Here is a 72,089-nt window from a genome sequence, read left to right on the forward strand (position 1 = left end):
CGGTGCTTTGTGACCACCTAGAGGGGTGGGATAGGGATGGTGGGACGGAGGGAGACACAAGAGGGAAGAGATATGGGAACGTATGTATATGTATAACTGATTCACTTTGTTATAAAGCAGAAACTAACACACCATTGTAAAGCAATTATACTCCAATAAAGATGTAAAAAAAAAAATGAAAAGAAATTGAGTTATTTGTAGTGACGTGGATGGACCTAGCATTTGTCATACCGAGTGAAGTAAGTCAGAAAGAGAAAAACAAATACCATATGCTAACTCATATAAATGGAATCTAAATAAAAAGGTTCATGAAGAACCTAGGGGCAGGATGGGAATAAAGACTCAGACCTACTAAAGAATGGACTTGAGGACGTGGGGAAGGGGAAGGGTAAGCTGGGACAAAGTGAGAGAGTGGCATGGACTTTTATATACTACCAAATGTAAAATAGATAGCTAGTGAGAAGCAGCCACATAGCACACGGAGATCAGCTCGGTGCTTTGTGACCACCTAGAAGGGTGGGATAGGGATAGTGGGATGGAGGGAGACACAAGAGGGAAGACATGAGGGTATATGCATATGTATAGCTGATTCACTTTGTTATAAAGCAGAAAAGAACACACCATTGTAAAGCAATTATATTCCAATAAAGATGTTAATAATAAATAAATAAAAATAAAAATAGGCATAAGAATTACATAGACATTTTTCCAAAAAGGATATGAAAATGGCCAAGATGCACATGAAAAAATGCTCAACATCACTAATCATCAGGGAGATGCAATTCAAAACCACAATGAGCTATCACCTCACACCTGTCAGAATGTTTGTCATCAGAAAGACAAGAGACAACAGGTGCTGGTGAGGGTGTGGTGAAAAGGGAGCCCTTACACATTGTTGGGGGGAATAAAAATTAGTCCAACCACTATGGAAAACAACATGGAGTGCTCTCAGAAAATTAAAGATAGATCTACCACACGATCCAGCAATTCTACTTCTGGGTATATACCCAAAGGAAACGAAAACAGGATTTTGATGAGATATGTACACACCCATGTTTATTGCAGCATTATTCACAATAGCCAAGCTATGGAGACAACCCAAATCCCCATCAATGGATGAATGGATTTAAAAATGTGATATATATACACAATGGAATATTATTCAGCCATGAGAAAGGAGGATATCCTGTCATTTGTAACAACATGAATAGGCCATGAGCACGTTACACTAAGCAAGATATAAGTCAGACAGAGGAAGACAAATACTTATGATATCACTTATATGTGGAACTTTAAAAAGTTAAACCTAAAAAAAAAAAAAAGAGTAAAATGGTGGTTACCAGGGAATGTGGGGTGGGGGAATAAGAAGGACAATGGTGTTTCATGGTACAAACTTGTAACAACATGCAAATAAGCCATAGAGATCTAATGCACAGCCTAATGAATATAGACAATTATTTTGTACTATAAAGATGTAATGTGACAACTATTGCTTCAATGGCAATCATATGACTATATAAATGTATCCAAGTAACATGCTGGACAACTTAAATTTACAAAACGTAATATGTCCAAGTTATCAAAATTTTAAAAAATTAAGTGACTTTAAAACAGTAACGATTTATTATTGCTCATGATTCTACAGGTTGACCAGAGAGTTCGTTGGTCTGGCCCAGGTGTGGCTGATCTTAGCCAGACTTGTTCATTGGCTGCAGTTGGTTTGGTAGGTTAGCCAGGGGCTGGCTGGGCTAGGATGTCCTCAGCTGGGATGACTCAGCTCTGCTGCAAATGATCTGTCACTTTCCAGCAGGCTCTCCCAGGCTTGTTCATGTGGAAGGAAAAGGGATACCAGCATGAGCAGAAATATACAAGTAGCCTGGAGGTCTAAGGTGAGACTGACATACTGTCATTTTAGCTACTTTCTGCTGATAAGATGAGCCCAGATTCAAAGAGAGGGAAATAGACTCCACCTCCTGATGGTAGTTGTTGCAAAGCTCCATTGCAAAGGATGCGTGCTCAGGGATGCCTGGAGAATTAAGACCATTTTTGTAATCAATCTACCACAGATACCTTGGAACATAGTACTGTATATACTTAGAAATAAAAGTGACACCAACAGCTAAAGTCACGACACCCATCAACATCACAAGTATGTCACCGTCACAGGTCACCCAGAGACAGTATACATCTTATCAACATAATCCTGTGTATCACAACATTACAGATTAAGACACCTGAGTGAAAGACCCCTCTCTCCTTGCAAACAAGTCATGCAGGCTTGGGTATCTGTGCTCCCTATTAAGTGGTGACCTGTGAGAAGGAATCACGACTCTATTTCAATTGCAGTTATTTTTCCCAACTCTCTAAGACATTACAAGAGCATTTTTAATGCCATATCCTAACAAAGTGACCCCAGAGAGTAATAAACAAAATATATGCCAGCATTGACATCTTTTGCTATTCTGCAAATTTTAAAATATGTAAGATGGTTTTTGGAATGGTCATTCTAACAGATAATGTGTCAACTTTCTTCCTGTGAAAGGATCAAATATATTTCTTTGGGGAATCTTCCCTGAGTACATTTCCAGAAAGGAAGTGTTTCTTTTCTTGGTAAATAAATGTACTACCTAGAAAAAGTTTCTTGGGAAGATGGAGAAAACGAGCAAGGTTGAGTAATGACTGGTCATTACTAGAAGAATCACAAGCTATTTTTAAAACCCAAGTATAAGGTGAAATATATTATACGTAGTGAAATAATACACTTGGCAGAAACTCAAGCTTAGTGAGTTTTAGGTTACAGTTTTAGCAGAGCCAGGAATTTTCTGGGAGCATTCACAAGAACGCGAGATCTGTCTTAAAGGAGCCTGCTTGCCCCGACTCTAAGGCGGGCTCCTTGAGGAGGGAAGGCACCAGGGCCTTCTCGAAGGAAGGACAAAACCTCCGAACAGGCCAAATAGCCTCCTGCATTTGACAGATGTGGTCAGTGAAAGCCATTTCTATCACTACCTCTGAACCGTGATGCTGGTGACACCACCAGAGGGAAGTACCATGAATGGGGCCGAAGATGCTGTTGCTCAGAAACAAGCTTGTGTCATCACGGTTCAAATAATACTGATGGCAGTGGAAGATGTCTGTATGTTTTGTTTAATTTTAATTTTGTTTGTCCAGCAATGCTGCTAGTGATTTATTCTGGGGGCGGGGGGCTTTAGATTTCACTGTGTGGCATTTGCTACCCCTTCTTGGGGGTCAGTAGGAACAGCATGTGTACAGTTGGGGAACAAATGAGTGGGCTTTGAAACCATGAATAAACGTCATTGAGATAAAAGACTAATTTTTTAAAACTGTTTCCACAGCTGTTATTTTAAGGACACACTGGCCCAGTCACGTTCTGTAAGTTCCAATTATAAAACCTCATTCATTGAAACAATATTTATTGCACACTTACAGTGTGCCAAGAATTGTTCTAGGCACTGTGGATACTGCAGTGTTAAAATAGACAACATTCCTGCCCTAATATATATTCGAAAACAGAAGCCAGGTGATAAATGGGGAACGCATCAGTGACCAGGAGAATTACCTTGTGATAAATGCTAAGAAGGAATGAAGAGACACCGAATGGGAGGAGGGTGGGCAGGCCAACTTACTCTCTGCGTCAGGAAACAAGGCTCTAGGTGACCCTGAAGCCCAGTTCCAACGATGAGAAGGAGGTATGCATGCCAAGATGGGGAATAACAGAGGAAACCGGAATTCCCTAAGGCGGAAAAAGAGCCATTCTAGGACCTGTCGGCCAGCGAATGTGGGGAGCATCAGGCCTCTGGGGAGAGAGGTGTGAGATGGATCCAGAAAAGGACATGGGAACCGGACAAAGCAGGGCCTTGAGGCCGAGGAAAAGACCACGTAGTTAATTCCCAAAGTGAAGAGCAGCCGTTGGAAGGCTTTAAGCCAGCGGGTGACATGATCTCCTTTGCAATTTTTAAAGATCCCCCTGCTTCCTGGGTGAAGAATAGATGATGCCTATGTTATCATAGGTATTGAAATATTCGGATACGTACCAGCAAATCAATATAAACACCCCCGAGTGATATTAATTTGCGCAAAAGGCCCACACATCACCTCACCTCCATTTAAGAATCAACATTGTCTTAATAGGTTGGCAAAAGCAGCAGGAGCCACCCTTAATAGCGTGTGTTAATTTTCAGTTTGATGCTTGGGCTCCTCCTTGTGGCTGTCTGACTGTGACGCCCTTGGCAACGTCACTTGCACACAGGGACTAGGGACCGGCAATCTTCCTTTTTTTCAAACCTACCTCTGTTAATAAAAAAGTACAAAGTCTAAAATGTAGGTTTGAAATGTCATTAGTGCCTAAGTTTATAATCAGCTATTACCCATTCGTGCTTGTCTACGTGCTGCGTGGTACAGGTTATCACATGGTTACGTTCTCACCGAACCCTGTTGTTTGCGAAAACGTTCTTGCCAACAGCTGGTACAAATAACACCAAATCTGGTAAGAAATAAGGTATTTGCCTCCCCTCAGAAATAACTTCATCAAATAACAGAATGCCTTTAACAATAAATCATAATGTTTCATCCCCAGAGTAAAAAATAAAGTGGGACCTACTTAACTACTATGGAAGATGTGGATAAACGTAATCGTTTTCTCCATTCATCACCACATACAGCTGATGACTGACAACTTGAATCGGAGCGAATCCCAACCAGTTGGGCACTAGGGACTTTCTAACGATTGTATCCCTTACTTACTAAGAATTACAGCTTGGGAAAATTGCTCTCAGAAGGCACATCCCTTCCAAAAAAATCTCATTTTCCACCCATTTTGATGTGAGAACATGTTCGTGCCATGAGCTACCCCATGCAGATGTGAACCAGAGCAAGCAGGGGAACCAGCTCAGCCCTGGAGAGCTGGGATGCCTTACCTGAGGCTGGAGTTAACACCTTACCGCTTTAATTTTACGCATCTCTTTTCTTAGCTCTATTTATTATTCCTAATGTATTTCCAGTGTGTTTAGAATTTCCAAGTAGAGGCACTTGGGCTGGCGTGTACTGAAAAATGCCATGAGCTCTATGGGGCCAATCAGCCAGCAGGTGATCATGGCCGTGGCACCAGCCCAGGTAGGAATATTCTGATGGATCTTGTTTTGAAGCCTAAAAACATCCTCAGAGCATGAATGACAGCCAGTGACTATTTAAGGCAGAAAACCACGTTAAACTTCCACTAATGTCACACTCCTTACACGTAGCTGTAAGCCCATTGGACCAGCCCATTGGACCACGCTGGGTGTGATTCTTGTAGAAAATTGTACTTAACCACAAAGACCTGCTTTGAAATAGCAATAAGGCAAAAAACCGCTCCAGAATTCTGTTCCTGGTCAGAACCCAGGAGGGTGGGAATAACGGAAAGAAATTTACAAGTGCCTGCAATTTCTTACAGATGAGTATCTATAATATTGGGAATGCCGATTACTAATTCATGATACAATATTGCTTTATGATGTATGAAATGGGGAACATTTCAGTCATTTTGTTGTTTCTATCAAAAGAGTAATAGCTCACTAAAAACTGGGAATCAATTTTGTGTAGTGTTGGTTTACATAGCACATTCCTAAAATGTGAAAACATTTGCAACAAAAATAACACCAGAGAACACAGAGATTCTTGAGTTAACATGAAGGTGTTGACACTGAAATGCATGGTAATTTAAATGTACTGAAAATATGAAATTAAGACACAAATCACTGCAGATGACTTGACTAGACATTTTGAATCCTCTGAATAACGGTGTACAAAAGGATATAAAAGTTCAAAAGGGAGGTGAAACTATAGTATCATGAATGGACTGTTGTAAATGTGATCCCAATGTAGTTTAGGAGATCAATCAGGACCCTTTGGGTATGAATGATAGGAACTCAACTCAAACTGTTACTGAACTAAACCTGGGTCCACTTGCCTGAGGGCAGTAAAGCCAACCTGCTGACACCGGGTTGTGGTTAAGAAAAGTGCAGCATTTATTTCAGGGCACCAAGCAAGGAGTCCAGGCACCTAGTGCTTAAAAGACCCAGACTCCTTGTTTGGAGTTTGGTCCGGTAACATCTGGGCTGACCAAGGCTCTACCATATTGTGATTTCCTTTTTGATTTTCTCAGAAATTTAGTAGATGTCTTTCTATCTGATTTCCCAACAGTTTATGGACCAACATCTTCATCCATAGTTCTTCATGAAGCATGTTTTCAGAAAATATTTTCCAGCCTTTTCCTGTAGAACTAAAAGTTCATTAGACTATGCTCTGCTTCTCCAGTTATAGTAGGTGAAAATATTGCCAAGTGATAGCCTCCGACTTGGACTCCCAGTTTATGATCTATTCTCCACAAGGCAGCCAGGATGAATCTTCTATGTTGGTGAGCCAGAGCCTGTCCTTCTTCAGCTGAATCCCTCCAAATAAAATCTCCTCCCACTGCCAATAAAATCTCAGTCCAACCAGGTCCCCCCATGGTCTGGCCCCTGCTCTCCTCTCTGACCTCATCACTGCTCTCCTCCCTGATCTCATCACTGCTCTCCTCTCCGACCCCATCACTCACACGCCCCAGCTGCTGCTGCCTCAGGGCTGCTGTCACTGCTTTTCCTCTGCCTGGAAGTCGTCCCTTGGAAATCCACAGGGCTTCTTTCTTTCTTTTTTTTTTTTTTTAAATTTTATTTATTTATTTATTTATTTTTGGCTGTGTTGGGTCTTCGTTTCTGTGCGTGGGCTTTCTCTAGTTGCGGCGAGCGGGGGCCACTCTTCATCGCGGTGCGCCGGCCTCTCACTGTCGCGGCCTCTCTTGTTGCGGAGCACAGGCTCCAGACACGCAGGCTCAGTAGTTGTGGCTCACGGGCCTAGTTGCTCCGCAGTATGTGGGATCTTCCCAGACCAGGGCTCGAACCCGTGTCCCCTGCATTGGCAGGCGGACTCTCAACCACTGCGCCACCAGGGAAGCCCAAGGGCTTCTTTCTTAAGGTCTCTGCTCACTGACTGTGTCAGTAACATCTCAGACACTCAAATATTTTAAAGCATCCTGTTTCATTCTCTGTCCGTGTACCTCCACATGTCACTCCAACTCATAAACATCAGCCACTTAAAATTTTTTTTTAACTTTTTATTTTACATTGGAGTACAGTTGATTAACAATGTTGTGTCAGTTTCGGGTGTACGCCAAAGGGATTCAGTTATACATATACGTGTATCTATTCTTTTTCAAATTCTAGTCCCAATAGGTTGTTGCAGAATATTGAGCAGAGTTCCCTGTGCTATACAGTAAGTCCTTGTTGGTTATCCATTTTAAATATAGGCGTGGGTACATGTCAATCCCAAACTCCCTAACTATCCCTCCCCACTACCCTTCCCCCCTGGTAACCATAAGTTCATTTTCTAAGTCTGTGAGTCTGTTTCGGTTTTGAAAATAAGTTCATTTGTACCATTTTTTTATGGATTCCACATATAAGCGGTATCATATGATATCTGTCTTTCTCTGTCTGACTCACTTTACTCAGTATGACAATCTCTAGGTCCATCCATGGTGCTGCACATGGCATCATGGTTATCAACAGATTGAAGATAATGAGGATTAACTTTTGTCTGGGCTCATTTGGAAAACTGATGGACTGTGCCCACTGGAGGCCTGTTGACACAGAGGTGCTGCAGAACGTTAGGAGAAAGACATCTGAGGAAGATGTGGGACAGGCCCAAGGGGTCTCTGTACGTAGAGAGGCTTTCCGCCTTCATATAAATGAGCTCTAAGATGTAAGGGGTGATTCTGAGCCTGAGCGAGCTCAGAGGACAAATAGCCCTCCTCAGGACCACTCTGACACAGCAGGGCACAAACTCCAAAAGGAAAGGAAAGCATTCTACTCCAGTTATCTGCTGCTGGGGAACCAACACAAACTGATATAAAAACCACCATTGTATCATATCCCACAATTTGGAAGGTCTGGAGATTGGACAGGTTGGCAGGGGGAAAGGTTTGTCTGTGGTCCATAATGTCTGGGGCCTCAGCTGGGAAGAGGGGGAGGGATGGGGGGCATCCAAACTGTTGGGCATTGGGATTATCTGGAGGCTTTTCACTCACATGTTGGGCTGGGATGACTCCAAGTCTGTGCACTTAGCCAGGACTACTGAGCAAGCACCTACATGTGGCTTCTCCATGAGGCTTGGTCTTCTCACAGCTGGGTTCTGAGAGACAGTGTCCCAAGAGAGACCACCTGGAGAGGACATGTTCCAGGAGAGCCAGGTGGCAGTGGTATGGCTTTTAAGACCTGACCTCGGAAGCCACATAGTATCGCGTCTGCCATACTCTACTGGTCAAAGGACGGCTGGCCCACCCAGATTCTAAGGGAAGGGACACAGACATGACCTTGACTGAAGGAACATCACAGGATTTGCAGCCATGTTTTATTTTATTTTACTTTTTTAATTGGAGTAGAGCTGCTTTACAATGTTGTGTTAGTTTCTACTGTACAGCAAAGTGAATCAGCTATGTGTATGCATATATCCCTCTCTTTTGGATTTCCTTCCCATTTAGGTCACCACAGAGCATTGAGAAGAGTTCCTTGTGCTATACAGTAGGTTCTCATTTGTTATCTATTTTATACATAGTATCAATAGCGTATATATGTCAATCCCAATCTCCCAATTCATCCCACCCTCCCCTTTCCCCCTTGGTATCCATACGTTTGTTCTCTATGTCTGTGTCTCTATTTCTGCTTTGTAAATAAGATCGTCTATACCAATTTTTCAGATTCCACATATATGCGTTAATATGCAATATTTGTCTTTCTCTTTCTGACTTATTTCACTCCTTATGACAGTCTCTAGGTCCATCCATGTCTCTACAAATGACCCAATTTCATTCCTTTTTCTGACTGAGTAATATTCCATTGTATATATGTACCACATCTTCTTTATTAGAGCCATATTTTAAAACCATCACTCATTCTTCACCACGTTGGCCATGCTATCTCAAGGGCTTCTGGGTCTCATGGTGGCAGACACATAATTGTCTGTTGATGCAGTGCTGCCCAGCTGAGCCTGGCTGGTTTATAAGCACATATGAGATACCTGTTGGGAACACCTAATACTTGAGGGATACCTCACCTGAGGAACCTAAGATCCTATGTGAACAGGAAGAGCAAAAGCCAGAGGAACCAGCTGATTCTTAATAATATAGCTTCACTTGTAAGCACAGGCTGGAGAAACCCAGACAAAGGGTAGTAGGCACGTGGCTTATACTTAAGAAAGGTCTGATAAAACAGGGCTACCAAAGAGGAAACCTACAGGGGCTCTAAAGCTAGGAGCTAAAGTACCACTTACCACAATGCTACCCAGTTCTGGATGGCGGTAGACTGCAAACTAGATGAGCTATTCTGTTCTGCTGAAACAAGGAAACAAGCTGTGCTTTTCGAGCCCTCTTTAAGCCAACCTCGGGTCTTCTGTAAAGAATCGTAAGCATGATGCTCTTCGAAACGCCAGCCATGAAAACGCATGGAAGTGCGAGCTTCATGTACAGATGTTAGGAAAGAACTTCACGTTGGCTTTTCAGCCACACATACACCGCCCCCCCATCTTTAAAAATAAAACAAACCACACGAAATGTATTTCCAAGCACTTGATCATTCTGAAAAATCAGAGGGAATTTGAGCCAAAAGGGAGAAAAGGAACCGCTCTCTGCAAAGAATAAATATCTGCCCCATAATTTATGGAGAATGCAAATCACCCAAGCAGTGGTCTGTGGCGTTGACTGTCATTTCATCTAATTAAACGGCTCTAAAAGCCTCAGAATGTCACGTCTCCTGCCAGCTGACCCACTACATTTCCTTCTATTCTATAGACTTCAGAGGAGCAGAATACTTGAGAAAGACACTGCGTTTTAACCTAGAGGAAAATATGGATTTGTACATGAAGGAGGTGAGGTGGTGTGGGCTTTTGCCTGGATTAGTCTGTACCATCAAAGCTTCTGTGACTCCTGTGCTTGAGAAATTTACTCTGTCTTGTTTTAAAAAAACAGAAAAAAAAATCAGAGGGTCGTCAGCCTCATCAATTTTTTGTTGTCATGTAGGTAAATTTTGCATGCGATGTGTGTCACTGTTCATGCTGTTGTTGTTTTCTTTTTAATTCCAGAACTCAGCATTTGCTATGCTTGATTTTGCTACTAAAATCTTGACTTTGGAACAATGTTGAATATCTTGAGTTCTCTGGGCACTAGAGTTGTGACCTCACAATTAGGCTGATTAGGTGTTAGAGGATATGTAAGTGAAGTCTTTTTTTTTCCTTTTCCATTTTTTAAAATTTAAAAAAATTTTTAAATATCTTCCCTTTAAAATTTTTTTAAATTATTTTTTATTGGAGTATAGTTGATTTACAGTGTTGTGTTAGTTTCAGGTGTACAGCAAAGTGATTCATATATACATATGATATATATATACATATATATACATACATATATATCTATTTTTTCAGATTCTTTCCCCTTATAGGTTTTTACAAAATATTGAGTAGAGTGCCTTGTGCTATACAGTAGGTCCTTGTTGGTTATCTATTTTATATATAGCAGTGTGTATATGTTCATCCAAACAGTGGGAAACGTCATGCTGGCTTCTATCACCCACCCACAGAGTCCACGGATGGTGGGTCCATGCTGGGTCTACCTTAAATGTATCTGCACCATCTCTGACCTCCCTCTCTGTTATTTCCCCCACAACTCCCTCCTCAGGATTTTTTAATGGCTACGTCCATGGATTTTAAAAATATTTTTATTGAGTTGTATCAATATTAAATATAAAAGGGGATTCATCTTTACATATATAACGTAGAGTATGTTCATGCGTCCTCCTAGTCAATACCTTCCCCTCAAAGGTAACCACTGTCCTGACTTGAATCACCATACATTAGTTTTGCCTGTTCAAGGACTTCAAATAAGTGGAATCATATAGCATATAGTTTGTACTCTGTTATTTCCTTCATTCACCATTATGACTGCAAGATGCCTCATGAAGGAGTATTGCTCTGTTCCTTACATTCCATTGTATGAATATACAACAGTTTATTTGGAGACATTCTACTGCTACAAATCTATTCTACTGCTGTTGGTGCCCTCGGGCTTTTTTTTCTTTTCTCTCTACTTGTTATCCTCCCCAGATGTCAGCGCTAGCCCCAAAGCAAAGAACCAGATCCTTCTAGAAGCTAGGAGCCATTCCAGGCTCCAAGAGGTGAGTACCTGAAGGAGATAAATTCAAGCATTTGAAGTCCTATCCTGGAGGAGACTTGAGGTCCTATAGAGTCTTCTAAGTGAAACAAACAAAAACTGAATAACAATAAGCAAGTCCTTGCTAATACTGACCCCTTTTAAAGTTTAATTTATACATTTAGCTAATGGATTTTTGGGGCACCTATTGTATGCCAAGCATTTTTTAGGTCCTAGGAATGAAGTATCAAATAAGACAGATAAGGTTGTCATTCTTCTGAAGCTAAACTTCAAAGACAATAAGCTATGGAGAAAATTAAAATAGGACAGTGCAGTAAAATGGCCAGAAAAATCCTCTCCAGGGAGACCACAGAATGACGAGAAATAGTCAGCTGCAACAGGACTGGGGGAAGCCATCAGGAGGAAGCATATTTTAGGCTGGCAGGGCAACTAGATCCATGCTCTTAGGAATGAACTTGACCTTCTTAAAGAATAGAAGGAAGGCTCATGAGGCTGGCGTGTAGTTGGCGACATAGAGGAGCAGAAGATAAAATCAGAGAGGTGAGCAGGGATTGGATTGTACATGACTTCATGGTAAAGAGCACAGATTTTATTCTAAGTGTGATGGGAAGCCATTATGGGGCTTTAAGAAGAAGAGTAACATTGCCCTGGAAACTGAGTGGAAAATGGCTTAAAGGGGGTCAGGAGTAGAAGCAGAATACCAGGCTTCCCTCGATGACAGATGATGGTATCTTGAACTAAGATGGCAGCAAAGGAAGCAAAGAAATGGACAGAATTCAATATGATTTGGAGACAGTCCATAGAATGTGCTGTGGAAAAGATGCTGAACAAGTTTCTGTCTTTCTACCATGTCTTACTTAAGACTCCCTCTGTATGCTAGGATGGTGGATGGGAAGACGATCCTGCCTCACAGGAATTGCTTCCACTGGCCCATGGCGTGCAGGGAGTACTCTCACATACACATTCTCCTTTGGTTCTTACAGCAATCCTAGAAGGGAAGGAGGCAGACTTAGTAAGATCAATCTTACAAATAAAAAACTCAGGATTTAAAGATCACCATGGACTCATCTGAGGATACACAATGAGTAGGCCAAAACCTGGACCCATCCTTTTGGCATCTGGCCCCTACCGTCTTCCTGAGATATTTGCTCTAGTGATCATAATAAACCTTTACTTTTATTGAGTGCTTTCTCTTTTCCAGACAATGGGGTACTTCGTGACATATATCACCTCTTTAATCCTACAGTGTAAGTAACTGTTATCACCAGCCTTATTTTGCAGACCTGGGAACCTAAGGCTCAGAGAGTTGTAGTAAACTTTCCAAATCCCAGTTCCCCAGTCATCATACTAAGCTGCTATAGACAGAATAAGTAGACTCCGCTGAAAAGTCCATATGCCACCTCGAATGCTAAACATCTTAAAATAATTGCAGATACCAATATCCTCAGAGACCTTTAACAACATCATACTGACAAATAAATATACACACATTCCGACATTTTCTCCTCACCTATGATATTCATTAAGGAATCTATTTCTCAGCTTCTCTTCTAAGCCTCTGTAAAGTGTTCACGAAGTGAGATCTGGTGATGTGTCCTTCTACCATTTGGTCCCTAGCAACATCTATCTAGAGCCACCAGTGTAATTAAAGTTGTGTCAAAACGTCAGGGCTGTCTGCAGGGTTGACTTTAGCATTTGTTCAGAAAATATAAAGGATCCATTACAGAGGCAGCCCTTCCCGATTGGAAGCATTCTGGAAGACAAATAAGTGACCAATAAACACAGTAACTCCTCCAGATTAAAGCATCTATTTCTGAGATCTCCTCCAAGACGTCTCCTATTAGTTAACCAAACAGTACCTTACTTAAAAAAAAAAAATTAGTTTTTTAAATTTTAGAATCACTTTGTTGCTGTTGTTGTTTGTTGTTGTTGTTGTTTTTGCAGTACGCGGGCCTCTCACTGTTTTGGCCTCTCCCGTTGCGGAGCACAGGCTCCGGACGCGCAGGCTCAGTGCCCATGGCTCACGGGCCCAGCCGCTCCGCGGCATGTGGGATCTTCCCGGACCAGGGCACGAACCCGTGTCCCCTGCATCGGCAGGCGGACTCTCAACCACTGCGCCACCAGGGAAGCCCTAGAATTACTCTGAATATCTATTTATATCCAATGTGCATTTCTTATATTTTTCCTTTTTAAACTAAATTGTTTTATTTTGAAAAGGTTAATATGGAAAGGATAGAAAATAACAACCACTCTTGTAACTATAACCTAGAATTAACAAAGGTAAGTGTTTTGCCATGGTATTTTAAAAAAAAATTTTGTTTAAGTAAAATTAAATGTTACAGACAATTTAGAATGCTTTCTGATTAAAATTTTCTATTAGTTTCATACAACCTGCATGTGCTATTTAAATGCATTCTATTAAAATATATAGCATTGAGAGTTAGAAGAGACAGATGGGACTATGTGATCTGATGGCCTCAGGTTATAGACAGAGAAGTTTAGTTCCACAGAATTACTATGTTCAAGGGTCCTCCAGTGAGTTAATGACAAAGCCAGGCCTATGTCTGGCCCTGGCCTCTGACCCCAGCACAGCAACGATACTTTACCATCCCTCTTTACCTTTACTAGCACCCCGATAAAAAAGTCTAGAAACTTAGTCTAGCAATCCCACTCCTGGGCATATATCTGGAGAAAACCATAATTCAAAAAGATACATGCACCCCTATGTTCATAGCAGCACTATTCACAACAGCCAAGACCTGGAAGCAACCTAAATGTCCATCAGCAGAGGAACGGATAAAGAAGATGTGGTACATATGTACAATGGAATACTACTCAGCCAGAAAAAAGAATGAAATGATGCCATTTTGCACAGCAACATGGATGCAACTAGAGATTATCATGCTAAGTGAAGTAAGTCAAACAGAGAAAGACAAATATCATATAATATCACTTATACGTGGAATCTAAAGAGAATGATACAAATGAATTTATTTACAAAACAGAAACAGACTCATAGACTTCGAAAACAAACTTACAGTTACCAAAGGGGAAAGGTGGGGGGGGAGGGATAAATTCGGAGTTTGGGATTAACATATACTATATATAAAACAGATAATCAACAAAGACCTACTTTATATCACAGGGAACTCTACTCAATATTCTGTAATAACCTAAGTGGGAAAAGAAACTGAAAAAGAATGGATATATGTATATGCATAATTGAATCACATTGCTGTACACCTGAAACTAACACAACATTGTAAATCAACTCTACTCCAATATAAAATAAAAATTAAATTTAAAAAAAGGAAAAAAATCGGTCTATAGTTATCTACATAGCCCTGTATATAACCAAATAGTGATCTATGTCAACAGATTTTCACGTACTTTAGAGTTAGGTAAACTCTTCCAGATCCAGTTGTGATGGGGCTGTGTCAGCTCCCTCAGACAGAATGAGTCATTCTGTCATTGTGCTCCCAGAAAGCTGTGCTCATTTCTCAACTATAGTAGTTCTCACATTGTATTCTAATTTATCTGTTTAACCTCGTGCCTCCCCTACAGGACTGTGAGCTCGTCTAAGCAAAGATGGTGCCTTGATCCGCCTTGTGAAGCCCAGCACCTTGTATCAAACATGCATTCAGCAAAAGTTTTTATGACTGAATGTGTTGTGGAATCAATCAGTTATTGGATATCCCCTTGGCCACTCCCTGAGCTCAGAGAGAGAAAACAATTGAATTATTGCTGTCATAAAAAAATACCTTTGTATGGGGTGGGGGGATGGATTGGGAGTTTGGTATTAGCAGACGCAAACTATTATACATACAATAGATAAACAACAAGGTCCTACTGTATAGCACAGGGGACTATATTCAGTATCCTGTGATAAACCATAATGGAAAAGAATATAAAAAAGAATATATATATATATATATATAACTGAATCACTTTGCCATACACAAGAAATTGATGCAACATTGTAAATCAACTATACTTCAATAAAGTAAATTTTTAAAAATACCTTCATATAAATGAGTCAGAAATAAAGCAAAGCAGACAGTTGAAGAGATTATTCTGGGTGGAAAAGAGGAGGAGATTGTGTCAGTCTGGATCAGGTTAGGAAGTCAAAAGACACTAAACATAAACTTAATATAAAGAGTTATTAGCCCCTGATAGGAGAATAACTACAAAGATGCAAAGACAACTCTAAAGGAGACCTTGGACAAAGGGAGACTATCCAAGGAAGGACAAACTGAGAGGGAAAGTCCCCTCCCCAAGGCTGACATTCAGCCTCATGGAAGACGGCCTACTCGCAGCCCTCGGGTGGTGAAGTTCACTGTTTGCCTGGACTGGGGCTGGACCAGGGTTGCTGGGTAAGCAGTATCGACCCTTCAGGCACAGGCGAGCTCTGGCTGGTGAGAGGGCGTGCAGAGGGAGTCTGGCGCCACAGCAGGTGAAAGGCCTGGAGTGTGTGGTGTCCACACACGTCAAGGGCACAAGCCAGGTTGGTGAGAGGGCACAGGGTCCGGGGTATGCCAGGTCCGTGTCAGGAGACCAGAGCAAGGTGGTTCCTGGGCCCGGGCTGGGGCTGCAGGTTGCTAAGGGGCTGCCCCCTCCGGGCACAGCTGCGCAGAGCGCCACCAGATGTCCCTCCCCGCTCAGCCCCCCACGACTGATGGCTGCGGGAGAAGCGAACGCAGCCGCGGACGGACGAAGAGCATCTTCCCCTGGCAATGTCCCTCCAGCGCCCTCTACTGACACAGCGTGACATCACCCCCTGAAAAGAATAGAGAAAAAGTCCAACCCATCACCACCTAGCAAATACTGAAGGACCCATCTGAGCCAAGGGAAGGAAACTGGTAACTGCGCAGGGACCCAACACGCCATAAACAAACGATGTTTGGACCTAAGTTAGAGTGCGCTCCCTCATCTGCAGAAGGAGGGGAGTAATAGCACCTACCTCATGTGTGGTGTAAACTGAAAGAAAGATACACGACTATGTATAAAATAGAGACCTCATGAGAACCTACCGTACAGCACAGGAAACTCTATCAATACTCTGTGGTGACCTAAATGGGAAGGAAATCCAAAAAAGAGGGGGTTCACTTTGCTGTACAGTAGAAACTAACACAACATTGTAAAGCAACTATACTCCAATAAAAACTTTTTAAAAATAACTGCATGGACCCAGAATCCTGTAGATAGAACAGTTTGACTTGAATAAGTACATGAGCTTAGCGGCACTTATGCTCTTAAGGAAATAACGATATATAGTAAAATATCACTAAAAATGTCTTTGATTTAGAATCAAAAAGTACAAACCTCCAGTTATAAAATAAGTAAGTCATGGGGATGTAATGTATAGCATGGTGACCATAGTTAATAATATTGTATTGCACACTTGAAAGTTGCCAAAAGAATACAGTTGGCCCTTGAAGAACATGGGTTTGAACTGCGTGGGTCCACTTACACACAGATTTTTTTTCAGTAGTAAATACTACAGTACTACACGATCCTTGGTTGGGAGAAACCGTGGATGCAGAGGGCCGACTATAAGTTACATGCAGATTTTCAGCTGCACAGGGTTGGTGCCCCTAATGCCCACATTGTTCAAGGGTCAACTGTGTATCTTAAAAGTCCTCATGACAAGAAAAAAAAATATTTTGTAACTATGTATGGTGATGGATGTTAACTAGACTTATTACAGTGATCATTCTGCAATGTATACAAATATTGAATCATTTTATACACCTGAAATATAATGCTATCTCTCAATTATACCACAGTTTAAAAAAAAAATCTCTATATAGAAGGAAGGTGTCTAGAATGCAGCCTTACTTGGTAGATGTAAAAGGAATGAAGTAAACTCAGTGCTGTATCTTTAAAAAAGAAAGAAAGAAAGAAAGATACCATGTGTACTTTGAATAATGACAACGTGTGTGCTGATCACAGAACAGCGTCTGGCACGTAATAATTCGATAAGTGTTTGCTATGATCACCTTCGTTTACTTGGAGAGGCAGAACTGCAATCAGAGGACCCAAGTTCCATTCCCAGCCCTACTATCCACTGACCATGGACCACAGAGCCTTCCCTCCCCCCGGGGCTTTGGTTGCTGATGCTGTGAAGTGGCCCTTTCTCACTTTTTTTAAAAAAGAAAGGTTTATTTTCCGTCAACCTTATTTCTGCTTTCTGTTTAAGAGTCTGTGCAACAACAGCTGAAATTCACTCAGTGGTTCTTCTTACCCACTCAGTGGCCTGAGCAATGGGGCCTGGGGACCAGTCTTCAGGGGGGACCCCTGGGCAGGCACGGAGGTCACCCCAACCTTCAGACCCCAGGCTGAGTAGTGGTAAATTCGGGAGCTGAGCTGCCCCTTCACCCTGCAATTCCTCTTCAGTCACAGCCTTTCAGCAGCAGCCTGCCCTTCAGTCCCCATCCCTTTAGCATCTCTGTACAAGCAGAGATCACGTGCAGAACCTCCCCGGCCAGCACCCACCTGCTCAGACCTGCTGAGTGGGCTCCCTTGTCACGGCCTGGACGGCAGTGGCCCCTTGGCACGGAGGAGAGGCTGTGTGACGCAGAACCATGGAGCGGGTGACAGGCTGACGTCACTGGGATCAGGAAGCCCTGGGAGTCAGGGCTCCTGCACGGCTGCCTGGATGGTCCCAGGAGTGAAGCTGCCAGTGACAGGAGCAGCCCCAGTGGCAGCAGGACCTGTGAGCACAGCTGGCTGGCCAGTCTTCCTGGAGGAGAGAACCCTGACATCAGCCCAGTTTTCACTGACAAGCACGGCACGAGCTGCCAGCAAGAGATTCTCCCAGGTAGTCTTCAGATTTATGATGTGGAGGCCATCGCTTTTCCTTTTGTCGCTGTTCTGTCCCTTTTGGAAGTCCAGGTGGGGACCCCTAAGTGGGTCCCTGCTGCAAGGAATTTGAGGACATCCTCCTCCTTCATTTGCTCCGGACGTTGTTAAGTTTTCCCTTTAAATGACGGCAGGAACCCAGAACACCTTGTGGACTCCTCTCTGGCAGCACAGAAAGGCGCTTTCCCACTTTTCACGTCCCACTTTTCCATCTCACATGCCTAACATCCATGCCTTCTGCTCCACTGCAGGGTATACAGTGAGCCGACCCCTCAAAATACAGCCAGAACGGGAGAGAGTGCAGTGAGCTGGCTGCACGGAGAAACGTCAGACACTTACAAGACAAAAAATAACATCCCGTTGTGACAGTTTTTCAAACTTTATGCATTCAGAAAATCTTAGACACTTGTGCTCTGATTTTTTTCAGAGCCAAGCTTGGTTTGAAGCAATGGCAAAACCTAGAAAACAACTTACTTGTGCTCAGATTAGATGACTTTTTATGAAAGATGATGGGGGGGAGGAATGAAGACGCTTCTCTTGCCTTAAAATTCCCATGCCCATCACTGCCCCCCACACCTGCACCCACACTTCCCTGCATTTATTCAAGGGCAGGGAATTGCCCACACTGAATTGCAAGCCCACATGGGAAGAACGCTGCATCAAGTTACAACTTGTCATATATAACTTAATTGAATTCTCTTTCAAAATGCCTTCCAAGTGGTCCAGAATCCAAAGGCATACGTGGATGCAGAAGGCTGAGAATACCCTGGTCACCTGGAAGAAAGGCAGGAACACGCAAGGAAGCTGGAAGTGCCTGAAGAGTAACATTGCCAACTTCAGTTTTTTCTGGGGACACGTCAGTAGGAGGATCACTGAATGGAGAAGCCCACTAATATATTCCTTCCTGTCCACAGCAAGTGCCCAGAACTCCATCACTTTTAATCCTTGGGTTAAAAGATTTTCCCAAATTACCTAATTATCAAAATCATCCAGTACACTCGTTAAAAACACCTATTTTATAGGTTCTTATCTGAGAGCTTACAAGTTCTCAGGTGATTCTTACAGTCAAGTAAATCTGGGAAGTAGTGGGTTTATGAAGTATCTGATCCTAATAGTCGCTGTGTAGACTATATATAAACAAATTTCTGGACCCCAGAACTACTGAATTAGGACATGCAGGGCTTCCCAACTGTACCAGGTGCTGATTATGGTCCGTGTCTCAGCTCAGACTCCATAACAAAATGCCATAGACTGAGTGGCTTGAACAACAGATTTCATTTCTCACAGTTTTGGAGGCTGGGAAGTCCGAGACCAAGGTGCCAGCAAGGTAGGTTTCATTCTGAGGCTCCTTCTCTTAGATTAAAGGCAGCTGCCATCTTGCTGTGTGCTCACATAACCTCTTCTTTGTCCTCATGGCAGGAGAGAGAGCAAGCTCTCTGTTGTCTCTTTTTACAAGTGCACTAATCACATCACTAGGGCCCCACCCTCCTGACCTCCAAAGGCCCCAAGTCCAAATACCATTACATTTCGTGGTTGGGGCTTCAACTAATGAATTTGGGTGGGGGAACACAGCATTCAGTCCAAAACATATTTTGAAAATGCTGGGTTAGATAAATGTTTATATGAAGCTTCTCCCCAAATTCCTAAGTTATCTGGGAAATGATAGCACATTTCAACTATCCTCAGACATTAATTCATTAGGAAGTTTTGATTTAAGTAGTGGATAGTAAGGCCCAAATCAGATAGGGAACCAAAAACTAGATTTTAAAGATGCACTCAAAGGGAATGGGGGATTTCATCTAGGGCGGCTGAGGTGGGATGTGACAGGAGTGGTTCTCACTTTTAATGTGCATGTGAGTCACCTGGAGGCCTTGTGATAACGCAGGCTCTGATTCAGCAGTTCCGGGTGGGACCTGAGAGTCTGCATTTCTGATGAGCTGCTCCACAGACCACATGCTGAATGGAGTGGTGGGGAGCAAGCATTCCAGGTATCCAGGGGTGTCTGTGCCCATGGAGTATGATGCCAAAGACAAGCTTTTCAACTTAAAAGTTTTGCTTGGAGTCAACGACGTCATTGCAGAAGACCTGCGTTCCAAAATATCATCTAGAAGAAATGAGCTTCAGAAATGCCAAGCGGGCTTCCCTGGTGGCGCAGTGGTAGAGAGTCTGCCTGCTGATGCAGTGGGGTGCGGGTTCGTGCCCCGGTCTGGGAGGATCCCACGTGCTGCAGAGCGGCTGGGTCCATGAGCCATGGCCACTGAGCCTGCGCATCCGGAGCCTGTGCTCCGCAATGGGAGAGGCCACAATGGTGAGAGGCCTGCGTACGGCAAAAAAAAAAAAAAGAAAAAAAGAAATGCCAAGCTATGAATAGACTGGTGGTTGCCAAGGGGCAGGGGGGAGGGATGGATTGGGAGTTTGGGATTAGCAGAAGAAAACTATTATATATGGGATGGATAAACAACAAGGTCCTACTGTATAGCACAGGGAACTATACTCAATATCCTTTGATAAACCATAATGGAAACACAACTTTGTAAATCAACTATACTTCATTTTAAAGAAAAGAAAGAAATGCCAATCTCTGAACTCTGTTGCTCCCAACATTTTAAAATAACTTTCAAAACACAGTAATTGAATTAACATAACAGGTCAGAAATGATCTTATATGATCATCAGATTATACCAGGAGTTCCCCAAATTTCTCCCCTTCAAGGGATCCTTAAGTGACTTTGTAATTTTTTCACAACATCCCTAACCCAAAAGAAATGACCAACTGCTTTATTTGCTAATTTGTTAGGTCCATACAACTTGGTAATTTTGTGTGTGTGTGTCCTAACAACTTAATAGCCATTTGAAAAAATAATACACATAAACTGAAGGAAAATCTGCTTTCTTTTCTTTCATCCTTAAATAACCACAAGCACTTATTAATCAGGATGTGTGCATCCTGGGCACCACACAACTTCTTAAACCTTGGGATCAGATTGGACACTGCCATCCTCAGCCCTCATTCCACTTTGCATTTCACGTGGTGATTGCTATTTACCACAGCAACTGTGAAAACCCAGTTTCGCAAATACTTGACATCCTGGAGGGGAATGTAGTACAATTACATTGAAGAAACTGTGAAGTATCTTGGGCTAGTAGTTTATGTGGTTTCCAACACAAATTCAATATCACTGTACTTCTGCTTCAAAAACTGAAAATTTTCTGAGCCGCGCTAACGTAACTTGGTTCAGTTTGGAAACTGCAGGTTCATACCCTTTACAAAGGACTAATTGTGACCGAAGGCAAAGTAAGAATTCTAAAAGAAGAGAGAAATTTTTGCAAGGAAGACCTACAAACAATACAATTTCCTTAGGTATTAAAGAGAAATCAGTTCTTCTCTGGCTTGTTAGAATGAAAGTGTATCCTTCTTAAACTAATGTTAAGATTCTTAAAATGTTACAGTCTTTTGAAGGAAAATGATTTTCCTAATATTTCCCCAGTAACAACACATCAGTTTCCCCACAGAAAAAGAGACTTAGCATGTAATTATTATCGTTCTTTTATTTTCCTTTGTTCACCTATTTCCTTGACATTTGGTTTTAAATTAAACGTAAGGAACAATTTTGATCATTCAACCTTCACCAAAAAAAAGGAACATTGATTGATTCAAAGTTTTACTTCATGTACCTACAATTTCCCTGTAGTCCTATTTCTCAATCAGAATTTGAATAATCTTTACAACTTGTAGTCCCCCAAACTCAGATTTAATGATTCAGTAAGTTCTGAAAGAGAAATAACAGCTGCAGCTCATCCCACTGTGCTATTCGGTAATGACAACGTTATACCACATTAGCGATTGTGACATTAATAAAAAGAAGCCCATAGGATTAACCAAAGACAGCTGACTTTAGTCAAATGTAGGTCAGGCTTTGTTTGCTCAGAAGCTGGTAATAAATTCCCAGGTAAGTGCTCTCCTGTGTCACACATATATGCCACGAGCAAAATTTCAGTCCTGCTAAATGATTCACATTTTTAAGTTTCTCTAAGCCATTTTTGAAATATCGTTAAGCATTTAATTCCACTGCCAAGCCTACAGGCTCCTTAAAATTATTAACTTATGTGACATGATAGCATGTTTTTCCTTGAGGCACTTCACCTTGGAGGGTTTTGTGTTCACCTTCCGGTTACTGAGGTTCTTACTAGAAGAGGCTCAGGGGTCACCCCTAATTTATAGCATAATTATGGAGAAAATAGTGTTGACGGCTAAGCCAGCCATCTGTAATCTCTAAGTCCTCCTTGCCACAGGAAATATCGTTGTAAGTCTAACGCGAATATTACATTCTTAATCAAGTCTGGTGGTAGGCTTTATAAGAATAAGATGTCCAGAACCACACAAGCCTAAAATATATTCTTAAAATCCACACACTTTGGAAAACAGTGTAGCCATTTCTTAAAAGGTTAGACATACGCCTACCATACGACCCAGCCATGGCTCCCAAGCCATTTGTCTAAGAAAGGGAACCATATGGCCACAAAAAGACCCGCACAGAAATGTTCATTGAACCTCTATTCATAACAGCCCCAAACTGGAAACAATCCAAACCAACAGGAGGATGGACAAACAAACAATGACGTATTCATATACCAGAATCCTCCTCAGCAATAAAAACGAAAACATGGGGCTTCCCGGAAGATGGCGGAAGAGTAAGACGCGGAGATCACCTTCCTCCCCACAGATACACCAGAAATACATCTACACGTGGAACAACTCCTACAGAACACCTACTGAACGCTGGCAGAAGACCTCAGACCTCCCAAAAGGCAAGAAACCCCCCACGTACCTGGTTAGGGCAAAAGAAAAAAATAAACAGAGACAAAAGGATAGGGACGGGACCTGCACCTCTGGGAGGGAGCTATGAAGGAGGAAAAGTTTCCACACACTAGGAAGCCCCTTCGTGGGCGGAGACTGCGGGTGGCGGAGGGGGAAAGCTTCGGAGCCGCGGAGGAGAGCACAGCCACAGGGGTGCGGAAGGCAAAGCGGAGAGATTCCCGCACAGAGGATCGGGGCCGAACAGCACTTCCGAGCCCGAGAGGCTTGTCTGCTCCCCCGCCGGGGCGGGCGGGGCTGGGAGCTGAGGCTCGGGCTTCGGTCGGAGCGCAGGGAGAGGACTGGCGTGAACACAGCCTGCAGGGGGTTAGTGCGCTACGGCTGGCCGGGAGGGAGTCCAGGTAAAAGTCTGGACCTGCCGAAGAGGCAAGAGACTTTTTCTTACCTCTTTGTGTCCTGGTGCGTGAGGAGAGGGAATTAAGAGCGCTGCTTAAAGGAGCTCCAGAGACGGGCGCGAGCCGCGGCTATAAGCGCGGACCCCAGAGACGGGCAGGAGACGCTAAGGCCGCTGTTGCGGCCACCAAAAAGCCTGTGTGCGAGCACAGGTCACTGTCCACACCCCGTTCCGGGGAGCCTGTGCAGCCCGCCACTGCCAGCGTCCCGGAATCCAGGGACAACTTCCCCGGGAGAACGCACGGCGCGCCTCAGGCTGGTGCAACATCCCAGTGGCCTCTGCCGCCGCAGGCTTGCCCCGCATCCGTGCCCCTCCCTCCCCCCCGGCCTGAGTGAGCCAGAGTCACCTAATCAGCGGCTCCTTTAACCCCGTCCTGCCTCAGCAGAGAACAGATGCCCTCCGCGACCTACACTCAGAGGCAGGGCCAAATCCAAAGCTGAGCCTCTGGGAGCTGTGAGAACAAAGAAGAGAAAGGGAAATCCCTCCCAGCAGCCTCAGGAGCAGCGGATTAAATCTCCACAATCAACTTGATGTACCTTCATCTGTGGAATACCTGATAGACAATGAATCATCCCAAATTGAGGAGGTGGACTTGAGAGCAAGATTTATGATTTGTTCCCCTTTTCCTCTTTCTGTGAGTGTGTATGTGTATGCTTCTGTGTGAGATTTTGTCTGTATAGCTTTGCTTCCACCATTTGTCCTAGGGTTCTATCCATCCGTTTTTGTTGTTGTTGTTTTTCTTAATTTTTTTTCTTAATAATTATAATAACTTTATTATATTTTATCTTATTTTATTTTACTTTATCTTCTTTCTTTCTTTTTTCTTTCCTTCCCTCCTTTTTTCCTCCCTGCCTCCCTCCCTCCCTCCTTTCTTTCTTTCATTCTTTCTTTCTTTCTACTTCTACTAATTCTTTCTTTCTACTTTTTCTCCCTTTTATTCTGAGCCGTGTGGATGAAAGGCTCTTGGTGCTGCAGCCAGGAGTCAGTGCTGTGCCTCTGAGGAGGGAGAGCGAACTTAGGACACTGGTCAACAAGAGACCTCCCAGCTCCACATAATATCAAATGGCGAAAATCTCCCAGAGATCTCCATCTCAACACCAGCACCCAGCTTCACTCAACGACCAGCAAGCTACAGTGCTGGACACCCTATGCCAAACAACTAGCAAGACAGGAACACAACCCCACCCATTAGCAGAGAGGCTGCCTAAAATCATAATAAGTCCACAGACAGCCCAAAACACACCACCAGACGTGGACCTGCCCACCAGAAAGACAAGATCCAGCCTCATCCACCAGAACACAGGCACTAGTCCCCTCCACCAGGAAGCCTACACAACCCACTGAACCAACCTTAGCCACTGGGGACAGACACCAAAAACAACGGCAACTACGAACCCGCAGCCTGCAAAAAGGAGATCCCCAAACACAGTAAGATAAGCAAAATGAGAAGACAGAAAAACACACAGCAGATGAAGGAGCAAGATAAAAACCCACCAGACCTAACAAGTGAAGAGGAAATAGGTACTCTACCTGAAAAAGAATTCAGAATAGTGATAGAAAAGATGATCCAAAATCTTGGAAATAGAATGGACAAAATGCAAGAAACATTTAACAAGGACCTAGGAGAACTAAAGATGAAACAAACAACGATGAACAACACAATAAATGAAATTAAAAATACTCTAGATAGGATCAATAGCAGAATCACTGAGGCAGAAGAACACATAAGTGACCTGGAAGATAAAATAGTGGAAATAACTACTGCAGAGCAGAATAAAGAAAAAAGAATGAAAAGAACTGACGACAGTCTCAGAGACCTCTGGGACAACATTAAATACACCAACATTCGAATTATAGGGGTTCCAGAAGAAGAAAAGAAAAAGAAAGGGACTGAGAAAATATTTGAAGAGATTATACTTGAAAACTTCCTTAATATGGGAAATAAAATAGTTAATCAAGTCCAGGAAGCACAGAGAGTCCCGTACAGGATAAATCCAAGGAGAAACACGCCAAGACACATATTAATCAAACTATCAAAAATTAAATACAAAGAAAAAATATTAAAAGCAGCAAGGGAAAAACAACAAATAACACACAAGGGAATCCCCATAAGGTTAACAGCTGATCTTTCAGCAGAAACTCTGCAAGCCAGAAGGGACCTGCAGGACATATTTAAAGTGATGAAAGGGAAAAACCTGCAACCAAGATTACTTCACCCAGCAAGGATCTCATTCAGATTTGATGGAGAAATTAAAGCCTTTACAAACAAGCAAAAGCTGAGAGAGTTCAACACCACCAAACCAGCTTTACAACAACTGCTAAAGGAACTTCTCTAGGCAAGAAACACAAGAGAAGGAAAAGACCAACAATAACGAACCCAAAACAATTAAGAAAATGGGAATAGGAAAATACATATCAATAATTACCTTAAATGTAAATGGACTAAATGCTCCCACCAAAAGACACAGATTGGCTGAATGGATACAAAAACAAGACCCATATATTTGCTTTCTACAAGAGACCCACTTCAGACCTAGAGACACATACAGACTGAAAGTAAGGGGATGGAAAAAGTTATATCATGCAAATGGAAACGAAAAGAAAGCTGGAGTAGCAATTCTCATATCAGAAAAAATAGACTTTAAAATAAAGACTATAAGAAGAGACAAAGAAGGACACTACATAATGATCAAGGGATCGATCCAAGAAGATATAACAATTGTAAATATTTATGCACCCAATACAGGAGCACCTCAATACATAAGGCAAATGCTAACAGCCATAAAAGGGGAAATCGACAGTAACACATTCATAGTAGGGGACTTTAACACCCCACTTTCACCAATGTACAGATCATCCAAAATGAAAATAGATAAGGAAACACAAGCTTTAAATGATACATTAAACAAGATGGACTTAATTGATATTTATAGGACATTCCATCCAAAAACAACAGAATACACATTTTTCTCAAGTGCTCATGGAACATTCTCCAGGTTAGATCATATCTTGGGTCACAAGTCAAGCCTTGGTAAATTTAAGAAAATTGAAATTGTTTCAAGTATCTTTTCCGACAACAATGCTATGAGACTAGATATCAATTACAGGAAAAGATCTGTAAAAAATACAAACACATGGAGGCTAAACAATACACTACTTAATAACAAAGTGATCACTGAAGAAATCAAAGAGTAAATAAAAAAATACCTAGAAACAAATGACAATGGAGACACGATGACCCAAAATCTATGGGATGCAGCAAAAGCATTTCTAAGAGGGAAGTTTATAGCAATACAATCCTACCTCAGGAAACATCTCAAATAAACAACCTAGCCTTGCACCTAAAGCAATTAGAGAAAGAACAAAAAAAACTGCAAAGTTAGCAGAAGGAAAGAAATCATAAAAATCAGATCAGAAATAAATGAAAAAGAAATGAAGGAAATGATAGCAAAGATCAATAAAACTAAAAGCTGGTTCTTTGAGAAGATAAACAAAATTGATAACCATTAGCCAGACTCATCAAGAAAAAACGGGAGAAGACTCAAATCAATAGAATTAGAAATGAAAAAGGAGAAGTAACAACTGACACTGCAGAAATACAAAAGATCATGAAGATTACTACAAGCAACTCTATGCCAATAAAATAGACAACCTGGAAGAAATGGACAAATTCTTAGAAATGCATAATCTGCCAAGACTGAATCAGGAAGAAATAGAAAATATAAACAGACCAATCACAAGCACTGAAATTGAAACTGTGATTAAAAATCTTCCAACAAACAAAAGCCCAGGACCAGATGGCTCACAGGCAAATTCTATCAAACATTTAGAGAAGAGCTAACACCTATCCTTCTCAAACTCTTCCAAAATATAGCAGAGGGAGAAACACTCCCAAACTCATTCTACGAGGCCACCATCACCTTGATACTAAAACCAGACAAGGATGTCACAAAGAAAGAAAACTACAGGCCAATATCACTGATGAACATAGATGCAAAAATCCTCAACAAAATACTAGCAAACAGAATCCAACAGCACATTAAAAGGATCATACACCATGATCGAGTGGGGTTTATTCCAGGAATGCAAGGATTCTTCAATATACGCAAAACAATCAGTGTGATTCACCATATTAACAAATTGAAGGAGAAAAACCATATGATCATCTCAATAGATGCAGAGAAAGCTTTCAACAAAATTCAACACCCATTTATGATAAAAACCCTGCAGAAAGTAGGCACAGAGGGAACTTTCTTCAACATGACAAACCCATAGCCAACATCATCCTCAATAGTGAAAAACTGAAAGCATTTCCACTAAGATCAGGAACAAGACAAGGTTGCCCACTCTCACCACTCTTATTCAACACAGTTTTGGAAGTTTTAGCCACAGCAATCAGAGAAGAAAAAGAAATAAAAGGAATCCAAACCAGAAAAGAAGAAGTAAAGCTGTCACTGTTTGCAGATGACATGATACTATACATAGAGAGTCCTAAAGATGCTACCAGAAAACTACTAGAGCTAATCAATGAATTTGGTAAAGTTGCAGGATACAAAATTAATGCACAGAAATCTCTTGCATTCCTATACACTAAGGATGAAAAATCTGAAAGTGAAATAAAGAAAACACTCCCATTTACCACTGCAACAAATAGAATAAAATACCTAGGAATAAACCTACCTAAGGAGACAAAAGACCTGTATGCAGAAAATTATAAGACACTGATGAAAGAAATTAAAGATGATACAAATAGATGGAGAGCTATACCATGTTCTTGGATTGGAAGAATCAACATTGTGAAAATGACTCTACTACCCAAAGCAATCTAAGATTCAATGCAATCCCTATCAAACTACCACTTGTATTTTTCACAGAACTAGAACAAGAAATTTCACAATTTGTATGGAAACACAAAAGGCCCCAAATAGACAAAGCAATCTTGAGAACGAGAAACGGAGCTGGAGGAATCAGGCTCCCTGACTTCAGACTATGCTACAAAGCTACAGTAATCAAGAAAATATGGTATTGGCACAAAAACAGAAAGATAGATTAATGGAACAGGATAGAAAACCCAGAGATAAACCCACGCACATATGGTCACCTCATCTTTGATAAAGGAGGCAGGAATGTACAGTGGAGAAAGGACAGCCTCTTCAATAAGTGGTGCTGGGGAAACTGGACAGGCACATGTAAAAGTATGAGATTAGATCACTCCCTAACACCATACACAAAAATAAGCTCAAAATGGATTAAAGTCCTAAACGTAGGGCCAGAAACTATCAAACGCTTAGAGGAAAACATAGGCAGAACACTCTATGACATAAATCACAGCAAGATCCTTTTTGAGCCACCTCCTAGAGAAATGGAAATAAAATCAAAAATAAACAAATGGGACCTAATGAAACTTAAAAGCTTTTGCACAGCAAAGGAAACCATAAACAAGACCAAAAGACAGCCCTCAGAATGGGAGAAAATATTTGCAAATGAAGCAACTGACAAAGGATTAATCTCCAAACTTTATAAGCAGCTCACGCAGCTCAATAACCAAAAAACAAACAACCCAATCCAAAAATGGGCAGAAGACCTAAATAGACATTTCTCCAAAGAAGATATACAGACTGCCAACAAACACATGAAAGAATGCTCAACATCATTAATCATTAGAGAAATGCAAATTAAAACTACAATGAGATATCATCTCTATCAGTCACAATGGCCATCATCAAAAAATCTACAAACAATAAACGCTGGAGAGGGTGTGGAGAAAAGGGAACCCTCTTGCACTGTTGGTGGGAATGTAAATTGATACAGCCACTATGGAGTACAGTATGGAGGTTCCTTAAAAAACTACAAATAGAACTACCATATGACCCAGCAATCCCACTGCTGGGCATATACCCCGAGAAAACCATAATTCAAAAGGAGTCATATACCAAAATGTTCATTGCAGCTCTATTTACAGTGGCCCAGAGATGGAAACAACCTAAGTGTCCATCGTCGGTTGAATGGATAAAGAAGATGTGGCACATAAATACAATGGAATATTACTCAGCCATAAAAAGAAACAAAATTGAGCTATTTGTAATGAGGTGGATAGACCTAGAGTCTGTCATACAGAGTGAAGTAAGTCAGAAAGAGAGAGACAAATACCGTATGCGAACACATATATATGGAATTTAAGAAAAAAAGTCATGAAGAACCTAGGGGTAAGACGGGAATAAAGACACAGACCTACTAGAGAATGGACTTGAAGATATGGGGAGGGGGTACATGTAAGCTGTGACAAAGTGAGAGAGAGGCATGGACATATATACACTACAAACGTAAGGTAGATAGCTAGTGGGAAGCAGCCTCATAGCACGGGGAGATCAGCTCGGTGCTTTGTGACCGCCTGGAGGGGTGGGATAGGGAGGGTGGGAGGGAGGGAAACGCAAGAGGGAAGAGATATGGGAACATATGTATATGTATAACTGATTCACTTTGTTATAAAGCAGAAACTAACACACCATTGTAAAGCAATTATACTCCAATAAAGGTGTAAAAAAAAAAAAAAAGAAAGAAAGAAACAACTCCAGATATGTGCAATCATCACGGACGAATCTCTACAACAGGTGACAGCAAAACAGTGCATGTTGCATGATTCCATTTATGTGAAATTCTAGGACAGTCGAAACCAATCTGTGACCATAAATCAGAACAGTGGGGGAAGTAGGGAGTGGTGCAGGATTGTCTGGAAGAAGCATACTTTCTGGGTGATGATAAGTTCTATATTTCATCAGGGCAAGGTTATGTGCAGGTGTATGTTTGTCAAACTCATCAAACTATGTATTTAAGATCTCTACATTAAGATCTTATAATAGGGGTGGGGCATGCACCTGGCTGTTAGCAAGCGACTGGTAGCGGTCCTGCTCAGCCATTGGTCGGGGTCATTGTGGGCCCCTCCCCCAAATGAGCAACCATTAAAAGTCCTGCTCAGCCATTGGTTGGCACTGAAGTGGGCCCCTCCCCCTCCCCTTCCTTTGTATAAAAAGAGCCTGAATTTGGACTGAGGGAAGATGGTTTTTTGAGACACTAGTGTGCCATCTTCTTGGTCTGCTGGCTTTCCAAATAAAATCATTATTCCTTGCCCCAACAACTGATCTCCCAATTTATTGGCCTGTCGTGTGGCAAGTAGAGTGAGCTTGGTCTCAGTAACAATCTGTGTGTAAACTATGCCTCAGAAAATAAAATAAAACAGTGAATTCCCTGGCAGTCCAGTGGTTAGGACTTGATGCTTTCACTGCTGAGGCCAGGGTTCAATCCCTGGTCAGGGAACTAAGATCCACAAGCCACGTGGCCAAACATAAATAAATAAATAAATAATTTTAAAAATAAATAAATATGTGTGGGTGTTTTGTAAGCTCTTCAATTTTATACTTAAACTTTCTGAAATCACCACCTTTATTAAATACTTATGTAACTGTAAAATATTATAGGTCTTTTAGATATGAGCAAAAAGAGATATCACTGGAAAGAGTTACTAACTCAACTATTACCTAAGTAAGGATCGTAAGAAGTGCATTTATTTAATGAGTTAAATAGTTTCAATTTATTTATATTTTAATTCCTTCTATATGCTCATGGCATAACTTGAGAGCTCTGTGTTTATAAATTTTAAAAACAGAAAAATATCAATGGGTATAAACGCAATTGAGTACTTAAAGCTAGTTTGGAAAAGCAGTTGCAAGATTAGCCAAAAACAGTAAATGACACAAAAATTATTTTAACTTCTAATACTAAGCAGAGTTACGTTGGCTCTTTCAATACAAACTGCGCCCCTGTCATTCCCTCTGATTCAGGCCCTTCTGATCTTTTATTTTTAAGTGCAGTAGATTCCCAGTTGGCTTTCCCAGTTTTACTGTCATCTTTTTTGGATCCATTTCAAGTCACCATATTAATCTTGAAGCCCAGCCTGAGCATGACATACATCACAATTACGGTCAAGGTCAGCTCCCTGGCCTGGCATTCGAAGACTGGTGTTGGTCTGATCGCAGTCTGCCCGCCAAGGCACCTAATCTCAAGGCCACTTTTCCCACTTTTCCCCCTGGCCTCCCATCACCCACAGATCTCTGCAGTGAGGCGGCTCAATGGAGCTCCCATTCCTGCCCCTGGGCTGCTGTTTATGCTGCCTGTGCATCTGAATTTTATATCATTTTGTCCCCACCTTACCATTACCAAACTCATCCCAGCTTTCAAAATCCACTTTAGCCATCACCTCCCTGTCAAGGACGTTTCTCATTGTCCTCACCCAGAGTAATCTTTCTGTGTTATAAACACTCATCACATTTGTATGCCCAGTTTCTTATCATAATCACCACTCTCTGTCTTATATTGTGAAATGGTTTGGAATCCAGCTCAAGACAGAAACACTAGCTTCAAAACATATCTCCCCAGCTGTCAGAATTTAGGCAAGTTACATCATCTCTCTATGCTTCTGTTTCTTCATCTGTTAAAAAATAAATAAAAATAGTACCTCTCTTATAAGATGGTTGTGAGTGGGAAATTAGATAATGTACATATAATGTACATAAACTACTTAGTCTGACACATTAAGTGTTTAGTAATATTTATGCCAAAATCTGCTAGAATCAATTCCCTAATTTATGGAACTATATTCCAAGAACTGAGAGAACTTGTAAATGGAAAGTTTTTGAGGAACTATCATGATATCCAAGAAGGTTAGAGGTAGATAACTTTTGCTGGAGTTTCCAAATAGGGCATAAGTTAGGTTTTCAAAACCGCAGAATGGTGGTGTTAACTCTAGGTAGGAAGAGTCTGGTGAGAAAACAAAGCAACACAAAAATCCAAAAAAGGAGAAGTCATCTAGATACCAAAGAGAAATGAAAACACATGTCCACACCAAGACTCAGACATGAATATTCAAAAGAGCTATATTCATCATTGCTCAAAACTAGAAACAAATGTCTACCAACAGGAAGTGAGGAAAGAAAGTGTGTTCTATCCCTGCAACAGAATACCACTCGGCAGTAAAAAGCAACACAGTCCTGGGAGAGCAGCGACATGGATAAGCCTCAAAATCATTGTGTTGAGTGAAAGAAGGCAAACACAAAAAAAGTACATACTGTATAATTCCATCTGTAACACGCTCTAGATAAAGCAAGTAACTTATGGTGACAGAAAGGAGTTCAGACCGCTGACCAGGGATGGAAGGGAAGAGTTAAGGAGAAGGGGAATGAGGAAACCTTGGAAGGTGGTGGAAATGTCCTGTGTCCCAGTTATGGTGGTGGTTTCAAGGGTCTATACATAATCCTGTCAAAATGCATCAAATTATACATTTTATTTTTTTAATTTTATTGAAGTATAGTTGATTTACAATGTTGTGTTAATTTCTTCTGTACAGCAAAGTGACTCAGCTATACATATATATATATATATTCTTTTTCATATTCTTTTCCATTATGGTTTATTATAGGATATTGAATATAGTTCCTTGTGTTATACAGTAGGACCTTGTTGTTTATCCATTCTATATATAATAGTTTGCATCTGCTAATCCCAACCTCCCGATCCATCCTTCTCCCATTCCCGTCCCCCTTGGCAACCACAAGTCTGTTCTCTGTATCCGTGTCTGGCTTTTTTTCATAGATATGTTGATTTGTATCATATTTTAGATTCCACATATAAGTGATATCATATGTCAAATTATACATTTTAAATGGGTGTCATTTGTTGTATGTGAACTGTACCTCAATCAAACTAACTTCTGAGAAAAGAAATCACCAAAATACGAAATGATATTTTTAAGTCGGCAAGAGTGTGAAAAAGGAGTAGGGCTGATTTGGACACAATACATTTTCACTGAGAAAATGTTATATTTTCCTGATCATTTTTCCTTCTCCGACAGGGCTATTGGGTTGCAAGATCTGGGAACTACCGTAGAAGTTGCTTCATTTGAAGATGCTAAAGAAGCCTTAAATTCATTTAATAAAAGGGAAATTGAGGGCAGAGCAATCAGGCTGGAGTTGCAAGGACCCAGGGGATCACCTAATGCAAGAAGCCAACCATCCCAAACTCTGTTTGTCAAAGGTCTGTCTGAGGATACTACAGAAGAGACATTAAAGGAGTATTCGTGCAAGGATAGTCACTGACCGGGAGACTGGATCCTCCAAGGGCTTTGGTTTTGTAGAACTCAACAGCGAGGAAGATGCCAACGCTGTCAAGGAGGCCATGGAAGATGGTGAAATTGATGGAAACAAAGTTACTTTGGACTGAGCCAAGCCTAAGGGTGAAGGTGGCTGCAGAGGGCGAGGTGGTGGCACAGGTGGCCCAGGTGGATTTGGTGGCAGAGGCCAGGGAGGCTTTGGAGGGGGCAGAGGAGGAGGAGACCACAAGCCACAAGGAAAGAAGGTGAAGTTTGAAGAGTTCCTTTTATCTCTGCCTTCCCCTCTTCCATTTGAAAGAAAGGACTCTGAGATGTTTACTGTGTTACCTGCTCAATGACGGAGCCTCCTGAGGACATTCCAAGACAGTATACAGCCCTGTGGTCTACTTGGAAACCCTTATAGATGACATTTCAAGGGAGATAACCCTGTTGGTGTTGACTGGATATTCGTATAAACTTTTTAAAGAGATGAGTGATAGAGTTAACCCTTGAAAGTGTTATTTTCATGACACGCTATTGGGCCAAAGGAATTTTTTCCAACTGGGGCACAACAGTTGGAGAGCTGAGTGGTGATTCCTGTGTCACCCGAGAAAGATCTCCAGTGGCAGGTCACAGGGCTCTACATTCAGTCTATTTACCATTTTTGTCAATTATTTGCCTGACCACCTAAGAGCACAAACATCAACTTTGGGTTGACTGAACATTACTATGTTAGACAAGAGATGATGATCTAAATTATCTTATAGGCTAAAGCAGTAGTTTAGTTCTAACAAGGTGAAACTTTACAAAGACAGCTTCGAAGTAGCTGAATTGAGTCGAAAATTCAGCTGACCATGAGATACAAGTGCCATGCCATACCAAGAGGACATTAGGAAAAGAAGACTTAGAGGCACAATCAATAGTAAGTTCAGTGTCAATTAACAATGAAATGTAACCTTTAAGGAAGTTAACATGGCCTTGGGTTGTATCAAGAACGATGTAAGCTTTTATAGAAAGGAGGTGAAATCTTGTTCTATATCCCATAATACGCTTATATGAAAACACTGCGTTATGTTCTTGGTAGGATACTTGGTGGGGGAGAGATTAAAACTAGATCAGAGGAGGGGGAAAAACAGTATTTTTCTAATCTATGGTTCCCTTAAGGACAGGGTCCGTGTCTTAGTCATCTCAGCCTCACTACACCCATCGCAACTCCTGGCATGACTGTGATTATAGCTGTTCAAGCAAATGCTGTTGGCACCTTGATAAGACTTGGATTGATGCCATATAAAGTAGTGGGAAAGGGACAAGGGCTTTCCAGCTGAGAAAAGCCTGAAGGGTTGGGAGGAGGGGTGAAGCAAGGCAACAGGACAAGATGCACCTCTGGGATCTGAGGTGGGTTACAAGTGGCTGCAAGATCTTTGTCAAGTCCCTCCATCAAGAAACAGAGCTACCAGTGTGTCTTTTTGTAAAAGCTTTATCACACACAGGAATTTCTCTGGGGCACATTCTTAGGAATAGAATTTAGGGTTATAGAGCATTTTGAAATGATCTTCAAATGAGACATTGCAAAATCTGACTGTAAAGTATCTCACAAATGTTCTTTTTCATTGAGTTGTTATTGACATATAATATATGAGTTTCAGGTGTACTACATAATGATTAAGTGTTTTGCAAATCTCCTTCTCACTAAAATTACATCTGATCCTTTTTTCTCCATACGTTGGCCAACATGCAAAATTACATCACCATCAAAATATATGACATCCGACAGTTCTGAAATGTTATCTCCTTTTAATTTGAATTCCCTTATTACAAGGTTGCATATCTTTTCATATACTTTATTCGCTATTGGGTTTATTCTTCTCCAAGTTTACAGTCACACCTTCTAAGCATTACTTTCTATTGGTTCCTTTACTTTATTTCATTTATTCAAATCTCCTTTATATATTCTAGATATTAATCCTTTGAAATATTTATACACTTTAAATACCTCCTTTCAAATTTTGTCTATTTATGGTATACAAAAATTGTTTTCAGTGGAAGTTTACAAGTCATGTAAAATGTATTAATAAAATGTATTAGGGGCTTCCCTGGTGGCACAGTGGTTGAGAGTCCGCCTGCCGATGCAGGGGACACGGGTTCGTGCCCCGTTCCGGGAAGATCCCACATGCCGCGGAGCAGCTGGGCCCATGAGCCATGGCCGCTGAGCCTGTGCGTCCGGAGCCTGTGCTCCGCAACGGGAGAGGCCACAACAGTGAGAGGCCCGCGTACCGCAAAAAAAAAAAAAAAAAATTAGTATTTTCCTCTAAAAAAAAAAAGAAGAAGAAGAAGGGGAGCTATATTTCCCACCCCCACCCCTTGAATCTGGGGCTGACTCTATGACAACTTTGACCAAGAGAATGCAGGGAGAGTGAAACAGTGCCAGTTCCAGGCCCCGTCTTTTTTTTTTTTTAAGATTTATTTTATTATTAATTTTTGGCTGTGTTGGGTTTTAGTTGTGGCATGCGGGATCTTCGTTGAGGCATGTGGGATCTTTTGTTGCGGCGTGCGGGCTCTTCATTGTGGCGTGAGGGCTTCTCTCTAGTTGTGGCGCGCCGGTTCCAGGGCACATGGGCTCTATGGTTTGCAGCACGCGGGCTGTAGCTGAGGCGCGTGAGCTCAGTAGCGGTGGTGCGTGGGCTTAGTTGCCCCGCCGCACGTGGGATCTTAGTTCCCTGGCCAGGGATGGAACCCGAGTTCCCTGCGTTGCAGGTCGGATTCTTTACCACTGGACCACCAGGGAAGTTCCCAGGCCCAGTCTTTAAGAAGACTGGCCGCTTCCATTTCCTCCCATTTAGAACCCAGCCACCCTGTTAGACGGACTGTCAAGCAGCTACAAGGACAGGCCCACACGCAGCAGAACTGAGGCACCCAGTCAGCCACCCTGACTGCATTCCCTGCCAGCCCACGTAAGTGAGCCACTCGGATGTAGATCCTTACTTCACTGAGCTACCCTGGCTGACACCACACGGAGCAAAAATGAGTTTTTGCCTGCTTAGTTTCGCCAGACTGCAAGATCATTAGCAGAAAGAAGTTACTGTTATTGTGCTGAGCTGAGGCAGTTTGTTAGGTGGCAAGAGGAAATTGAAACAGTAAACATCTTCACATATAAGAAGAGCTCTCTTAGACGTGGCCCCTTGGGCTGGAATTAGAACCAATATGGAGAATTAGAACCAATATGCATACCTTGGAGGGACTCATGGAGAGGCAGGCTGGAACTTCCATGATAAGACTAGGCAGAGAAATCCAGAAGAGGGTACCAGAGTTGGACTCCGCTGGCGTTGGGACTGGACTCAAAGAAGTAAACCAAGGATCTAGATTAGAATGCTCAGGGGACCATGGCTAGCTTAGACTCAGTCTCAGATGGTACCAGTGCCCAAGGTTGCACCTGCAGTAGCAGATAGCGGCATCGCAGCATCATGGGGAGGACCATTCAGGTTGAATCCATCCATCCAATAGCTGGGGAAAGACAGATGGGAAAGGACCGGAAGGTTGTCAGGGCCCCAGTCAAGGTGAGATTTAGACTGGGGTGTCGATCCCAAGGGAAAACCAGAGAGAAGCAGAGGCACAAGAGCTGGGCAGCAGAGTGGGAACATGAAAGGTGCAGCCTGGGATAGGGACACACCTTAGACCTGCCTGACATTAGCCACGGTCTTGATCCCATCCTCTGATGGGGATGCAAATCTTAATATGTCATCAGGCTGGAATAAAATTAGCTCAGAAACTAGCCAGCTGAGGAACTGGCTCGGGAATTGGAAGGGGGAAGTAGGTGGACAGCAGCTCTTCAGAATCCTTATCTGTACGGGAGTCAGACAAGAGGCTTCTGAGGGGAGCTAGTGAAAAAGAAACACAAGAAAGAACTTTCTCAGTCAGAGGGGTGCGTTCCTGTGATTGCAAAAACCTCAATTACCACCTGCCAGGACAGCTATAGAGAAGATGCATTCATCTGATAAGAACTACATCAAATAACTTTCAAATTCCCAGCCAACCTAAGACTTTCTCATGTTGAAAATACACAACAAGAGGGCAAACCGCTTGCACAGAGTATATAGGTACTCAACAAGGAAGGAGTGGATGGATGGACAAATGGACACACATATGGACAGACAAACAGATGGATGGACACACATACGGATGGAAAAATGGATGGATGGACTGATGGACACACGTATGGACAGACAAATGGATGGATGAAGGTGGATGGATGAATGGATGGACACATGCATGGACAGATAAATGGATGGATTGATGGACAGACACGTGTATGGATGGACAAATGGATGGATGGACAGATGACACACATGGAAAGACAAATGGATGGATGGAGGTGGATGAAGAGATGGATGGATGGATGGATGGATGGATGGATGGATAATGCAGTCTGACATTTGCAATACTCAGCAGAACCTGTCCATGGACACATTAGCGCTATGTAATAAACTGCGCTCCAGAGGAAAAAATAAGATGTATTTGCGCCTCAAAGAGTTTGCCAAACACTTATCTTGAGTGCACAAATATATGCTGCATTTTTGTGCTTATGAAAACAATTTCCTAAGAAAATTAAATTTCATATGAAAATCTCGTTTTTCGTTTTGACTGGCTGAATCTAGCAGGTATCACCTGTCTCATGCAGAACTCAATAAATTCAGTGCAGCTCTGTTCTGACCGTCAGGAACTCCAAGCCCCAGGGCAAAAGGAGAAACTTGAGCTACAGAAAAGCAGTGACCAGCCAGCGTCCAAAACTCTTTCCTGTCAGCTGATTTCTCATTCACACTTGGCTTGACATGCCTTGCACCTCTTTTTTATGTCCTATCACACACCGTCAATATGGGACGTTTCTGCAGGTCTCTGTCACAGAGTGTAGACTGTCCCCTCAATAACAGAGCTCTTCTGAGCAAAGGTTTTCTGTACATAAATTTTCTAACACCTTCCTATACAAAGAGCGTCTTGCTCTCTAAGGCAGAGGATGATGCTCTGAGTTCTAGGGAGGGGTTTATAAGTTTTTTTAACCACAACCTAGAGGCAGAAAAACGTTTTACATCACAACCTAGTGCACAAAGTACATATAAAACAATATTTACCTAACCATGTGCCATAAATTCTAATATTTCTTATTTTATTTCATTTTAAGCCACTGATCAGAACCCTCTCATCTGATTTTATGACACACTAATGCATGGAGACTGGTGTTCTGAAAGGCACTGCTTAAGGATAATTATCAATTAGTACTTATAGGGAGTGTGGACCAAGCCCCCAAAAACTGTTATCAACGTGAGAAGCAAAGCCCAGATCCCCACCCCAAAACCTATAAATAATGTCACCATTTTATAAGAATGAAATTACTGAGTTAATACATCATGGATGAGATTAGCTAAATGTAGCAATTAATGCAAACCAATTTAGGGCTGCAGGAATTTGCAGATCGAGGTGTCCTGGATTATCATTCTAATGCGGACATTGGAGACCTGACAGTTTATTTTGCCTTGTCTGGAGAAAGGGCCATCCAGGGCCTCTGAGCACGAGTATACAGCTGCATGGCAGCTTGGGAACCAGGGCAGTAGAGCATCTGTCTCGTGGCTCAGTGATGCTCATCACTTTCTCTTCATCTGGGTCCTGCATCCATCCTGGGATTTAAACACTTCTTTCCTACACGTTTCCCTAAAGCAGTCAGAAGACACTCCCCAGCTAATATGAATTTCTCACCTGCTCCCCAGTTATATTTTTCATTGTAAATGAATAATTTGGGATCTTGGTTCATATTTGTCAGTCTTGTGGGTTTGATTATACAGTCCTTTCCACACTGAGTGAAATATCAATGTTGTGCAAGGCAAAGACCCAGACTTAGGACAGGGCAGCCCTGCTGGGACAATGACACTCAGGAGACAGCCTGCCTGGGCAGCCCTCCAACTTCCCTCAAAACAACCCCTCTCTCAACTCCATCACTCTACCTCGAACAAGTTACTCAGAGGTCGATAAATGACAAACCAAATATAAACGTATTGGTTTTGCGGAGAAAAGCACTGGCTTAGCGTTCCTCTAGCCAGCTGGAGGGAAGGAGCATCACTGAGACCCAGGCAAGTTTGCTTTCCCACACTAGGGCTGTGCGTGGGCCAACCCTGCACAGACTAAAGTGGGTATTTTTAAGAGAAGACAAAATGATCTGTATCATAGGGTCTGATGGCCATATCACACCTTAGTATTTGAAATCAGCTGCTGGGTCTGGCCTTCTATTGCTCCTTACCCTCATTCACTCATTTAGAGAAAAGCTAATACCCATCCTTCTTAAACTCTTCCCAAAAAATTGCAGAGGAAGGAACTCAATCCCAAACTCATTCCACGAGGCCACCATCACCCTGATACCAAAACCAGACAAAGATACTACAAAAAAAAAAAAAAATACAGACCAAAATCACTGATGAATATAGATGCAAAAATCCTCAACAAAATACTAGCAAACAGAATCCAATGGCACATTAAAAGGATCATACACCATGATCAAGTGGGATTTATTCCAGGGATGCAAGGATTCTTCAATGTACACAAATCAGTCAATGTGATATACCATATTAACAAATTAAAGAATAAAAACCATATGATCATCTCAATAGATGCAGGAAAAGCCTTTGATAAAATTCAACACCCATTTATGATAAAAGCTCTTCAGAGAGTGGGCATAGAGGGAACCTACCCCTACATAATAAGGACCATACATGACAAACCCACAGCAAACATCATTCTCAATGGTGAAAAACTGAAAGCATTTCCTCTAAGATCAGGAACAAAACAAGAAGGTCCACTCTTGTCACTATTATTCAACACAGTTTTGGAAGTGCTAGCCACGGCAATCAGAGAAGAAAAAGAAATAAAAGGAATCCAAAAAGAAGTAAAACTGTCACTGTTTGTAGACAACATGACACTATACATAGATAACCTTAAATATGCCACCAGAAAACTACTAGAGCTAATCAATGAATCTGGTAAAGTTGTAGGATACAAAATTAATGCACAGAAATCTTTTGCATTCCCATACACTAACAACAAAAGATCAGAAAGAGAAATTAAGGAAACAATCCCATTCACCATTGCAAAAAATAAAATAAAATACCTAGGAATAAACTTACCTAAGGAGGTAAAAGACCTGTACTCAGAAAACTATAAGACACCAATGAAAGAAATTAAAGATGGCACAAACAGATGGAGAGATATATCATGTTCTTGGATTGGAAGAATCAATATTTTGAAAATGACTATACTACCCAAAGCAATCTACAGATTCACTGTAATCCCTATCAAATTACCAATGGCATTTTTTACAGAACTAGAACAAAAAATCTTAAAATTTGTAGGGAGACACAAAGACCCCAAATAGCCAAAGCAATTCTAAGGGAATAAAACGGAGCTGGAGGAATCAGACTCCCGAACTTCAGACTATACTACAAAGCTACAGTAATCAAGACAGTATGGTACTTGCACAAAACTAGAAATATAGATCAATGGAACAGGATAGAAAGCCCAGAGATAAACCCACACACATATGGTCAACTAATCTTTGACAAATGAGGCAAGGATATACAATGGAGAAAAGACAGTCTCTTCAATAAATGGTGCTGGGAAGACTGGACAGCTACATGTGAAAGAATGAAATTAGAACACTTCCTAACACCATACACAAAAATAAACTCAAAATGATTAAAGACCTAAATGTTAAGACCAGACACTATAAAACTCTTAGTGGAAAACATAGGAAGAACACTCTTTGACATAAATCACAGCAAGATCTTTTTTGACCCACCTCCTAGAGTAATGGAAATAAAAACAAAAATAAACAAACGGGACCTAATGAAACTTAAATCTTTTGCACAGCAAAGGAAACTATAAACAAGATGAAAAGAACCCTCAGAATGGGAGAAAATATTTGCAAAAGAATCAACAGACAAAGGATTAATCTCCAAGATATATAAACAGCCCATGCAACTCAATAATAAAAAAACAAACACAATCAAAAAAATGGGCAGAAGACCTAAGCAGACATTTCTCCAAAGAAGACATACAGATGGCCAAGAGGCACATGAAAAGTTGCTCCACATCAGTATTAGAGAAATTCAAATCAAAACTACAATGAGGTATCACCTCACACCAGTTAGAATGGGCATCATCAGAAAATCTACAAACAACAAATGCTGAAGAGGCTGTGGAGAAAAGGGATCCCTCTTGCACTGTTGGTATGAATGTAAATTGATACAGCCACTATGGAGAACAGTATGCAGGTTCCTTAAAAAACTAAAAATAGAGTTACCATATGACCCAGCAATCCAAGTACTACACATATACCCAGAGAAAACCATAATTCAAAAAGACACATGCACCCCAATGTTCATTGCAGCACTATTTACAATAGCCAGGTCATGGAAGCAACCTAAATGCCCATCGACAGATGAATGGATAAAGTAGATGTGGTACATATATACAGTGGAATATAACTCAGCCATAAAAAGGAAGGCAATTGGGTCACTGGTAGAGACGTGGATGGACTTAGAGACTGTCATACAGAGTGAAGTAAGTCAGAAAGAGAAAAACAAATACTGTATATTAACGCATATATGTGAAATCTAGAAAAATGGTACAGGTGAACCAGTTTGCAAGGCAGAAATAGAGCCACAGATGTAGAGAACAAACGTATGGATACCAAGGGGGTAAGCAGGGTGGTGGCAGTGGTGGTAGTGCTGTGAGAATTGGGAGATTGGGATTGACATATATACACTAATATGTATAAAATAGATAACTAATAAGAACCACCTGTATAAATAAAAATAAAATAAAAATTTAAAAATAAAAAAGAAAGCATTATGCTGTTAGCTAATTTTTTAAACACAGGATTTGTCTCTTTAAATATCATCTTAAAGTGTATGATTATGTGAAAGGCACTCATGAGATGTGGCAATGCCTGGCAACTTTTGGCTCTGTTTCGTAAATTATCATGAATGGAGGAACAGCTTCTGCAGATGTCTGTTTCCCACACCTGGATGAGTGAGGACCGGGGCACAGCAGGCCCACCAGGAGGGAGGTCAGGTGCCAGGCGCCAGGTCCAGCACCAGTGCTGAGCAGTGGACATCTCGGGAAGGGCTACACAAAGAACTGGGGTAGCTGCTAAGCCCGAGCCGGACACCAGAGGGGAAGGATGTGGGTGTGCAGGTGTGGATGCAGGTGGGAAGGTGTGGATGCAGGTGTGCAGGTGTTTGGGTCACAGGAGGGAAGCAGGGACATGCTCTAAGCCAACGCTGAAGGAAGACCCAGAATGAGTCCTGCACTAGTGAATGACAATGGCAGTGAACTTTTTCTGGGATGGAGGGGTTAAAGACATATTCAGAGGGGATTGCCTGGAAAAAATTCTCTCCTCTCATAGCTTAAAAAGGATCAGTGTTTCTGCCAAAGGCAGGTGTTATACATTATGAAATCAAACTCTTCTATGATATCAGAAATAAACATAGCCAAGTAAACTTATTTCTAAAATCGAATTTGAGGGGACTTGAGAGCAAGGAAGAATCACATTTTTCCTAATTTTTATAAATTTGAGAGTCTCGTAATTTTTTATTGAAGTATAGTTGCTTCACAATGTTGTGTTAATTTCTGCTGTACAGCAAAGTGATACAGTTATACATATATATACATTCTTTTTTAAAATATTATTTTCCATTATGGTTTATCACAGGATATTGAATATAGTTCTCTGTGCTATACAGTAAGACCTTGTTGTTTATCCATCCTATACATAATAGTTTGCATCTGCTAATCCCAAACTCCCAATCCATCATTCCCCCACCTCCCACCACCTTGGCAACCACCAGTCTGTTCTCTAGGTCTGTGATTCTGTTTCTGTTTCATAAATAGATTCATTTGTGTTGTATCTTACGTTCCACATGTAAGTGATATCATAAGGTATTTGTCTTTCTCTGACTTACTTTACTCAGTATGATAATCTCTAGGTCCATCCATGTTGCTGCAAATGGCATTATCTGGTTCTTTTTTATGGCTGAGTAATATTCCATTTATATATGTACCATATCTTCTTTATCCTTTCCTCTGTTGATGGGCATCTAGGTTCTTTCCATGTCTTGGCTATTGTGAATAGTACTGCAGTGAACATTGGTGTGCATATATCTTTTTGAATTATAGTTTTGTCTGGATATATGCCCAGGAGTAGGATTGCTGGATCATACAGTAAGTCTATTTTTAGTTTTTTTGAGGAAGTTCTGTACTGTTCTCCATAGTAGCTGTATCAATTTGCATTCCCACCAACAGTGTAAGAGGGTTCCCTTTTCTCCACACCCTCTCCAGCATTTCTTGTTTGTAGACTTTTTGATGATGGCCATTCTGCAGAGTATCTTGTAATTTTCATGAGTCACTGATACACATAAAAAGAAACCCTGAGGAAAATAACGCCAGTTTTGTTGTGATGTCAGAACATGGTCAAATGCCAATTTTGTTTTAAACTAGCATTTATTTCTTTGCTCATGTGTTTGTTTATGTATGTATGCCTCTTTCCAAGAAGAGCTAGAGGTGGCTTGTTCGAGTGAGCAAATACAAACCCGTGGGCCTACCATCTTCCTGAACTAGAGTGAAGATGTGGCATTGGTGCATTTACAATATATTTAGATAAAAATGTTTATATTTGAAAATGAATACATTTATATAAAATATATTGTAAAATACTAAGAGTAAGTCAACTAACAATGCTTTCGTGGACTCTACATATAACATCATAAGCTCTCATGACCTTTGAACTTGTACATTTCAAATGAAAATCATATAGTGTAGGAAGTCAAACTTAGAGGATTTCATTTATGTACTTAAAACCAGAAAAATCCATACAAACAAAAGACCCCTCCGGAAGTCCCCTGACCAACACTTTGTGTAAGAGTAAGTTCAGGGGACAGATTATTTCATTGTTTTCCAGGAGTTTTAGATTAAAGTGTTAATGCTTATAAGTATCATAAGTTGTTCTTCTATTCAGTAGTGTTTTTCCTTCCATGCTATACTTTCTGCTACTCCATGCATACGTTACCGAAAGTGAGGGTCTGGCTGCTCACCACTCAAAAGCCAATAAAGAGGCAAGGCTGGTGGAAAGGAAAGTTTGCTTTATTTTGGAGGCCAGCAACCAGGGGGGAGGGTGGACTCCTGTCCAAAGGCCAACGCCCCCCCCCCAACTGACAATCAGTGGGCAACAGCTTCCATAGATGGAGGGAGCGGGCTACGTGCAGAAACAGCACAGGCAGCTCTGACGGGCATCTTGCAATTGGTCATGTGGTGGTCTGATCAGGGTCCTCTTGATTGTTTTAAATACATTTAATCTTCAGTTCCAGAGTCGGTTTGTTTCCAATTCATTGAGGTAAATTTTCAGAAATGTGGCAGCTTATGTCATGGCTACAGTCTGGTCATCATGTAATAAAATTCTTCCACCTGATGGAGGTTTCAGAATCTACAAGACAGCTCACAGGGTAGGGCTCAGAATATTATCTATAGCCCTTGAAGAGGAACTAGAGGTCCTTGACTTTGCTTAATGACTAAAGTATTGCTTTTTTGTCTTGTTTGACTGTTGTCCTTTGTTTCTGCATTTTCTCACTTCTCTGAGTAAACTTATTCTTTAGCTAAAGTTTTCCACAGACAAAAGGCAGGCTGAGGACATGGGGAGGAGGGCCATAGGGTCCCGCTCTGTTTCATATATACCCCATCATGTCCGATTGGCAGCTAAGCATGTGCTCTTGGTGTGACAATAGCACAGCACACTTTAGGCTTCCGTGATTGGACAGCACTGCTCTCCAATTTCACTCACAGAAGCGCTACAAAGCAGTTAAAGTGCTCTGCAAACTCAAAATAATGAGGAAAAGCAGTGGATGAGCTTTTGAAAACAGAGAAATCAGAAGGTAGTTGATTGTACCGTACATATTCTCATATATGAGACTCTTTGAAAACCTACGAACATTAAATTTTGTTCAAGGCTTCATCGATGTTTTAATATAAGAACCCCTCCCCCCATTTTTAATTTATCAAAAGAGTGTAGAGAAAAATGGAGATTTTGGTTTTTGTTTAAGGGATGACTCTATTTTGATATGACAATGATTTTTTTTTTATGTGTATGACTTACGTAACAAGGAAAAGCTTACAAATACTTCTCCGACTCCAAGACTTTGGAAAACTGCTGAGATCACTGTAACCAGATTAGTGAGGCTGTTGTCAGTTAACACGTAACTATCAAAAGGTTGAGGAGCAAAACCACCTTCTTCTTTGTTTTCCAGAAAAGTTGACTAAGATGATTCATGAACTACATAATATAACCAGAAGGTCCAAAAGTGTACCTGTATTCTCATGTCTAGGGTATTTAAATGTGATTTTAAAGGCAGCGAACATATTCGTATCCATCCTGTCTTAGAAATTAACTCACCCATACATTTAGAAATTACTTATTTCCACAGTTCCATTTTTCTGTGTTCAGTGAGCTGATGACGCTACTAGCCCTCTGATAACCTCATACAATTCAAGCAAAATGAATTGCCCAGGCAGAAGCTGTGGGCAGGGAGACAGTGATTGAGGCTCAAAGACCCCCATTTTTACTGAAATGTTGAATTAACTGATATAAAGGGTTTTCTTCTTCCCTGAATCCTTTGGATGACTGTACTTGTTCATAGAGATAAGTAGATTTAGTCATTCAACAAACATTTGCTAAGTGCCTCCTAGGAGATTTCATGCTAGTTCCTATTCTTGAGAATAGAGATAAATGATGTTTCATATCAACTAAGTGACTTAGCTAAGTCATTTAACCTCTCTTAGCCCCAGTTTCCTTATCTCTGGGTCCCAGGGCTCTCACCCCTGCATGGTTTAGCGCATCTTGTATTCACACCCAGTAGCCTACTCCTTTTCCATCACTCAGACTCTTCCATTGTATCCCCTGGAACTCACAGTCTGTTACCAGCCAAATCCTCAGATCCTATGTTTTTAGGAGTTCCTTCACTTTCTTGTTCTGACAAAGCCTGGCTGTCCCGCTATGACTCTTTCCACACAACTCTCTCAAGTGAGGACTATTTTCCTCCTAAATCCTGCATATCATGGGGCCTGAAGTGGAGAGGCCCTTCCTGTTTTTTTTTTACCACTTCTGGACCTGATTGCCTCTTCCGAAAGACTTCTGACTCCCACTGAGAGCTGCATCATCCTAATATACCACTCTCTAATCCCCTTGCTGCAGTACCTACGGGCTTACTCTTCACTCCCCACCGTTCCTTGATCATTTTAGTACGACGCTCTCTGCCACCTTCTTTTTTTTTATTATTAAAGTACAGTTGAAGGGCTTCCCTGGTGGCGCAGTGGTTGAGAGTCCGCCTGCCGATGCAGGGAACGCGGGTTCGTGCCCCGGCCCAGGAAGATCCCACATGCCGCGGAGCGGCTGGGCCGGTGAGCCATGGCCGCTGAGCCTGTACTCCGCAACGGGAGAGGCCACAACAGTGAGAGGCCCGTGTACCGTAAAAAATAATAATAATCATCATCTTAAGGTTACAAATGAATAGTCCTTGGACCTGTTCAAGAAAACCTGTTTCAAATATAGCAGTATGTATATATTAAACCCAAACTCCTAATTCATCCCTCCCCTCCCTGGCTTTCCCCTTTGGTAACCGTAAGTTTGTTTTCTATGTCTGAGGGTCTATTTCTGTTTTGTACATAAGTTCATTTTTTTAGATTCCACATATAAACAATATCATATATAAAATAGATAACCAACAAGGACCTACTGTATAGCACAGGGAACTACACTTAATACATTGTAATAATCTATAAGGGAAAAGAATCTGAAAAAAACTGGTATATATGTATGTATAACTGAATCACTTTGCTGTACACCTGAAACTAACACAACATTGTAAATCTACTGTACTTCGATTAAAAATAATAAAATAAATTTTAAAAAAAGAAAACCTCCTCAAGATTACACTAAAACAGCCATTCTTATCTATTTTCTGATGAGTGAACAAATTTGTATAACCTTTTGAACAGGCACCTTGAATATATCAAGAGCTTTAGATTACTTATCTACTGTTACATTGAAAACTACCCCCCAAAATGAGACATTTTTCATCCCACAATGAACATTGGGGTGCATGTGTCTTTTTGAATTGTGGTTTTCTTGGGGTATATGCCCAGTAGTAGGATTGCTGGGTTATATGGTAGTTCCATTTTTAGTTTTTTAAGGAACCTCCATACTGTTCTCCATAGTGGCTGTATCAATTCACATTCCCACCAACAGTGCAAGAGGGTTCCCTTTTCTCCACACCCTCTCCAGCATTTATTGTTTGTAGATTTTTTGTTGATGGCCATTCTGACTGGTGTGAAGTGATACCTCATTGTAGTTTTGATCTGCATTTCTCTAATAATTAGTGATGTTGAGCATCTTTCCATGTGCCTCTTGGCCATCTGTATGTCTTCTTTGGAGAAATGTCTGTTTAGGTCTTCCACCCATTTTCTGATTGGGTAGTTTGTTTTTTTGATATTGAGCTCCATGAGCTGCTTGTATATTTTGGAGATTAATCCTTTGCCCGTTGATTCGTTTGCAAATATTTTCTCCCATTCCGAGGGTGGTCTTTTCATCTTGTTTATGGTTTCCTTTGCCATGCAAAAGCTTTTAAGTTTAATTAGCTCCCATTAGTTTATTTTTGTTTTTATTTTCATTACTGTAAAACCACAACAAGCCCTGAGGTATTTTGGAAAGTGGTCCACAACACACACACACACACACACACACACACACACACACACAAAGACCTCTGTGATATTGTTCATTGCAGTGGTATTTATAAAACAAAAGCATGAAAACCTTCACTATCCAACAGTTGCAAAAATGTTGAGTAAAGCTCAACAGGCACGTTATGCAGCAATTTCAAATACTGTTTTCCAAGAGGATCCTATAGCCTATGCAAAGGCTTCTATTATGACGTTCGAAGGGAAAAGCATTATATGAAAAAATATAGATGGAAAAATATCCTAAAGAAGTAAATCAAAACGTTACAATCAGATGCCTTCGGGTGTTAGAGTCGAAGGTGAATAGTCTCCTCTGTCTGCTTTTCAAAATATATCCACATAATGAAGCATCCAGCTTCCTCTCTTCCCAGCTTGTGGTGTACTTACACGTACTCTTGTACGGCTTACAAGTATAATGGTTTACTAAACAGTTTCTTAACTTTTAACAGAAAAGTTTCCTCTTTCCATTTTTAAGTTATCCAGTTCGTCGTTTTTTAATTATAAAACCTCAATCTGGGGACTTCCCTGGTGGTCCAGTAGTTAAGACTTCGCCTTCCAAGGCAGGGGGTGCGGGTTCAATCCATGGTCGGGGAGCTGAGATCCCACACGCCTTGTGACCATAAAACCAAAAACGTAAAACCGGAGCAGGATTGTCACAAATTCAATAATGACTTTAAAAATGGTCCACATCAAAAAAAAAATCTTTAAAATAAATAAACAAACAAAATACCTCAATCTGAAAGACATAGCAAAACAGACACTCCTATTCATTGCTCACAGTGGGTAGAAGACCTGCACTTCCCTCCACAAGGGGTCATGTTTGTGAGAGGCCTGGGGGGAAATGGGAGGAGACCAGCCAAGTGCAGTGAAGGGCATCTGGAGGCCTGGTCCCTGAGTGCAAACAATGGTTAGCTGATCCCTGAGAGTGATTCCTGGACCAGGAGGCTAGATGCAGGCTTCTGCCAACACAGCTCTTAGGAACTCACATTGTAACTCTCATAGTTGTCTTCTCATAGCCACTCACCTGAGAACTTTCCAGAAAACAGACCTTCAAGGAACCAGTGTCATGAGTGGGATGCACTCGCCCCTCTCCTCCTTTGTACACTCAGCCTCTACCCACCCTGTTCCATCCACACGCCCATTACAGAAAACGGTAACGCATTCTGTCTTGTGCTCCTCCCGGGTCCCCCGGAATCATCCTTACCAGCTCTGAGCATCCACCCCCCAGCTCTGAGTTGTTTGCTGCTAAGGGCTCCTACCTGCAACTTTCTTCAGTGATTTCTTTTGAGCTGCTAACCTGCATTGCTGCAAACACGGAGAGGTGAAAGTGCTTTGGAGTTTATATCGGACCCACTCACGCCAAACACCCTGGTCCCCAACACACACACACACAGAGCAGTCCTTAGGCAATGACTTATGTAAGGAGGGATATGAAAACCCAGTTCCCTGTCTCAAGCTGATTTCGGACGCACGCAACAGCAAGCAGCAGCGAGCAGTAGCTGGAAGCAAGATCTCAGTTCCCGGGCCGCGAGTCGTAGCCGCTAGACCACAGGGGCCAGAGTCTAGGGCCTGGGTCCCCAGTCCTTGCCTGCCTTGTCAGGAATGAATTCAGGCAAGGAGGCAGAAGGTAAAGAGAAAAGTAAAATGTTTATTGGAAAAGCAAAGTACATGCGGAAAGACACACGGGCAAACTCAGAGAGAGAGTCGTGCCTTTGGGAAGTTTAAGTCCTTCATAAGGGGGCAGTCTTCCGGGTTTTTGTTTCCCTTCTGGCCAATCATCTTGCTTTGTCCCTCCTGGCTAATTAGTGTCAGGACCCTCCCCATAGGTGCGCAGGCACCTCTCCACCTCACACCCGGATCCTGCCGTTAAGGCGTCTGGGAGAAGCACGACTCATTATGGCCTGGCATTGTCCCCTGACTTTTGACCCTCAAGGAGCCTTTCTGTGCATGCGTAATGTCTCCCTTGCCCCAAGGGGCAGAGGAGCGTGGAGATCCCTTGATACTTCATTCAAACAAGGTTTTGTCCCTCTTTGTTCTTGCTATGACAGTTATCTTAATACATCCGCAAGAGACAAAGCTTGGCTATTTACCCTGTCTCTGTCATTGCTTCCATTTCGGAGTGCAAACAGGAGGCTGATGTTAAGTGCCTAACCTGAAGCCCACCTTTCTCCTGTTTCAGGAAATGCAAACAGGAGGCTAGTTGTAAGTGTCCGGCCTGAAGCCCACTTTTTCCTGCCCCGTGAAATGTAAACAGAAGACCAGCTGTAAATGTCTAACCTGGAGCCCATCTATCTCCTGCTTCAAAGCCAGGACAACCTTGAGGTATAATTTACACCCAGAGCTTCTCTGGGGATCTGTCTGAGGCTGGAACTTGGCCTGAAATATCCCTCTGTCTCAATGTCCCTCCTTCTCTGCCTTGTTTCCCCTCATACTCTTTCCGATTCTTCTGGGAGCTCTTTCCTAATAACCCCCTTGCACAGATTCCTCTTTTCAGGGTCTGCTTCTGGGGAACTGATGAAAAACTCAAACTCTAAATGGAATTTAGGTGCCTGGAGACCAGGGCCATTAAAAGGCCTTCAATGCCAAGAACATACCACACAGCAAAGAATTTCCCACCCAAAATGGTCAAAGCACCCTGACCAGGAAACACTGGAGAGAGAGGGGGAAAGAAAAAAAAAAACGAGTATTCAGCTCAGACCTAAACCAGACAAAGTCCAAAGTTTAGAATTGGTTGAGGAGGGAGAGTCAAATAAGGACACCGAGGGGGAGTAGCCAGAGAGACAGGGAAAATACCGAGAGATGGGAAACCAAGAAAGGTATGTGTTTCAAAAAGAAGGGGTCTCAGCCGTGTAGGTGCTAGCGGTCACATAGGCAAGAACAAAGAAATGGTCATTAAGTTTGCTCCATGGAAGTCTCTGGTGCCCTTGACAAGTGCCATTTCTAAGGGACAGTAAGACTGGAGCCAGATAAAGTGAAGAATGAATGGGTGTAAAAGAACAAGAGAAAGCTGGTGTGCTTGGTCTTGAATAGATGCAGAATAATAGGAGGGTGACTGAAGAAGAATTCGGGACAAAGGGAAATTTTTAAGAGCACGCTTATAGGGATAGAAATGATTTGGTAAAGAAGGAGCAGTAGATGGCACAGGAGAGAGGAGGAAACAGAAAGAACATACCTTGAGCAGGAAAGAAGAGATGGGATCTATACCCTTTCCCAGGGGTCCCATTCTTAGAAGAATAATGCCTCTCCTCTTCAGCAGCCCACCTCTGACCCCTCCCTACAGGGAAGGAATTGCACCAGTTTTTCAAAATGACTCATCTTCCTCAAACAAGGGTTTGAAAGACTTCTTGCTAAAGCAAAGAGAAAACTCATAGTTATAACCCCTCCCGTCATATATGCAGTTCTCACGCCCTATGTAGTCTTGAATAAAGATCAGGGCAGGTGGGAGAATTTGACCCTGAATTTTGAAAGATAAGATTTTCCTCCTTTGGGGATTCCCTGGTGGTCCAATGGTTAGGACTCTGTGTTTTCACTGCCGAGGGTAAAAGGAAGGAAGGAAGGAAGGAAGGGAGAGAAAGAGAGGGAGAGGAAGGAAGGAAGGAAGGAAGGAAGGAAGGAAGAAAGAAAGAAAATGAAAGAAAGAAAGAAAGGAAGGAAGGAAGGAAGAAAGAAAGAAAATGAAAGAAAGAAAGAAAGGAAGGAAGGAAGAAAGAAAATGAAAGAAAGAAAGAAAGGAAGGAAGGAAGGGAGAAAGAAAGAAAGAAAGAGAAAGGAAGGAAGGAAGGGAGAAAGAAAGAAAAAGAGAGAAAGAAAGGAAGGAAGGAAGGAAAGAAGGAAGGGAGAAAGAAAGAAAGGAAGGAAGGAAAGAAAGAAAAGGAAAGAAAGAAAGAAAAGGAAAGAAAGAAAGAAAAGCTCCTCTTCCCTTGCCTCCTGTGGCCCTCTGTGACCTCTATGGAAGGGCACTGCTCAAATCTTTCAGGAAAGAACTTGGGGCAAGGAACACAGCTGACCACCTACAGCTGCTGCATCTTTGAGATCTGCCCCAACATTCATATGGAGACCACTCTGCCCAGGCTGCTCCCAGCTAATGCCTGAGCTCCGCAGTCTACTAGGGCCAATGCGGGACTCCTCTAACTGGCCACCTTTGCTCTGGAGCTCTCCATCAGCCTGATCTAGACTTTCTCAGAGCTGCATTGCAACCTGAGCTTTTCCTAGGATCCTCCTTCCTGGCCGCTCTCCGTTCACAGGTGCCAGACTTGCAGCCTGGTCTGAGGTTCCCCTCTAGCTGCTTCTATGACCGCTCCTCTTTATCTATCACAAGCATTTCCTACACTAAATCTCTTGTACTCCTAATTCCATCTTGGTCTGCTTCCTACAGGACACAAACTGACACAAATCCTTCTTCCTTTGGGTATCAGACACATGGCCCAAGATTGAGGTCTTGTTAATTCACCAGTTTGAAGATTTTACCTATATTGCATTTTAAACAAAGACTTGGCATCTGTCGAAATATTAAACCCAATTTTCGTATTTCAAGAAGTAAATGGTTAAGAAGTTGTTGTTATTATTGATAGCTATGCTCGTTTTACAAATGATTGTTATAATCTCCAAAGGATCTGGCCCCAACTCATATCTGTCTGTTCCTTATCGAATAAGCATCGTTCCATAGATTGTTATTCCTGTTGTTTGCTCTTTTCTTGTGATTCTCCAAGAAATCACAATGAATAGACCGGAATAATGTCATGATACAAATAGAGTGAAGGATGCCACCCAGGCATTGTGTATCAGGAGTGTTCTTGGTTACCAGCTAAAGTTAACTTAAGCAATAGGGAATTTATTGCCATGATACAGGGCAGGGCAAAGGAGACTGACAGAACCAAGAGGAAGCAGGGGCACCAGGCTTGGGGACGGACAGAAAGAATCAGGGCGCTGAGGACCAGAAAGCTGGGAGCAGGACGCAGCAACCAATGCATGTTGGGAAATCCTATTCAGGACGACGGCAGCATGTTGGCCATTGCTGTAACGTCACCTGCACCTGCAATCATCCGTGTGTCCAACCGGTTGGGCTCAGCTGCCATCTGACTGCACCAGGGAAAGGAGAGAAGAGATCCAGGAAGTTCCCCTTAATGGTGAGGGGACAGGCGTTACTACTACCAAGGCTAAGAACAAAGGGGAGAAGAAATTGCTTCAAAGAGTGCAGGAAGATAAAAGGAAAAAAAGATGAATTCCACCACATCCTTCTAGATCTCAAACCAACCCTTTTCAATCATTCAAAAGGCACAGATTTGATTTCGAGATCTGCAAGTTTCTGTTTTGTAAATAAGTTCATTTCAACTATACTCCAATAAAAATTGAAAAGAAATTGAAAACAATTTCTAAATGCAAAAAAAAAAAGAAAAACATAGAAAGTTTGTTCAAAGAAAATATCAGAGCAGTGGTTCTCAACTTCGGTTGATAAAAGGATCATCAGGGGATCTTTTATGAATCCTGGTGTTCTCAGGTCAAAACCCAAACTAATTAAGTAAGAATTTGGGGGTCGGGGCGACCCAGGCATCAGACCTTATAAAAAGGCCCGGGTGATTCTAACGTGTAGCCAAGATTGTAAACAATCTTTGTTCTAGTAGAAAGTCCAATACATAAAACAGACAAACAGTACTGCTGCAGCTGGACAGAGAGATTGGCACCGTTCCCATCCTGTGGTCCCTGAGGTACCTCTAAGGAATCCTTTATACCAGCACTTAAGATGCGTTGTAACTATGTATATGTTCACTCATTTTTCTCACACCCCAAATCCAGTCTGTCAGCTTGGCTCAACCTTCAAAAAATAACCCGAATCCAACCAGCTCTGCTCCCTCCTGCTGCTGCTGCTCTGGTCCAAGCCACCATCATCCCCTGCTTGGATGGTTGCCATAGCTTCCCGAAGGGTCTCCCCGCTTCTACCCTTGCACCCTGCAATCTGCTCTCAACACAGCAGTAGGAATAATTCTTGTATAAGGTTAGTCCGAGTATGGCTCTCCTCCACCCAAAGCCCTGAGATGGCTGTTTCATTCAGAGTAAAAGGCAAAACCTCTGCGCCTCTAGATCAGGGATCAGCAAACTTTTGGAGTGAATATTTCCGCCTGTTCAGGCCATACAGTCTCTGTCACAACTTTTCAGGTCGCAGCGGTAGCCAGAAAGCATCCACGGATGACGTGGAAATGGACAAGCATAGCTGCGTGCCAGTAAGACTTGATGCACAAAAGCAGGCAGGCGGTTGGACGTGGCCCACAGGTCCATGTTCGCCAACCCCTGCTGCACAAACCAGACCCCCCCAGTGCCTGATACTCCTCTGCCCCTTCCTTGCAGTCACACTGACCTCCTGGAAGCTCCAGGGATGCTCCGGGCAACCTCCTGCCTCTAGCAGTGTGTCCTGTGGTCCCTCTGACCTTGGCGTTTTCGTCTGGCTGGTCCCTCAGATCTTACCTTCTCAGTAAGGCACATCACAACTGCCCTATTTCCCATAGCACCTGTTTCCACACATCCACTCCCAAGGGTACCCTAGACGCCCCCAACTCGTTCTCTAATTTTCTTTCCATCACACCTTTCCCTCTGAAACATACTTCACGATTTGCTTATGTAGTAAAGCTATTTATTGTCTGTCTAGAATGTCAACTGCCCAAGGGCAGAATATCTATCAGGATTCAACCGGAGCAGTAGAACCACAGGCGAGCTGGAGAAAAGGGATGGATCACGGGAGTTAGTCACGGTGCAGTCGTGGGAACAGGTGGCACAGCTGTGCGGGCTCTTGCCTCTGCAACTGGTGTGGAGTCTGGTGTGGCCCGACGTCAAGCTCTCCAGCAGACAGGAAGGAGACCTGGCCGTGCGTGGGAGCGGGGACACGGTGGCACTCACGGGACAACCTTGGACCTCGGTGGCCCACTGCCTCCAGTCCAGGTGGCAGGGAGAATCGCGGCAGAAGCTGGCCCTCTGTCCTGGAGCTGCAGCAGGCTGGACCCAGGCCTCAGAGGAGAGGAAGGTGACCCCAGCACCAGGACGGTGGTCCAGCAGGTCGGCTCCCGTGTCACGAGCTGCCCCATGCACTGACCTTCAGAGACGATGCTGTAGCTTGGCTCCTGCCATGCAGAGAGCTTCTGCATGTTTCTCTGGGGCCATCTTCATCCCGGAAATGCACGGAGAAGGAAATTCTGGGAAATGAAGTTCCAGCCTAGAGAGTTTGGCACATTATAAAGCCGCCCCAGGCGGGAATCCTATGGTCTGTTTGTTTACTGATGAATCGGAATCCCCAAAACCCAAAACAGTGCCTGCCTGACACATGGTAAGTGCTTTAAAAAGAGTGGATGAATGGATCACTGAATGATGAATGAATCCGTGATACCTGGGTGGTTATTTGATTCATATTAGCACCCCTGCTAGTGTGGAAGTTCCACGAGGGCAGAGAAAATGTGTTTTGTGCCCTGCATGGTACCGGCGGCACCTAACCTGCACCTTCAGTCTCCAGGCATGTGACCATCCCAGGAAACTCTGCCCAGAAGCCAAAAGTAGAGAGAACTTCCGGCCCTAATGGTCTCTCTGCAAGAACGTCAAAGGGTATCCTACACAGACCCACAGCGACTCTTCCTAAAATCCTTTCTCCAAACCCTCAGTGCCTCTATTCCTGACTCCCTCCCCAGGCTTTCTCCCCTTGCCCTCTGCTCCCCTCCCTCCTAAGATTCTGTCGTCCCAACTCTCCCCTCACCTCACCCTGCTGCACTGCATCTTCTCTCCCTCACCTTCCTACACGAATCTCCACAGTGCCTGCTCCCACCCACTGCCTAGCACCCGAATCTACGCCGGAAGCCCAGGTGAGCCAGCAGAGGCAATCTCCCTCAGAAAACTGTGTGTGTGTCTGTACAGTAAGTCCCCAACCTATGAACCTTCAAGTTGCGAACTTTCAAAGATGCAACGTGTGTTCACATGTCCAGTCACGAAAGTTAGTTCCTGTGTCTGGCGTACACTGTCACGTGCATGCATCCTCTACAAGTGGTTGTGCTTTTGTGTACTTTACTGTCCAGTACTGCTGTACAGAGTACAGTAGTACAGTATCTTTGTTTCAAACCCAGGATATCCGGAAGCAAGCGAAAAAGCAGCAGTGATGTAGCTGGTACTGATTACTTCTGGTCCTGTTAAGAAGCGCCAAGTGATAAATGATGGAAACCAAAGTGGAGGAAGAAGTAACTGAAGAACCAAAGGGAGTCACAACGCAGGAAATGGCAGGGGATTTTCTTTATCTGAGGCGGCGCTGCTAGCTTTTGAGGTACAGGATCAGAAGGTAGAACGGTACACGGAGGTTGCAGCAGCCGCTCAGAATGCAACCCAGTGCTACCGTGTCATCTGTGACGAGAAAAAAAGAGCTACTACCCAGACATCACTGGATCGTTTTTTCAAGAGGGTGGGTAGAATTGAATCCAGCAAGGAACCAGATCCTGCGCCATCAGCGGCAGGTGTGAGTGACACTGCAGCTGGCCCTCCGTCCCCTATTGCTGACGATCCTTCAGCTCTGCCATCTCCCACCTCCCCTCCCTCCTCCAGTCAGTAACTCTTCCTGCTGTTCCCTCGATGCCAGCCCCTGCGTGCCAGCTGCTGTCCTGCACTACTGTTCTTTTCAAGGGACTGCACTGTAAGATTAGAAATGTTTTCTTTATAGAAAGAAATACCACTGTGTACCCTCCTTCATTTTCTGCTTTACCCATGGTAAGAAGAAATTGACTCAGTTTCCTCTAAGTACTGGCCATCCCCCTTTCTCTGACGTATTTTACATACATGGTAAGGGCCCTATACTCATTCAGCAAATGTTTATAAAGCATGTACTATGTGTCAAGTGCTTTGGACATATATACATAACCTACCCTGCCAAATTTCTGATTGGGCGTGTTTCTTTCAGATTTTGTTTTTGACACCTTCCTTTGGTTTCAAACCACATTTACAACAATTCTTTAAATTTAATTTATGTCTCCCTTGTACAATGATTTTCCCATCACTGAGTTCTGTATCTTTGGGGCAGCTAGAGTTCACCTTTGAGTCATTTTTTTTCAGGGACCTTTCTTTGGTAGCTACTTGACTTACCTTTTCAGAAATGGAATGAGATAGATAGATGGATAGAGAGATGATGATAGACAGATATTGATAGAATAAGATGTTGCACCATTCTTTTTTTAATTTCTTTTTTTTAATTGAAGTATAGTTGATTTACAATGTTGTGTTAGTTTCAGGTGTACAGCAAAGTGATTCAGTTTTATATATGTGTGTGTGTGTGTGTGTGTGTGTGTGTATATATATATATATTCTTTTGCAGATTCTTTTCCCTTATAAGTTATTACAAAATACTGAGTATAGTTCCCTGGCTTGCACCATTCTTAAACCAAATTTTTGCCCCATCTATTCCCATAATCTATGCTGTTCTAAATTTTAATATTGTAGAGAAGGTATCAGAGGGACGTATGATTGTCCCCCTTTGCGGGCCACCTGACTTTCTCCCTGGATGCTGTGGAAGCATTTGAGTTTTAAAATATAACCAGGATATGTCCGGATATTTTTTCACTACTGTAGGCAGATCCCGCATTAGCCATTTCTATATAATCAGGTTTCCCACAGCTCGGGAACATCTGCTTCTAACACACATTTGAATGTGACTCTCATCCTTTTGCTCTGGTCTCTTTTTTTAGAAACCTCCGTTACCTCTGTTTAATCACTCCCCTCTGCTCCTAAGCGAGCCATCTGTCATTATTTTTAACTATTTGTCCACTTTTTCTACATCCTGAAGAGTGGGTTTTGTGTTTTCCTCCTTCAGAATCTTTTTATTAGCTCTTCGGGCTTTCTCCTACTTCTTCATCCTAGAAGGTAAAGCTACCTTTGGATTAGTGTTTCCTCCACAAACTGAAAGGCTGGATTCACCTAAGTCTCCTGATTGCCCTTGGAACCCTCCTGCCAGGTTCTGATGCCGAAGGCTGGTTGATGTCAATGGCTGTTTCCTGTTCGGCCTGAACTGAACAGCCTACAGTGGGAGCCAAGAGCATTCCCAGCAGAGAAATGTCTTTGCACAGCTTCTTCCCAGCACTGGTGGAGCTGCAGGGCTTCCAGCTTTCTGCTGCTGGCTTGTCGTTTGCCAGGCCTCCACGTCAGGTAACAGCCGTGTCTCTGCCAACCCCGTCTCGGTCCTGCCGCCGGCCAGCTCCAGCACAAGCCTCACCACCCAGCTGGATGCAGGCCCCATGGCGGCTGCGTGAAACCAGTTGCCTCCCAGGGCTGTCCACTCCAGCTCCCTGGGCTGCGGAGTGGAACAGAAACTCAGCAGCGTGTTCTATGTGAGCCCCCGGCCCACCCTGGGCATCTCCAGCCTGGGCCCGACAGGTCGAGGGTGATAAATTCTCCCAAGGTCTCCTCCATTGCCTCTGAATTCAGCTCCTTCCCCATCGTGCTGCCCTTCTGCTTGGGACAGTCAGCGCTCACAAGCCCTGGAGATTCCCTTTGCCATGAACAATGCCGAGTTGCAGCTACAGAACAAAATCGGCCACACGTGTTTCAAGTCCTGGATTCCCATCTGTCAACGCACCACTCATTATCACCTAGGAACCATGGCGTTCTGGCATTAATTTGCAACGGCGTTGGTCCTTCTCTTGGTACACGTGAATATTCTCTGCTCAGAGCAATGACGAAACTGGAAAATTCTCTCCCTCTTTCCTTGTCAAAACGATCTTCCTACTTTCCACCTAGCCCTAAACCCAACTGAGGTGTTCTGGATCAGAAATCTGTAGCCCAGGCTGCTGTGAGAGAACCAGACACACGGATTCATCTTATCTGGTGTGCACAGACACAGACAATGCTTTAGGATAAAAACCCTCACTTTAGAGTTTGCAAAGAGCTTGCACCTAAGCTCCTTCGTGACTCTTCAAGAGATGCATGGAAGAGAGAGATCTTGATGACCTCTGTTGCACGGGTGGCAGGAGTATACCGGGCATCCACTGCAGCTCTGCCCCAGCAGCCCTCTTCACCCTGGACAGCCTCTAGTATGTTCCCATTGCTTCAGTCTCCCTGACTCTGGCAGTCTCTCCAGTCTGCCTCCCAAATGCCCTTGCTCAGTGTTACAGCATCTCTGGAGGTGATCCTCCGCTTTGGCTCACTGGGCTGGGACTGGGCACTTCAGATGTCCCTCTGCTTCCTGCCCCACCCCCATGGCTGCAGCCCTGGTTCTGGTCTCACTCTGAGCCCGGTGCCCTCAGCAGCAAAGCTGAGCCAGCTCTGCTCCCTCCCACGCCTAGTCTGGAAACTCAGTCTGGGTCAAGCCGTGGCCTCCCCATTTACCTAGGAGAGCAAGACAAATATAGACGAGGAAACGAGGCCCCAGAGGGGGCAGAATATACTGTGACTACATGATCCCCCAGGCCAGGCAGCCCAAGTTGGAAATGCAGCCTAGCCGTCTGCTCAGAGTGTGACCCTAGACAAGTGTCTCAACCTTTTAAAGTCTCTATTTCTCAGCTGTAAAAAGAATATCACGGTAATACATTTTTGCCTCCCAAAGGCGTTTTGCAAATATTAAATGAAATGGGTATAAGTTAACTGCTATGCCTAAGGCTTGGGACCCGGTAAGCTGTCATTAATATTAACTGTCATTATTACTATGATTATTAATAAGGTCAAAGAATGAGTAAATGCCAGAGCTAGGAACTGAATCTTTCTTTATCTCTTCATTTCATTTTTAATAGCCCATAATTATAGAAAATTAGTCTATGATGGTAGACAGAAAGGGTCCCGAAATAGCTTTTGACTAAATTTGGAGAGGTGTGATTACTTTCAGAGCTTCCGAGAGGTCAGAAAAATATTACTCGCCCTAGATAAATATTACTTAGCCATTTCTATTATTTTATGAGACTTCTCTGACAGGGATCTCTAACAGAAATATCACTACTGACAGGCGAGTCGAAACACATTTTCTTGATCTTTGTTTTTGTAAACGAACACACATGATTAAATCCAATGTCTTAGGACTTCCCTAAGACATTGGATTTAATCATGTGTATTCGTTCCCACTTAGGCACAGTGTATTCGTTCCCACTTAGGCACAGTGGTTAAGAATCCGCCTGCCACTGCAGGGGACACGGGTTCGAGCGCTGGTCCCAGAAGATCCCACATGCCACAGAGCAACTAAGCCCGTGGGCCACAACTACTGAGCCTGCGCTCTAGAGCCTGTGAGCCACAACTACTGAGCCCGTGTGTCACAACTACTGAAGACCGAGCACCTAGAGCCCGTGCTCCACAACAAGAGAAGCCACTGCAATGAGAAGCCCGTGCACCACAACGAAGAGTAGCTCGCTGCAGGTAGAGGAAGACTGCATGCAGCAATGAAGACCCAATGCAGCCAAAAATAAATAAATTTATTTATTTTAAAAATAAATAATAAATAAATAAATCATAGTATTTATCCAGTGTGTTGATAGCACTCTGCTAAAAGCATTCTGGGTGGAATTGCTCTCCTGCGGGTCAGCTCTGGATTCATGGCACAGAGTGATCTGTGCAATTAACATAAGCAATTTTGCAGTAGCTTCCTTGGAAGCTGAACACGGCTTAAAGAGGCAGGGAGTATTTTTGATGACCCTGGACATCAGGGAAAATTCAGGCTCTTTCCTGGACACTTCTTTCCGTTAGGAGTAGGAATCTACGTTAGAGCAGCTTTCAAAGCAGCCACGATACATATGCCAAGGCCCCTCAGGTAATTAATCATGTGTGTTCCAGTGAAATCATACCAGGCCTTTCTGCTCCCCCCAATAAGGTCTGCAGTAGGGCTTTCATTTTATCTGACGGACAAATCTGCCAAAGTCTTTATTGTGGGCCACAATCTTTATGGATTTGGGCAGATTATATTTTGATAGTTTGCAGCAGATGTGGCTACAGGAGAGATGATGTGCTCTGGCTCAGATGATACACTTACCCTACATTGTGCAGGCGTTTACGGCCTGCTTCCAGATTTCCCGGCAAGGAGATGAACTCTGGGGCACCCCGAGCTCTAAATGGATCCAGATAATTTCTCTATAAAGAACTCTTAGTTATGATTCCTCGGGATTTACCCGTGGTGGTTTGCTCCCGTTGCCCGGAGGTTCAGCTGGGTGAGGCTTTGCTCATTCTGACAATGACCCCGAAACGATGTAAAATCCATGGCAAACGGAGCATCTGCGAGCAAACCTAATCTGGCTGAGAGAAGAACTCCTCTGTGCCAGGGGACGTAATAAACATTTCACATTCACACGCTCCTTTGATGCTCTTCACAGCCCTGTCCTGGTGGGGGTGTTATGATTAAGCCCATTTAAAGATGAGGAAACTAAGACTCAAAAGGGCTGGAGAACCTGCTCAAGACCCAACTGCCGGCAGTATGTGGAGAGGGACTTTAGCCAGATTCCCTGATTCTATAACCTGCTAACCAGGTCCCAGCCAAACTTGTCCTCCTTTTTTCTGATTCTCGAATGTGCCGAAACAAATCCCACGCTAGGGTTTTGCCAACCTTTGCCTCAGCTGGGAGCACTCTTCTCGCGGATGACTTCCTGTTGTCATGCACGGCTCAGTGTACATGTTCTCTGCTTGGAGAACACAGGATGCTCAGAGCCGTCTTAGCAGGGACCAGGGAGATGAGGTAGTTGTCAATCGTGTCTTGCGCATCACTGGCTGAGGGCTGCTCCGGGGGCCCTCCGTCCAACTCTGTGCATGAACAGAAGCTCTGGCTACACAGGGATGAAGGACGAGCACTAAAGAGCAGACATTCAACGTGGGTTGGCTTAGAGGTTCACTCACAGCTTGCTTCCCTAACACTCCGGTCTGAAACGGTCCATTTCCTACACGGCTGCAGGCCAGCTCCCAGGAACACCTGCATCTTCCTGCCTCCTTGATCCCAGCTAATGAGACAGACCATCTCTTCCGCTTAAGGGTAGAAAACTTCCCGGACATTTCTAGAAGACTCCCCTGCACATCTCACTGCTTCAGATTGGATCATGAGCCCCCTCGTGATCCAAACCCTACTGACAGGAAAACCTCATGTGCTTACGCTCAGATTCTTCGACCAATCGCTGGCCAGGGGGGTGGGGCTACCATGACGGGTGATATTAACCAGGGCCGAGCACTAGAGCTGGGACACTCAGCCTTCCCTGAGAAGTGGTTTGTTTAGGAAGGAGCAAGGGGGAAGTGGATGCCAGTAGGCTATCAAGTCTCCACTGCACTTTATAACCCTGGGGTACTTTAAGATTCTGCATTCTTATTTGCATAAAAACTATACCTTCTCAGTACCTTCCCCACCCCAGCCCTGTCAATATCACATGTCTTGATTTTATTTACATCATAGCATTTATCATTCTCTACTATATACTTGTTTAGTTATTGACTTAGTCTGTTTTCTCCACTGGAAAATGAGCTCCAAGAGAATACGGATCTCGTCTGTCTCATATACTGCTATAGCCCTCACCCATAAAGTCATGCCTGGAACACAGTAGATATTAAATAATAAATGTTTCCTGAATGAATACATGAGCTAATCAATAAGCAAATCAATGAATCATGGCTCCTTTGACACAAAGCCAAGAGGTAAGAGAGGTATGTTGAAGCCACTGATGGGGACTCCCTTAATCCCTGGCAGTGCTGGAAGAGAGTCAGGACTGCGAGAGGGCTAAGTGGAAAAGAATCCTGCCGCCCAGGCCTCATGGGTTCCCAGATGGGGTGTGGACAAGGTACAAGCAGTCAGCCTCCCTCCTATTGAACAGCCCTGCTGGGGACTGGCTAGAGCTAGGACAGGGCAGGGTAAAGGTGGGTCCCCTTCTTTGGAAGAAGAGGTAGGTATTTAAGAGACTGAACAGCCAAGCCAGGGAGAGGAACAATCTTGAGGCAATGGAAACCCCTCCTGGACAGGCATGCAAAAGCCCCAGGCACTACCGAGACCCAACCACGGAGGTGCTCAGACCATGTGGTTTCGGTTGCCTCCTAAACCTGCTGAGTTCAACTAGGAGGTGCCAGAGAGATGCACACAAATGGTGCAGACCCTGCTAGCCTGGACAAATGGACCACCACGGATGCCCTGAAGAACTAACAGATCTATTACACCCAACACACTACCCATGTCAGATGTACCAGCCACTCTGGACAGAAGGAGCCCATTCAAAATGTGGGCGTGCTGGGATGTGTGAACTGGCAGATGCACTGACCACTCAGGACAAGACAGCAGCCTCCAAATCTCTAGACAGGGGAGCATGAGAGGTGGAAACGGGGTTAGAAGCGGGGGCGAGGGGAGTGTCGTGCCATGCAGCGTGCACACCATTGTCGTGTAGATGATGCGTGATTTCAGGGGCCAGATTCGCCCCTGGCACGCTCACTGCTCCTTATGCCCGTCGAGGCTGACTCACTGCTCACTGTTAGTACTCTGGACACAGTGCTCTACTGTGCGGGCTCTGGTACCCCAACAACGAGCCATTGCTGGCCCAGCATCGCGGAGGATACTGCTCTTTAGATTAGATGGAGAATAACTGGTGTCACTAGGGGGATGGGGTAGGGAGAACACTCTGCCTCAAAAAACAGTACCTAAGGGGCTTCCCTGGTGGCGCAGTGGTTGAGAGTCTACCTGCTAATGCAGAGGACACGGGTTCGAGCCCTGGTCTGGGAGGATCCCAGATGCCGCGGAGCAACTGGGCCCGTGAGCCACAACTACTGAGCCTGCGCGTCTGGAGCCTGTGCTGCGCAACGGGAGAGGCCGCGATGGTGAGAGGCCCGCGCACCGCGATGAAGAGTGGCCCCCGCTCGCCGCAACTAGAGAAAGCCCTCGCACAGAAACGAAGACCCAACACAGCAAAAATAAATAAATTAATTAATAAACTCCTACCCCCAACATCTTCTTTAAAAAAACAAACAAACAAAAAAAGACAGTACCTATGTTTAGACTTCCCTGGTGGTCCAGTGGTTAGGACTCTGCGCTTCCACTGCAGGGGGCGAGGGTTCAATCCCTGGTCGGGGAACTAAGATCCCATATGCCACACGGCACACGACCAAAAACAAACAACTAGCAGCAGAAAAGCCCCACAGGATCCTGTTGGTCCAACGACTGCACTCATGAAGGCGGACAAGCGCAGCTGATAGGGTTTCTCCTTCTCAACTCCCCAGTAAGCACGCAGGGTCTCCTTCTGCGGGCACAGCTTAGATGGATCACCTATTGCATTTTTCATGTTTTTTCTTTTTTTAAATTGAAATAGAGTTGATTTAAAATGTTGTGCCAGTCTCTGCTATACAGCGAACTGACTCAGTTATACACATAGAGACATTCTGTTTTTCAAATTCCTTTCCATTATGGTATATCACAGGACACTGAATATAGTCCCCTGTGCTGTACAGTAGGACCTCGTTGTTTATCCATTCTATATATAATAGTTTGCATCTGCTAATCCAAACTCCCAATCCATCCCTCCCGCAACCCCCTCCACCTTGGCAACCACAAGTCTGCTCTCTATGTCTGTGATTCTGTTTGTTTCATAGGTAAGTTCATTTATGTTGCATTTTAGATTTCACATATAAGTGATATCATATGTTCTTTGTCTTTCTCTTTCTGACGTCACTTAGTATGATAATCTCTAGTTGCATCCATGTTACTGCAACTGACATTGTCATTTTTTTTTTGATCACTGTCATTTACTATTATTTCTTTTTTTTAACATCTTTATTGGAGTATAATTGCTTTACAACGGTGTGTAATTTTCTGCTGTATAACAAAGTGAATCAGCTATACGTATACATATATCCCCATATCTCCTCCCTCTTGCCTCTCCCTCCCGCCCTCCCTATCCCACCCCTCTAGGTGGTCACAAAGCACCGAAGTGATCTCCCTATGCTACGTGGCTGCTTCCCACTAGCTATCTATTTTACATTTGGTAGTGTATATGTGTCCATGCCACTCTCTCACTTCGTCCCAGCTTACCCTTCCCCCTCTCCGTGTCCTCAAGTCCATTCTCTACGTCTGCGTCTTTATTCCTGTCCTGCCCCTAGGTTCATCAGAACTTTTTTTTTTTTTAGATTCCAAATATATGTGTTAGCATAAGGTATTTGTTTTTCTCTTTCTGACTTACTTCACTCCATATGACAGACTCTAGATCCATCCACCTCACTATAAATAATTCAATTTTCTTTTTATGGCTGAGTAATATTCCATTGTATATATGTGCCACATCTTCTTTATCCATTCATCTGCTGATGGACATGTAGGTTGGTTCCATGTCCTGGCTACTGTAAATAGTGCTGCAATGAACATTGTGGTACATGTCTCATTTTGAATTATGGTTTCTTCAGGGTATATGCCCAGTAGTGGCAGTGCTGGGTCATATGGTAGTTCTATTTTTAGTTTTTTAAGGAAACTCCATACTCTTCTCCATAGTGGCTGTGTCAATTTACATTCCCACCAACAGTGCAAGGGGGTTCCCTTTTCTCCACACCCTCTCCAGCATTTATTGTTTGTAGATTTTTTGATGATGGCCATTCTGACCAGTGTGAGATGATACCTCATCGTAGTTTTGATTTGCATTTCTCTAATGATTAATGATGTTGAGCATTCTTTCATGTGTTTGTTGGCAAACTGTATGTCTTCTTTGGAAAAATGTGTATTTAGGTCTTCAGCCCATTTTTGGATTGGATTTGGTTTTTGTTTTTTTTTTGATATTGAGCTGCATGTGTTGCTTGTATATTTTGGAGATTAATCCTTTGTCAGTTGCTTTGTTGCAAATATTTTCTCCCATTCTTAAGGTTGTCTTTTTGTCTGGTTTATGGCTTCCTTTGCTGTCCAAATGCTTTTAAGTTTCATTAGGTCCATTTGTTTATTTTTGTTTTTATTTCCATTTCTCTAGGAGGTGGGTCAAAAAGGATCTTGCTGTGATTTATGTCATAGAGTGTTCTGCCTATATTTACCTCTAAGAGTTTTATAGTGCCTGGCCTTACATTTAGGCCTTTAATCCATTTTGAGTTATTTTTGTGTATGGTGTTAGGGAATGTTCTAATTTCATTCTTTTACATGTAGCTGTCCAAGTTTTCCCAGCACCACTTATTGAAGAGGGTGTCTTTTCTCCATTGTATATTCTTGCCTCCTTTATCAAAGATAAGTTGACCATATGTGCATGGGTTTATCTCTGGTCTTTCTATCCTGTTCCATTGATCTATATTTCTGTTTTTGTGCCAGTACCATATTGTCTTGATTACTATAGCTTTGTAGTATAGTCTGAAGTCAGGGAGCCTGATTCCTCCAGCTCCGTTTTTCTTTCTCAAGATTGCTTTGGCTATTCGGGGTCTTTTGTGTTTCCATAGAAATTGTGAAATTTTTTGTTCTAGTTCTGTGAAAAATGCCATTGGTAGTTTGATAAGGATTGCATTGAATCATTGTAGATTGCTTTGGGGAGTATAGTCATTTTCACAATGTTGATGCTTCCAATCCAAGAACATGGTATGTCTCTCCATCTGTTTGTATCCTCTTTAATTTCTTTCATCAGTGTCTTTTACTTTTCTGCATACAGGTGTTTTGTCTCCTTAGGTTGGTTTATTCCTAGGTATTTTATTCTTTTTGATGCAATGGTAAATGGGAGTGTTTCTTTAATTTCTCTTTCAGATTTTTCATCATTAGAGTATAGGAATGCAAGAGATTTCTGTGCATTAATTTTGTATCCTGCTACTTTACCAAATTCATTGATTAGCTCTAGTAGTTTCCTGGTAGCATCTTTAGGCTTCTCTATGTATAGTATCATGTCATCTGCAAATAGTGACAGCTTTACTTCTTCTTTTCCAATTTGGATTCCTTTTAATTCTTTTTCTTTTCCGATTGCTGTGGCTAAAATTTCCAAAATTATGTTGAATAACAGTGGTGAGAGTGGGCATCCTTGTCTTGTGCCTGATTTTAGAGGAAATGTTTTCAGTTTTTCACCATTGAGGATGATGTTGGCTGTGGGTTTGTCATATATGGCCTTTATTATGTTGAGGTAAGTTCCCTCTATGCCTACTTTCTGGGTAGTTTTTATCATTAATCAGTGTTGAATTTTGTTGAAAGCTTTTTCTGCATGTATTGAGATGATCATAGGGTTTTTCTCCTTCAGTTTGTTAATATGGTGTATCACATTGATTGATTTGCGTATATTGAAGAATCCTTGCATTCCTGGGATAAATCGCACTTGATCATGGTGTATGATCCTTTTAATGTGCTGTTGGATTCTGTTTGCTAGTATTTTGTTGAGCATTTTTGCATCTATGTTCATCACTGATATTGGCCTGTAGTTTTCTTTCTTTGTGACATCTTTGTCTGGTTTTGGTATCAGGGTGATGGTGGCCTCGTAGAATGAGTTTGGGAGTGTTCCTCCCTCTGCTATATTTTCGAAGAGTTTGAGAAGGATGGGTGGTAGCTCTTCTCCAAATGTTTGATAGAATTCGCCTGTGAAGCCATCTGGTCCTGGACTTTTGTTTGTTGGAAGATTTTTAATCACAGTTTCAATTTCAGTACTTGTGATTGGTCTGTTCATATTTTCTATTTCTTCCTGGTTCAGTCTCGGAAGGTTGCGCTTTTCTAAGAATTTGTCTATTTCTCAGGTTGTCCATTTTATTGGCATAGAGTTGCTTGTAGTAATCCCTTATGATTCTTTGTATTTCTCTAGTATCAGTTGTTACTTCTTTTTCATTTCTAATTCTATTGAGTCTTCTCCCTTTTTTTCTTGATGAATCTAGCTAGTGGTTTATCAATTTTGTTTATCTTCTCAAAGAACCACCTTTTAGTTTTATTGATCTTTGCTATCGTTTACTTCATTTCTTTTCATTTATTTCTGATCTGATCTTTATGATTTCTTTCCTTCTGCTAATTTTGTGGGGGGTTTTGTTCTTCTTTCTCTAATTGCTTTAGGTGTAAGGTTTGGTTGTTTATTTGAGATTTTTCTTGTTTCTTGAGGTAAGATTGTATTGCTTTAAACTTCCCTCAGAATGGCTTTTGCTGCATTCCATAGGTTTTGGGTCATTGTGTTTTCATTGTCATTTGTTTCTAGGTATTTTTTGAATTCCTCTCTGATTTCTTCAGTGATCCCTTGGTTATTTAGTAGCATGTTGTTTAGCCTCCATGTGTTTGTATTTTTTATAGTTTTTTATTTTCCTGTAATTGATATCTAGTCTCATAGCGTTGTGGTTGGAAAAGATACTTGATACAATTTCAATTTTCTTAAATTTACCAAGGCTTGATTTGTGATCCAATATGTGATCTATCCTGGAGAATGTTCCATGAGCACTTGAGAAGAAAGTGTATTCTGTTGTTTTTGGATGGAAATAAGTACCGCAGAGCAGAATAAAGAAAGAAGAATGAAAAGAATTGAAGACAGTCTCAGAGACCTGTGGGACAACATTAAACACACCAACATTCTCATTATAGGGGTCAAGAAGAAGAAGAGAAAAAGAAGGGGTCTGAGCAAATATTTGAAGAGTTTATAGTTGAAAACTTCCCTAATATGGGAAAGGAAATAGTCAATCAAGTTCAGGAAGTGCAGAGAGTCCCATACAGGATAAATCCAAGGGAAAACAGGCCAAGACACATATTATTCAAACTATCAAAAATTAAATACAAAGAAAAAATATTAAAAGCAGCAAGGGAAAAGCAGCAAATAACATACAAGGGAATCCCCATAAGGTTAACAGCTGATCTTTCAGCAGAAACTCTGCAAGCCAGAAGGGAGTGGCCAGACATATTTAAAGTGGTGAAAGGGAAAAACCTACAACCAAGATTACTCTACCCAGCAAGTATCTCATTCAGATTCGATTGAGAAATTAAAACCTTTACAGACAAGCAAAAGCTAAGAGGATTCTTTCTTTTTATGGCTGAGTAGTATTCCATTGTATATATGTACCACATCTTCTTTATCCATTCATCTGTCGATGGGCATTTAGATTGTTTTGCATTTTTAAAACCAATCCATTTTCTTTGTATTTTGCTGAAATTTCTCCAAGAATATGGTAAACGGTTGAATAACAAGCCCAGAGTTTTTTGTTTTTTGTTTTTTTTGCAGTACGCGGGCCTCTTACTGCTGTGGCCTCTCCCGTTGCAGAGCACAGGCTCTGGACACGCAGGCCCAGCAGCCATGGCTCACGGGCCCAGCCGCTCCGCAGCATGTGGGATCCTCCCGGACCGGGGCACGAACTCGTGTCCCCTGCATCGGCAGGCAGACTCTCAACCACTGCGCCGCCAGGGAAGCCCAAGCCCAGAGTTTTTAAAAATTTATTTTATTGAAGTATAATTGATTTACATTTTTGTGTTCATTTCTGCTGTACAGCAAAGTGACTCAGTTATACACGTATATACATTCTTTTTCAGATTCTTTTCCATTATGGTTTGTCACAGCATATTGAATATAGTTCCCTGTGCTCTACAGTAGGACCTTGTTGTTTATGCATTCTATATGTAGTAGTTTGCATCTACTAATCCCAAAGCCCAGCTTTTAATACTAGGTTTCCCTTTGCTTCACAGGGATTATGGAGCACCATGGCATGGGCTATGTGAGAATCTAGAAGCCTCCCCAAACAGAGTTCATGCCTGCTAACCTCTGCACGGCTCTTCGTGTTCAGAAGTACGTTCTCCCCATCAATCTGCAAAGAAATGGTCCTTTGCCCTTTTCCTTTTACTGTGCCCGAGCTGGGTTTTCTCTCTCCTGTGCCTTTCTTTCTTTTGATGTTTTTGTTAATTAAAGTACCACTTAAATATAGCAAAGTGCACCCAGCTTCACAGTTGGGCTTGATGAACTTTCAATACGTATCACCATCCCTCGATCCAGGTACAGAATATTTCTGTCACTGGAAAAGCTTCCTTTATGTCCCTGCCCTGTCAATATCCCCTCCCTCAAAGCTAACCATCACTTTAACTTCTTGCAGCACAGATGACTTGGGGTCCGAACACGTTTCCTCACATTTTTTTAGGAACAGAGTGCCTGGGCTTCAGGGCACTTCAATCTGTCCCTCTTGACTTCCTGTCATAAAAAGTGAGAAAAGCAGGTATTATGGTGATAAAGGAGAGGTGGGACAGAGCGGGTGCTCCAGGCTCTGGCTACTCTAGTCATTTAGATCCTGGCTCTCAACCTGGGGCTGTTCTGCCCCCCGAGGAGTTTGACAATGTCTGGAGACATTTTTGTGTCATCAAAACCAGAGGTGAGAGTAGGGAGTGCTACTGGCATCTAGTAGATAGAGACCAGGATGCTGCTAAACATCTCACAACACACAGAACAGCCACCCACAGCAAAGAATTATCTGGTCTAGGGACTGGATGTGACTGTCTTCCTTTTAGTTTCCTCCTCTGTTGCCAGTTTGGGTCTTCTCTGTGCATCTCTTCAGGGTACCATACCGGAAGCTGGGAGAAGGGTGTCAGACACAGCCAGCCTGCTACCCTAATCCTAGCTGTAACCCTAACCCTAACCCTAATATCAATAGTGCCAAGATTGAAAACTCCTAACTCAGAGAATGGCCCCCTTTAAATAGGCGTTGACTTAAGATCTCTTCCTATTATCTTTGGGCCTCTCTGTACAGTTCAGATGCAAAAAGTGCACAGGTGGTGTATAGTCCAAGAATAGATTCTTAATTTGTCTCCATCAGCGGTAACTAGTAGACATTTCATGCAAAAGCTGACTGGCTGTCTTCCTTTTAGTTTCTTCCTCTGTTGCCAGCTTGGGTCTTCTCTGTACATCTTTTCAGGGTACCACACTGGAAACTGGGAGAAGGATGTCAGACACAGCCAGCCTGCTATCACAGTAATCCATAGGTCCCTTTTATATTTACATGTATAACTTTCATATTAAAATGCAATGAACATCAACATTATTATTTTAAATGAAATGCTTTTGTGACTATGAAATAGGGAGCAATTTCACCCCATGGGAATTCCAGGAGAGCAGATGAAATTGAACAAATTGTTTTCTTGACTGTCGACCTTAGCTTTTTCTAAGGAAAGGCTGTTAGCAATGTTCTCTTTTAACAGTATGGTATTGATCAGGCTCCCAGGGAAATTTGCTAGCTCTGCAGTGTAGGTCAGAATCACAATTTGTAACTGACCACTGATGCTTCTTCCCTAGGAAATAACAGATTCTGCAGTCAAGGGCAACGCATTCTAATTTCCCCTCCTGGATCTCAAGAGCATCTCTTGAGCCTCATTTTTATTAAGATATAAATTGTACTACAAGTGTGTGAGAAACACGCTTAGAAGGAAAAGGCTCACAGAGCCAATGACAGTTTTGTTTTATTTCTGTTTAGTTTAATCAGACAACAAAAATGGTACAGGAAAATACCCGTATTCTCTCTCTACCTCTACCCCGAAGAGCAAAATTCTTTATAAAATACAGCTTATTTATCAGACATTATTGAGAAATTAGGTATTTCACGTCAGTAAACTTTCCGGGTAAATGAAACTTAGCTTTGAAGCAGGAAAACTCATTTTGTTTAAAGCGTGAAATCTTATCTAGTCTCTGTCAATAAAAATTTTACTCATGCTTTAGAGCACCATCTCTTTATTCATGAGAAATTTCTTTTATTGACCTCGTCAAAAAGAATCTCTTCTACTTAGCATTGCTGCTGGATTTTAATTGTGTTTCCATATGTTACACCTATATTGAGGGTCACTCCAAGAACATGTAAATAAAATAAATGAGTTTGCTCCCTTGGATAAATAAGCTATCAAACCAACACATGATGGACAAAAAGGGAGATCAAGAAA

General features: G+C 42.5%; 1 pseudogene; it reads right to left on the reverse strand.

The window, feature by feature from the left end:
- Positions 1–33,262: 33,262 nt before the first annotated feature.
- On the reverse strand, positions 33,263–54,616 carry LOC132424485 (uncharacterized; annotated as a pseudogene).
- Between the last annotated feature and the right edge of the window lie 17,473 nt (positions 54,617–72,089).

This window comes from Delphinus delphis, chromosome 4 (assembly GCF_949987515.2).
Source record: "Delphinus delphis chromosome 4, mDelDel1.2, whole genome shotgun sequence".
In the NCBI taxonomy this organism is placed as follows: domain Eukaryota; kingdom Metazoa; phylum Chordata; class Mammalia; order Artiodactyla; family Delphinidae; genus Delphinus; species Delphinus delphis.